Raw genomic sequence first — 56,619 nt, 5'->3', positions numbered from 1 at the left:
AGTTCATATGCGTCTAAAGGCAGATGAGCGAATACTTTTGGCAATATAGTGTACTTGCATTATGAGCAATTATCTGTGCTCTTGATTGATTGGAGACTGATCCTTGTGATTAAAAAGCAAAGTATGTAAGCAAACTGCAGCACCTATAAAAATTGTGAACAACCAGTTGATTAGTCAACCATAACGATATTTTAAAATGAACCTTTAAGTGCGTGTGTCAGAAATCATATGCCTAGAGCTCCCATGAATGTTTCTCTTATACAATGGATTTAATAATTATGGCTGTTTAATAGTAATCCTCCCTGATTAGTAAACTATAAATAATGCCTTTGTTCCCTTTCTGATCATCTTGTGACGCAGAACTGTTACTAAAGATAGAATTGGGTGCAGCAATTATTGGAAAATGCTTGGAAACCAAACACAAACTCCTGGTTGACAAGATCTGTCATCATACAATTCACTGTACAAGAAGCAACCAACATTGTAGTGATGCTAAACCGATATCAGGGTCTTTGTCCAACTTTAAGAGTGTGCTGAGAATACTGCCATGTTTTGTTATGCTCTGACATGATACATACAGATTTTTCTATAAAAATAATTTTACATATTTCAAGATTTGCAATGTACAAATGTATATTTTTATGATTAACATTTTTATTAAAACACAGAAAAACAAAACATAAATACACAAAATCAACTTTTAACACCCACTACCACCCCTCCTCCTCCTCCTCCTCCTCCCCATCCCCAACCCCAACCCCAACCCCCACCCCGAACCTCAACAAACACCCCTGTGGTCTTACATGAACACATAAAAAGAAAACAAAAACAAAAACCAAACAACTAATAAAGAAAAATAAAAGAAAAATAAATAAATACAGTCATGTGAAAAAGAAAGTACACCCTCCTTGAATTCTATGGTTTTGCGCATCAGGACATAATAAAAATCATCTGGTCCTTAGCAGGTCTTAAAATTAGGTAAATACAACCTCAGATGAACAACAACACATGACATATTACACCATGTCATGATTTATTTAACAAAAACAAAGCCAAAATGGAAAAGCCATGTGTGAAAAACTAAGTACACCTTATGATTCAATAGCTTGTATAACGACCTTTAGCATCAATAACTTCAAGTAATTGTTTTCGGTATGACTTTATCAGTCTCTTACGTCGTTTTGGAGGAATTTTGACCCACTCTTCTTTACAACGTTGCTTCTGTTCATTGAGGTTTGCAGGCATTTGTTTATGCACAGCTCTCTTAAGGTCCCGCCACAGCATTTCAATCGGGTTGAGGTCTGGACTTTGACTGGGCCATTGCAACACCTTGATTCTTTTCTTTTTCAGCCATTCTGTTGTAGATTTGCTGGTGTGCTTGGGATCATTGTCCTGTTGCATGACCCAATTTCGGCCAAGCTTTAGCTGTCGGACAGATGACCTCACATTTGACTCTAGAATACTTTGGTATACAGAGGAGTTCATGGTTGACTCAATGACTGCAAGGTGCCCAGGTCCTGTGGCTGCAAAACAAGCCCAAATCATCACCCCTTTGCCACCGTGCTTGACAGTTGGTATGAGGTGTTTGTGCTGATATGCTGGGTTTAGTTTTCGCCAAACGTGGCACTGTGCATTATGGCCAAACATCTCCACTTTGGTCTCGTCTGTCCAAAGGACATTGTTCCAGAAGTCTTGTGGTTTGTTCAGATGCAACTTTGCAAACATAAGCCATGCTGCCATGTTCTTTTTAGAGAGAAGGGGCTTTCTCCTGGCAACCCTTCCAAAAAAACCATACTTGTTCAGTCTTTTTCTAATTGTACTGTCATGAACTTTAACATTTAATATGCTAACTGAGGCCTGTAGAGTCTGAGATGTAACTCTTGGTTTTTTCTGCAGTTTCTCTGAGCATTGCACAGTCTGACCTTGGGGTGAATTTGCTGGGATGTCCACTCCTGGTAAGACTGGCAACTGTCTTGAATGTTTTCCACTTGAATGGTTTCCAGAATAATCTTTCTCACTGTAGAATGATGGACTTGAAATTGTTTGGAAATGGCCTTATAAACCTTCCCAGACTGATCGGCAGCAACAATTGCTTCTCTAAGATCATTGCTGATGTCTTTCCTCCTTGGCATTGTGTTAACACACACCTGAATGCTCCAGACCAGCAAACTGCTAAAACTTCAGCTTTTATAGAGGTGGTCACATTTGCTGATGATCAATTAATCAAGGGCATTTGATTAGCAGCACCTGGCTACTACTTAGCCTCTTAATTCCTATGGAAGCAGTAAGGGTGTACTTAGTTTTTCACACATGGCTTCTCCATTTTGGCTTTATTTTTGTTAAATAAATCATGACACGGTGTAATATGTCATGTGTTGTTGTTCATCTGAGGTGGTATTTACCTAATTTTAAGACCTGCAAAGGACCAGATGATTTTTATTATGTTCTGATACGTAAAACCAAAAAATTAAAGAAGGGTGTACTTTCTTTTTCCAATGACTGTACATATCTATAAAAATCACACACATTGACAATTACCCCTCTATCTCCACTATTCCACCCGAGAACCCTCCAAGAATGCTAAGTATCCACCCCATTTCCCAGCAAACAAATCCAGATTCCCTAATCTTCTATAAGACCCCTCCTCTAAGGCCGCCACTCTCCCCATCTCTGAGCACCACTCCTGAAACAGGGGCACTCCAACTGACTTTCAACCCTTCAAAATCACCTATCTGGCGACCATAACACTGGTTAGGACCCAATCCTCCACTTATTTTTTCCCCATATTGATGACCGCCCCATCTCCCAGAATGCAGAGTCTGGGGCAAAACGAATCCCGAGTGTCCAAGACGTCACATACAAAATTCTGAACCCTCAACCAAAACCCTTGGATCTTAACGCACCCCCAAAAAACATGGGTTGTGTCTCCATCCTCCGATTGGCATTGCCAGCAGGTTGGTGTGTCTTTAAGACCAAGCCTATACAATCTAAAGGGGGTCCAATAGAATCTGTGTAAAATCTTGAACTGCATATGGCGCACCTTTGCATCTCTAGATGCAGACTTGACATTTTTTAGAATCCTAGCCCACTCTACCTCCTCCAATACCAAGTTTAAATCTTTCTCCCATAATCTCTTTATAAATGTTAGAACTCCATCCCCCAGACTCTGAATTAACAGGGAGTAATACACTGATGCCTCATTACCTTTTCCAAAAGCAGTAATCACCACTTTCAGAGTATCTGCCGCTTTAGGGGGGTGTATGCTACTCCCAAAAACAATACAGAACAGGTGGCACAGCTGTAAATACCTATAGAATTGAGATCTGGGAATTTCTGGGACCAAATTTTCAAATGATCTCAACACTCCACTCACATATAGGTCATTGAGTGTAGTAACCCCCCTCACAATCCACTCTGACCAGCAGAAAGGGGACTTATCAATATATAATTTAGGGTTCAGCCATATGCTTGAGGCAACATTAAAATAAATGTCTGAATTAAACACTCTGGACATCAAATCATCCTCCTTTCTTATCGCTGCTGCTAATGGTTCCAGGGCAAGACAGAACAATAAAGGGGAAAGAGGGCAACCCTGCTGGGTGCCCCTATCCAGAGTAAAATAATCTGAAATTAATCCATTTGTTTGTACCGCCGCTACCGGGTGTCTATAAAGTAACTTAATCCATCCAATAAAAGTATTCCCAAACCCGTATATTTCCAAAATCTTAAAAAGATAATCCCATTCTACTATATCAAATGCTTTTTCGGCGTCAAGTGAGATGGCAGCGACCGGAGTCTGATCATTCGCCACTGACCACATGATATTGATGAAACGCCTAATGTTATCAGTTATCTTTTTCTCTATATGTTGCAACACCTCTAAACACACCAGGGCATGATCTGAGACTAAGATGTTTCCAACTGAGCAATCAACGACAGATGAAATGAGGGTCTTATATACCAAAAAAAATAAAAATAAAAAAAATAAAAAAATCTATTCTAGAATAAATCTTATGGACTGATGAAAAAAATGTATAGTCCCTACCAGATGGGTTCAAAAGTCTCCAAATATCTGCAAGACCAAGATTTTTACACATCCTGTGAAGCGTCAGTGTTGCTCTAGGGGGCTTACACACTTTTGCTTCCTTATGATCTAGGACTGAGTCCATCAAAAGATTAAAGTCTCCTCACAATATTATATCATGAGGGGTGCCAGCGGCTTGCAACATCCCTTTAAGATCTATAAAAAGCCCTGATCATCAGTGTTAGGTGCATAAATATTAGCCAAAACCAACCTTTTCCCCTGAATTTCTGCTAAAACAATAATGACTCTTCCTAATTTATCTTTAATCTGTTTGAGACATTTGAATTGTAGATGTTTACTTATGAATGTAATGACCCCCCTGCACTTACTTGAGCCAGCACTAAAGAAAACTTGCCCACCCCATATCTTCCCAAATTTTTCAGCTTCCTGCGGGGAAAGATGTGTTTCTTGAAAAACACTATATTATATTTCTTATGTTTAAGAAAAGAAATAACCTTCCTTCTTTTTATGGGGTACCCCAACCCATTCACATTCCACGTTGAGAGAAACAATCCACTCATATTAACATTTGACATTTTGACATGTTAGAAAAAATAGATTGTGTGTCAAAAATAAAATGATAAAGACCACATTCCCCATTAGTGCAACAATCAAACCCTGAACTTCCCCCCGAACCAAACAAACAGAAAAACGGTACAAATGTATATTAATGTCAGAAAACATGTTACATCGAGTCATTAAGCAATTAATGGTACTGAAATTATGAACAGTGTTGAATATGTAATTTTGTTAAATTAAATTCAACAAAAGCATTGTTAATTAATAAATTTGAACACTTCATTTTCACCAGCCCTTTATAAGAGGTCATGAAATCTTTTCCACCTGTGGGAGCACCTTCTCTCAAATACTTGGAATATTTGGTTACACCTATTATTGTTTGACCTTTACGTCTTCATTGTCTATGATTTTTTCCTCTGTAGTGTTCTCAATAGATTTCAATGACTGTTAATGCAAACTGACCTTATTTAACCGTAAGGGATAAGCAATGCTAGTGGAAGTGCTTGTGATGTCTAATAATGTCTCTAGAGGTTTTACCTGTTCATTGGATACAAATAGTGAATGATGTAATATTTGTAACAATAGATTTGGAAATCATTTTTATATATAGGCCTATTTTCAGAGGTGGAATGGCCATCAGAAGAGCCGGGCCGCAATGCGCCAAAGCGGGCCGAGACAAGCTGAAGAGGGACATAATATGCAAAAGGGGACAGTGAAACACATTTGGTATGTTTGTCACCCCTCTACCATTCTTAATCAGCAAGTGTGTCATACCTCTGACTGAAGAGAGCGAGATCTCAGCAAAACAGTCCGCAAGTGTGACACCTTAGTATTGTGAAAGAACTCATCAGTGACCAGAGATTTTGGACATGAATTTGTAGATTAACTTTTGTGTATGCAGCCCAGTTTCTTGACTACAAGGATAACACCACACAACACAACTAAGATAACAAAACACTATGCCTATATATGCTGTATTATTTACAGTCCAAAAGTCTGGACAACTAAAATGCCCCTGTTTGAGATGATAAAATATGGTAGAGAATGCATGCACTATAATACCGAACGCAATTCTGTTCCCTTAAATACCGTGAAACACGGATGGTCGGCAACTGTTATTTGACACATGATGAAAGTTTATTAATAAACATGTGGACCTGCCGGACCAATTTTTGACCAGCACACTGGGAATTCTCCCGATCCCCCTGGTTTCCCACTCCGGCCCTGAGTTGGCTTGTGCAAAGCCTAATGATGATCCAAAGCCTAATGATGATCCATGTTATCCCAGCATGATCCAACAACTTGTGTACATGAAGTACATTCATATGTACAAAGGAATTAACATGGTCAGTGTGATCAATTTGCTTTAATGTGATCTAGAAATAGTGCAGAATCTTGAATGTTTCTTATTCATTTAACGTCATAGCATTTGATTGTTTTGTGTTTTTCAAAATTCTAAAACTTTATTTCCAGTTTCTAATTAAATTTTAAATCGTATATTTTAAATGTGGTCTCAGACTGTTAGACTCCACACTAGATGTTTTCTATGTATTTTGTGCAATGCAAGGCTCAAAGTTACACATGTCATGACAGTGTTGGAGAGTAGGCTCAGTCAGCCAGAAAACTGCACTAATAAACAAAATCACAGCAATAAGTTTATAATTTCACAGCTGTGTAATCATATTGACAGAAACCTAAACAAACAAATCAAGTAATAAATAAAAAAGTGAATTTCATCATGTTTCTGTATACAGTTTATTAAGTGTTGCTATGATGAATACATTTTTAATTGGTAATATGGTATTTCAGAATTTTGTAAGTTGCTTGATAACATATCTCAACAGATTTTCCCACAGAAAGTATACATGAGTGTTTATGACAATATGAATGCAATACAAATGGCATGACATTTAATGCCTTGAAATCAGGAGATACAAAAAAGTAGACCACTGCTTATAGTATCAAAAATATAGCCTTTAAATTCCTCAGTCAGATGAGCCTTGTGAATTAAAGAGCTCTACTCTTTAACCACAGCCTGTACATGAGGCTTACTTAGGCAAGAGTTACTGTATATAAGAGTTAATATATTGGGGAGACTGGGGCTAGTTGTCATATTTGGGAAATTTTCACAAGGGCTAAATATCAGTAAGTGTTTTAAAGTCAAAACTTCATTACATTAATGCTTATTTTCTCTAGCAGTGATGTTTGTAGGCTGATTTCAAACACTTATAGTTCAGAATTTGAATTCTACTCTTCATATTTTTGTTGCAGATCATGGGTAAACAAGTGAACACACTAAAACCATACTTTGATTCATTAAGGAAATGGTCAGTTCTATTATGAAGGTAAATTCTAACAGAAAGGTAGAACTATGGTCTCAGGTCAGGTCAGGATAAGTTACCACATAAATATTTATTTGCCAATTTATTAATTGCAGTTTCTGTTGGCTAAAACAATGGTTTTCTATTTCTGTTTGTTAACTTTTAAATCATATATCATTTTAGTTTTACAAAATTAATTGTGCTTCATAATTGCTTTACTATTTAAATAATGCTGGAAAGCTTTGAAATTGCCTAATATATTTTAATTTCAAATATGCTGTGTAGCACGACTTCTTTATAAAAATACTAAACAAAACTAACAAAACAAAACTAAAAAATAAACCTTGCCTGTGAAAAAATCACTGGAGTAAATAGTGTGACAGGTAGCCCCTGTATCCCCTACACATTAAGAAGCAAAAGATCACAGACCCATAATTCCCATATTTGTGCTTTATAAATAATACAGCAATAAATATTTCAAAAGCAGTACATTCATTGTAATAGCTGAGTATAATACTTTATTTTCTACATGGTAATGATGACACTTTACAAGGTCCACATTGCAGAACCATTGCAGAAGAGTCCAGCATCTTCTGTACCATTCTGAACCTTCATATGCATCTGTTTCTCCATGGCTCTGGAACAAAGACCACAGTAATTATGTTTATAAAGACAGTATATGTATAACAGATATTGACAATGTTGTGACAAAATTCCTGAAAAATTTCTTAGAAAGGTTATCAGTATACTGATGACTTGAACCAATTTCAACATGCTGTATTCTCACTGAAAAATACATGACCAGTATGACAAGTCTTGTGAAAGCACTCTAAGCATGTCAGGTTTAGTCAGTTATTTCATCACATCATTTGTTGCATAGAGTAATGTCCACACATAGTATGGTCAACTGTAGTCAAATCTAGTGCTGTAAATGACGTGTGAATTGTGAGTTTTAATGGCTAAAGCCCATCTCTGTTCTTTTATTGTATTTCAGTACTATACTGGACATTATAACTCTTTCGCTAATTGATATTGTTTAAATTATTGATTCATACTCAGTTACTCATATTTAATATTTGAGTTAATTGTAAGGTAATAATTCATAATGTTCAAAGTCATTATAAATATTTATCTGCCTAAAATAATAATAACTCCCAGTTTAACTTTCAAATAAAATATAATTATTATGACAATTAAACCTTTCCATTTTTATTTATTTTTTATGAAGCACTGTAAGATAAAATTTTGAATTTGAAGATGGTCCATAAATTATATGTATTACACTGCTTGGCCAAAAAAACAAAACAAAAAAAAAAGTCTCCGTTTGGATTTAAGGCAGTGTTATGATCTGGGGCTGCTTCAGTTGGTCAGGTCTAGGCTCAGCAATGTTATGCAGCATTAAATGAAGTCAGCTTACAACCTGGATGTACTGAATGACCAGATTATCCCATCAATGGATTTTTTCTTCCCTGACGGTACAGGCATATTCCAGGACGACAATACCAAGATTCATCGGGCTCAAATTGTGAAAAAGGGGTTCAGAGAGCATGAAGAATCATTTTCACACATGAATTGGCCACCACAGAGTCCTGACCTTAACCCCACTGAAAGTCTTTGGGATGTGCTGGAGAAGACTTTACAGAGTGGTACGACTCTCCCGTCGTCAATATAAGATCTCGGCCAAAAATGTATGCAACTTTGGATGGAAATAAATGTTGTGACCTTGCATAAGGTTGTCAAAATAATGCCACGATGAATGCGCAACATAATCAAAGGCAAAAGAGGTCCAATGAAATATTAGAGTATGCAAAAATAAAATTTGGCCAGGCATCGTATTATTATTGTCGTGTAGAGCCTTGTTTATAATTGTAGAAGTAACAATATACTTTAAATCATGTATATATTGGACAATCTATAAAATACTGCCAATGACATTGACACAAGCTACACATGATTACTATTAACTATTTGTCTCAGGGCTGGTTGACTGTAAAAGTTTTTAATAAAAAACAAAAAAAGTCTTCTAAGGGGTTAGTTCATACCTCTATTACAGTGGTGTCCTGGTTAACATCTGCCTGGGTTCAGCATATACATCCCTGGGCGGTTGCCCCCCCGGTTCGCCCTGCTGAACAGAAGACACATTTTAGGTCAATGACCATGTATATCCACTATTGTAATGGCTAAACAACATGTAAAATGTCTCAAAACACAGTGTGGAGTTTAAAAATCATGATCATTGACTATGACTCGACTTATCAGAACTACAATTAATTGTTTCTTCAAGGTGTAATGAACCTCAAGAATGACATGATGAATGACATTTACCTCACAATTGTTGGCCATCTCAATCTAAGCATAAAGTTGCTTACTAAAGTGCATTGTATGTAGAAATATCTAATAAAAACAACTGTCATACGGATCCTAAATTTACTAATGATAATTTTTAGCATGCAAATGAAATTGGCGACCTGATTCAAAAGTATGTAAACTAAATGGTTTTTAATGGTAGTGGCGTGATGATATGTCTCCGATCATCTTGAATTTGAAAGACATAAACATTTATCAGGCAGACAAAATGAAGGGTTGTAGAGATGTTCTTACAAAGACTGGGAGGTTTTGGTCCTTCTGGAGAGCGTGTGGATTGTATGGGGGATTGGCGAGATGTTCTTTAAAAGACGTTCTCTCATAAGGTGCAGGTTCTGTCAGCTTTGTAGTTTCTTCCTTTTTGTGTTTCCTCCTGCAGCACCAACAACATATCTGAAGAAAGAATTGAGATGTCACATTTTGTCATAAACCTGGGCATTTATCAACACTGGCAAAATCCTCTCCAAAGTGTATAAATAGTATACATGATTCAACAAATAATCCAGTCCAGTATGACCTTCCCATTACAGCATCATACATATTGAATTTTTTTTTTGGTTTTAGCGGAGGTTTACAGTAATAAATGGTATTCAGGCAGATGTTGAGTTCTACAACAGCTTTGAAATAGGAATGGACAAAATTCAGAATTTAAGAATTAGTTCCCTTTCACTTCATGAGTTGGAATTTGAAACTAGTTAGCCACACCCCCCATGATGTTGATTGGATTTTGAATTGGAATGATAGGAAGAGGACTTTACTGAATAGCAATGCAAAGACATTCAACAAAGTTTGTTGATTCAACAAATTAAGTAAAAAGAGATTATTAGGAGACTTATTAGGAGTTCGATTTAAGGTTTCCATTTCACAAATCATTCAAAATTTAGGGGTAACACTTTACATTAATGTTCCCTTTGTTATTGGTTTATAAAGGGGTTTATTAATGACTAATAAGCCATTTACAAATGCATAATAAATCATTGAAGTGCGTATAACAGCATGAAAAAAACCGAGCTTTTCATGCAATACTTGCCAAACCACATTTTACTTCACATGTTATAAATGCTTAATAACACATATTCAACATTAGTAGTGTATGAAAATGTACCTTAATGTAAAGTGGACACATATGTTGCATTTATTAAGGAGTTGCCAACATTAGAAAGCTATACATAAAGTTCAGTATAATTTAATGGTTGTTAGGCTGTGTTATGTAATATATGCTGTGAATGAGCATGAAGACCTAAAAAGTGTTTTTGTAGACTTTAGGTAGGTAAAACCATTTTCTTTTATATCGACATAACAAGGAAAGTGACAGCACAAGTGAGTCAAGACATTACATTAATTAATATTAACATGAAGCGGACTGTAGCAACATGACATTCCCTCCTTTTAATTTCACTATAATAGCATTGTGACAGAAATCATGAATTTTAAGTTTTAAATAGAAGTATGAATAAGTGTGTTTTTCAAGCATATATAGCATGTAAGTTAAAATGGCTCACTAATTGGCAGGTATTGCATGAAAGTCTGCCTTTTCATTCGTGTTGTTACAACTGCATTTTAATTATTTATAATACATTTGTAAATGACTTATTAGTCATAAATGAATTCCTTCATAAACCCTTAAGAAGGGGAAAATTAATGTAAAGCGGTAATAATTTAGGTGGAAACACTGATTATTAATATAATCTAATATTTCAGGAAATACCTCATATGTTTCGGGGTAAATTAAAATGAAATTTACAGCAGTTAAATTAATTTCTTTGAATTTCATTCCATTTGAATTTTACATTAAATTCAAATTTAGAATTTTGCATCCTTGCTACTTCAATTCAAATTAAATTCAAATTCAGCAATTCAACTCTGAATGCTGCACAATCCTGCTTTGAAAGCAAAGTATATAAATATAAAGTTTGTTATTTTTACCAGTAATATAATGAGGATGAGGAGAAGCAGTAGAATGATGCAAGCCAGCACCAGCAAAGCAATGGCCCAACCGGGAACCCCATAATAATTGTGGTGCATCAGTGGGTCAGTGGCAATGGGCAGGACGACGGGCTGAGTGCCACTTCCCCGTTTGGTGGTGGTATGTTGCCCAGAAGATTCTGTGGTGGTAGAGCGAAGCTTTTGAGACAGAATTGATGGAGACAGTGTAGTCTTTTTTCAAAGTAGAATTGGATTGTGTTTGTGATATGTTGGTCAGTCACCTTTTGATGTGGAAGATGTAGTTCCTGCTGGCATTTTGCTGGCCCCACCTATGTCCTTGATTGCAGAATGAGTTGTTGCAGAGTGAGTTGTTCTAGACATAGAAGTTGTTGAAGCTTCTGTCTTTGGATAATACCAAATAGGTGTGACTGTTTCTGCATAGGAAGTTACATTTCAGAATTAATGTTTGTTTTAAAAATTGTCTCAGATTTTTTTTTTTTTATCATATTTTGCATATATTTGTTTGAAGCCATGTCCACACAAATACATTTGTATTTTAAAAAAAAGCATTGATTTTGTTACGTTTACGTCTCTTGTCCAGACTAGAACAGCATTTTCCTCCACTAAAAATGGAGCATTTTCAAAAACACTCCGTTACTCATTCTTTAGAAAAAGATGATGTCAGGAAACCGAAAATGTAGTTTTCAAAGAAAAATAGATTCGTGTGGACGTGGCCTCAGTTTGATTTTTCTTTCGACAGTTCATATGTTTTGTTTTTTTTTTTATATGTTTTTGGAGTAATCATTTGAAGAAAATCTCAAGTTGCCTTAAAATCTGTCATCATTGTAGGCTATTACTTATTTAGATTAAGTAACCGAAAAGATTTGCATAATTGTTCCCTTTATTTACATGGTTTTAAATTGTTCAATATTTTGTGCTTCATTTTAAAAACTATTGAAAACCACGAAAACTCATCACATGAACACTCATGAGACAAAACACACTCTTTGAATACTTTAAAATGTCACACACAGACCTCAACACTTGGTACATGAAACACAACAAAGGTAACAATCAAGTAACTGATAATTTTTGGTAGAGTTGTACATATTTTCAGCATTATTAACTTAATCTAAGAAATGATTTTGGAAAAGATGTGTGGATACTCACCACCGGTGAACTGTTTGTTCAATTCAAGCCCGTTTGGTTGAGGATTTTTTTCAATGGCCGAAAGAAACAAATTTTTGACCACAATGTTGTTGATAAAAATGGTCTTAAATGATATGGTGCAATTTGCGATCACAGACCCCTTACTGTAATCAAACCAGAATCACGAAATTAGCAAATGTTTGACATATGAGTGATTATTAAAATGCATTAACATCATACATTTGCATCCTCATTTAATTTAGGGCCAATTGATTAGCATTAGATTTACCTGAACCGCATGCCTGTCACTCCTCTGTAGGTGTTTCTTGTCTCGCAGGAAGAGCAATTAAAGATAATGTCCAGCTGTGAAGGTTTAACAAGATCATGTTTAGAAATAATGTTTTATGGTAAAGGATAGCCCCAAAAATTGTGAATAGTGTAGGATAATTGATACTTCCGGTTACTCTCTATGCAGTTTTATCTTGTGTTTTCTAAGATTTTACACACTGAAATATTCCAAAACTGCCATGGTAAATTGTGAAAGATCGTTGAGGATTTCTATATATTAGAAATCCTATTTCCTCCTCTATTTCTATATTTCCAGCTAGGCTGCAAATTCTGGAATTGTAGGGATCATTATGATCCTGCTCTATATGCTTTGTGGTTTTAAAGTTCACAGAAAAAAAAACAATTTAAGTGAAATTTCAGTCTGTCCTCCGAATTTGAATGATCACGGAGATAAACTATTCATCGGCGAATGGGATAGTATGGCGGCTCCTTAACCCAGGTACCGTGTGGTCGGCGACCATACCCGAAAGAAGCCGGGGGATTACGTTAGGTAATTAGGTTGGAGAGACATTGACGTGATCATTCAAATCTGTCCAGACTTTTTTGTAGAACACGTTCAAGTCTTTTCCCATGAAAAACAAGCAAGGGTCTTCGTCCCACACATACCCCACATCCGTGTCATACAGTTTCACTTTCGTTCAAAATCGTACAGACACAGACGATTACCTGATTCATTAAATTGATACTTGATACTGTCAGAAGGATTGTGGAGAAACTTGGTCAAACTTGGACCCCACCCTCTCTTTGAAAGTAAAAGATGATCTACAGTTGCCTAACTATGAAAGTAGGCTATTAATAATATTAATATGAATGTAATATTAATCAACACATATAATCAGAACAACATGTAATATGTAATTATTTTGTGGAGCACTTTGTAATCACATCTTGCTATTGTTGTTGCTATTATATTTACTTTTAGTAACATGTGTAAAATGGACACTGTAACTGATGTTACATTCTTACTGACATTCATTAATCACAGATTCATTGGAAAGACTTACAGCTCCAACCACCTCTGCATACATCTGCTTGTACTCTTTAGTGGCCGGGTTGAGGAGTGAGTCACTGAAGATGCGGTTGGTGATCTCCACACAGAGGGAGAATAAATATGTAGGCATGGGGTAGATCTTTGGGGCTGACTGGATTGCTTGAAGAATATCTGAAATGGTGATGGGCTGAGCACCTAGAAGGTTCAGGAACAGACTCCATCATTACATTGCATGACAATTAATTACTGGCTTAGTTCATTTGTTTGCTATTCAAATTCATATTTCATTATTTTATACTTTGCCACTCATTACTTTTTAATTTTATTACTTGTTGACAGAAATTAAATGAGAGAAATATCTGTCCTAGAAGTAGTCAGGATGTAAATTTTTGCCCTTTGTGTGACCAAATATAGTCAGTTAATAGTAAGTGTAAATGATAAGTCAGTTAACTAGTGTTCGACTGTTTTTTAAAAGGATGATACAGATATTGATATTTAGAGAGCAGGATGGCCAATGGCCGATATAATGCTGCATATAGCCTGCAATGACAGCAAAAAAAGATGAATGATCGCTAATTTTACACAATGTTTACTAAAAAAAAATTCTTGTTTATTATCGAATTACAAGGCTATTGGTGGGTCTTGCAACTGAAACTACAGTAGGCAGAATCTCTTTAATCTCAAAATAGCCAAATACTGGCTGATAAAATATTACAATTACCATTATGTTGTACTATTAACAACATTCGTCAATAACTTCAGAATTGTTATCTGGTACTGATTACAAATTTAAATTGTAATTGGAAACATAACCTATTTTGGATTACACTTTTAGGTAATCTAATCTGATTTCTTTTGGATTACGTCTGATCTAACACTTCTAGTACTGTCTTGTATCATTTTTACATAAAAATACAGAGGAAAATATATATATTTCATTCTTTATTACCAACTAAAAGAGGACTGAAACTTATCAAACATACTATATATCAGAATTCATCTGACTTAGAATGATTTTCTTTCTTTCTTTCTTTCTTTCTTTTCTTTTTTACTTAAAAAACAAACAAACATTGAAAATATTTTTTGAAAGATTAAAAAAAGAAGAATTAGATGGGGATCAATAAATTAAGAACTAATCTGATTATTACTATTTTAATGTAAATGTAAAATGTAATGTAATCTCATTACAAGTAATTGATTTGGTAAGACTTTATAATAAGGGTACATGAATAATCATAAATTGATTGATTGAATTAATACTTACTTCAGCATGAATTAATGATGGGTTAAAGCATGGACTAATCAAGAACTAATGAAGAGCTAACCTTAACTACAACTCAGTCAAATGGATTCGTGCAATTACATGTTAGTGCATGTTTGATAGTTAATGCAATAAGTACCATGGGAGTAAACTCCAAAAGTTATCAAAAATCAGGTTTTTGCTTTGTCATAACGGGGTATGGAGTGTAGATTGACTGATATATATATATAAACAATCAGCCATGATTAATTTAATCCAAGAGTGAAAGTGTGTAATAACAAGAAGATTACTGAGATTAAGCAAGAAATATTCAGCTGGTCATGTGATTCTAAAATGGCACCCCTGCCCCATGCAGAATAAAACAACTTTTATAAGGTTTCTGATATGACTAGAGTCCTCATCTTATGTGAGTGGTCATGATTTTATACACGTTTCAAAATTACAATTAATTTCTTTAGGAGTAAAAAGTTTTAATGGAGAAAAATCTACTGAGTGCACCTTTAATTCATGCTGAAGTATTAATTAAGGTATCAATTCGTAATTATTCATGTACCCTTATTAGAAAATGTTACCATTGATTTTTGTAATCTGATTATATAATCCATATTACATGTAATCTGTTACAACGCAGCACTACAAGTCTGTTTTTTTTTGTTTTTGTTTGTTTATTGTTTTTTTTTTTTTTTACAAATTTTTCATTTTAAAATGAGCAAAATAAGCAAAGCAAAATTTTAGTTATTCTACTTACACTTTTAACTGTACATAAAGCTGATCTCTATTCAGCTGAATACATAAAGTATAGTTTAATATGACACTCAACTTAAAAAACGTACTAATGAATGGTCTAGCACTGCAACTGTACTGGTGTTGCTTTTGTAATTGTATCAGAACTTTTCTTCTGGCACTTCATTCTTTCGTGATTTGTACCCACATAGAAACAAAGCAAGGTAACTGTCACAAAAACTATTTAAACAGAAAATGGTTTTGAAAAAAATAATAACCACAATAATTTGTTACTGTGTTCATATTCTCATTTTCAAAGAAATCATGAAACCATATCATTTAATGGAAACGTCATTACTTACTTGATGCAACAAAAAGCATGATGCAAAATGCTGCCCCAGTGTAAAGTAACCCAGTCCGCCCCATCCTGAAGAAACTCAATTTCTGAATGATGTCGAACACCAAAGTCTCAAAAATCAGCTCAAATTCACTGAATAATTAAGTATTCCTCTGGGTGAATCTGAAGTCACTGTGAGCCTCTTGTGTAGAGTGGTACTGATGGTGAATGAAGTGTAAAGTTTCATTTGAAGAGCTTTTATCCAGAGGCATTCCATCATGGATGAAGGTGTGGCTTTTTACGGGCCATGGGCAACAGCAAAAAGTTGCAATGAATGATGAATCATATTCTAATTCTTTTGTTTTACTCTCCTCTTTTTCATTGTTCATCACTGTGATTCATGAACTGGCATCAAAGTTTGTTTGACCTGTGCTCACTAAACCACCTTGAAATGACTGCGTCAAATCGGTGTAACTTGGCAATATTTGGCCAGGGGTTAATGGAACAATGGTCTGCTGCACCTTACTGAGAGGGATACACGTCTAAGATCACTGCACAGGATGTGTTGTCACGGGAACATAATGCAAACAAGTGAATCCACATTTTAACCACCTTTTGACCCCCCTGCTGACCCAAGAAAACTCTACCATTGATGATCCTGAGGGTCATGACCCAAATGAATTGAAATCCATTAAATAAACATGAATTCACAAGTTGGGTGCAACGAGCAATAGATTATGGAAAATCTTCTTTTTTTTATTTTTATTTCTAATCCCAAAAGTGTACAATAGAATCCATATATTTTTCAGACCATAAAAAAAACTTCTTATGAGTACAAATCAACTTGCAAACTTACAAAATGACACATCAGGAACAATGGAGCATTTACAATTTTAGAGGAAATTATTCATTACAACTAAGCACAAAGAGCAGATGGTCATGTACAGTTGAAATCAGAAGTTTACATACACTAAAGCTGAAGTCATAAAAACTAATTTTTTTAACCATTCCACAGATTTAATATTAGCAAACTATAGTTTTGGCAAGTTGTTTAGGACATCTACTTTGTGCATGACATGAGTAATTTTTCCAACAATTGATTACAGACAGATTGTTTAACTTTTAATTGACTATATCACAATTCCAGTGTGTCAGAAGTTTACATACACTAAGTTAACTGTGCCTTTAAGCAGCTTCTGGAAAATTCCAGAAGATTATGTCAGGCCTTTAGACAATTAGCCAATTAGCTTCTTATAGGCTAATTGGCTAATTTGAGTCAGTTGGAGTGTACCTGTGGATGTATTTTAAGGCCTACCTTCAAACTCAGTGCCTCTGCTTGACATCATTGGAAAATCAAAAGAAATCAGCCAAGACCTCAGAAAAAAATTGTGGACCTCCACAAATCTGGTTCATCCTTGTGAGAAATTTCCAAATGCCTGAAGGTACCACGTTTATCTGTACAAACACCATGGGACCATGCAGCCATCTTATCGTTCAGGAAGGAGACGCATTCTGTCTCTTAGAGATGAATGTAGTTTGGTGTGAAAAGTGTAAATCAATCCCAGAACAACAGTAAAGGACCTTGTGAAGATGCTGGAGGAAACAGGTAAACAAGTATCTATATCAACAGTAAAACGAGTCCTATATCGACATAACCTGAAAGGCTGCTCAGCAAAGATGAAGCCACTGCTCCAAAACCGCCATAAAAAAATCAGACTACAGTTTGCATGTGCACATGGGAACAAAGATCTTACTTTTTGGAGAAATGTCCTCTGGTCTAAAGAAACAAAAATTGAACTGTTTGGCCATAATGACCATCGTTATGTTTGGAGGAAAAAGGATGAGGCTTGCAAACCGAAGAACACCATCCCAACCGTGAAGCATGGGGGTGGCTAATGATTGTTAGGGTTAGTTTAAATATGTTGTTATTAGCTTAACCCTCCTATTGCATTTGGGTCATTTTGACCCGGTTGAGTTAAATCATGATTTTTATATAGCTTACCACATAGTTTTTCGTACGAGAACCAAACTTTGTCAAGACTAACAAAATGAACATAATTATTATTTATTTATTTTTTCAGATTTTTAAAAGAAATTATTTAAGAGATGTAACCATTTTTATAAAACTGTTAAATTTTTTGCGTTCCCAGGTCAATTTTGATTTTGTTTACAAACATGCACACACACACACATACAGTTTCACGCACACTCGCACACAGAACTGACAAAATAGATTAACCAACATAACAAATAATCTATATCAAAGGAAAAACTTCCTAAAGGGAGGTGTGGCAAGAGCAAAAGTTCAAGCATACATAGTCTGAATTAGGGATGAAGGGAGAAAAGTCTACATTTTACTCTACCATTCTGTACAGACTGATCTGATAATGAACCAGCTTGCAGCATAATCACACTTTAAGTTCATGCCTTAAACAGAGTAAATTTAGTTTAAAAACATTGTATACAAGTACATATGTTGTGTAATCATGTTGTATACTTGTTTCGATGTTGTTTGGTTGGAAAAAAAATTATTTGGTTGCGTAGATTTTGACTACTGAGTAGTCAAATGAGTTGTTTTTCAGCAGTACTGAGCAATTAATTAATATGGAAGTTAACAGGAGAATTACTAGAAACTCTCAATTTAAATATTTATATAAATTTAATGCAATGTTATATTCAAATGAAATTTTATATAAACCTTGATAAAAAAGATATCTTCACATGTATCACACTGGTTTGGCTGTAGTTAATGTATATTTTGAAATGTTAAAGAATATCACATTTTTTTTTAATAAAAAAACTGACATCATACATAATAACAACTTCAGTTAACATGCCAAAAATATAGATCTTTTTACATTTATGAACAGCTAAGAAGTTAACAATGAGCTACAATATGGTTTTTGATGAAAACAATTGGATTACAAATGTTTTATAAGCTTAAAACTCCACCGGGTCAAAATTGACCCGCAAATGCAAAAAGTGTATGCAGATTTTGAACGCAATAGGAGGGTTAACATAATAACTATAGAAGTAACATCCTCATTTAGAATAGCTAAAGTCTAAAGTTCATTAGCTGCATCTAGACCCATCGCTCATACCTTTCTACAATTTCAATTATGCATTTGGCAGCTTTTATACAAAGCGACTTACAATGTATTCAAAATTTAGGAAGAAAAATGTATTAGCACTATGTAGGCCTACACTTTGTTTCTACAGTGACCTCATGTGTTCCATTATTGACTGGTTATAACATTATGCCTACATACTTATGCTGACACTGAGAGGTCTTAATAACTACTATCATCATCTGAAGTGTAATTCCCTGCTGAAAACCCCCCAAAACAATAGAAATTCTAATAGACCTTATTCACTCTAGCGTCATCACGAAGCTGTGAGGGATAGACTTACAGGCTCTTCAATGTCATGATCAGTATAAAGCTGCTAGATCACATCTGATTTTCCACAACTCATGTTGTCTGGAGTTCTTTGTATACTGAATGTTCTTGGCCAGATATTTTATCAATGTTTTTTTCTGGAAACAATCCAAAAACACTTTAAACTGCTGTACAGCCCATTGAAGAGACTGTAAGTCTATTCACAGCCTCGCTGTTATTCCCATTCAAAATCAAAGATGACGCTAGCATGAATAAGGTCTATGATTTCCATTACAAATGCAAACACAAGTGAGGTGTGTTTTGTTCCATATTCCATCAGGATTTAATACTTTGTATTGGTTTCCATTACAGATGGGACATTCCAGTATTGGAAGACATTTTCTGTCCCGGCCACAAATTTTCAAAGAGCAGATGCTCAGAATGCTCAGAATACTGAACAAATGTACTTGCTGTCTACAATGAAGCCGTCTTAAAATAAATTGCTAATATACATTTTAAAAAATAATATTAAAAAAATATATTAAAATTCAAGCAAACACCTTAAAACAGCTATTTTTCCTTGTCCCATCTTGTTAATGACCAAATTGTATGTCAAATATAGTTAAAATGAGTGTTATTTATTTACTTTTATTTTTTTGGAATGATGTGGTTGATATGTGTCTTTTAATGGTGTAAAAAAAACACTATAATTTATTAATTTATTTAAAATATTAGAAATATTGCATTTAAGTTGTGTCCCATTGTGCTCAACCCGGTTACCGAAACCAATCTAGCCTGACAAAGGAAATAGAAAAACAATAGGTCACATGGCAAACAGGGAATTACATCATCAAGAAATTTGCTAACAGCATGGCCAGAAGAAAAGTAATTTAATTCTTCCATTTTCAATATTTGTATAATCTGTTCAACATTGGTTGCCTTCGTCAATCTAAACAATTCAACCCTGTTACTAATATTCAGTATAAAAGAGTACTTACTTCAAAGTTTTCTTTGTTTATTTAACAAATATGACTGTCATGATCTTGACATTGACGTTACGTTCCCAAATTAGCATCGATCCTTGAGAAACTGCTAATATTATCATTAGTGTGCAATCCTGTTACCATTTTCTGAGTCACAGGGTTACACCCTCATCAGTTTTCTTAAAAGGTTTCAAATTTATATTTGACACCTAAGCTGAACGAATACAGTTTTCTAAAGGTTTATTACCCCTTTTCTTAAAATACATGACAAAAAATTTGAAAAGTCAAATTTGGAAGAGTATTGATGCCCAAATTGCCCTCCAATTCTGGAATGTCCCTGATACTGTATGTTGCCTAATGGTTCCACCAATAGAAGCCAACACATTACCATAGAGACTGTGGTTGCCACTTTTGAAGTTTTAAAATAAGTGAAACTTAAATTGGGGGGTGGGGGGTCATGGCCCCTCACCACATCCTCCACAGTTTTAGTTAATATGCGTTATTAATAAAAATGTTATATCATTTCTTATATGCTAAAATTAGAACTTTCCTGACCCCTGACTTATAAAAAAAATAAAAATACACTTTTTATATGTTAAAAATATATGTATTTTTATCTTTTCGATTATTTGTCTCCTTTATCTTATTTATGTATACATTTTGGTTGGTTTATACGTATTTTTCTTCTTCTTCCTTCACCTGTACTTATCCTTATGACTCAGTGATTTTATTCATATATTGTTTGATCTTACTGAACATATATATATATATATATAAACACACACACAGTTTTAGCACCATTTGTGGACTTTTTGGACTGTCCTTTACCCACCATAGGCACATTTTCCAACTTATAGCAATGTTAAATTAGCGATCTGGAACGATTTCACCGTGACGCCATCTGACCGCAAATCGCGTCCCGTATCAAATACGGGACGATCCCGTATTTTACGGAACGGGTAGCAACCCTACAATCACCATTTATAACCATAAAAGCCGTCTGAATTTCTGTAGCGGATGCTGCTGTTCTTTTCAGAATGGAAGTTAGTACACACTATTGTGTTAGGGAGTGTATAAACAGAATTAGTTCCAATAATGCGCATAATCATGAAAGTTTTAGATGGCACCACCATGCCACCTGCTGGAATGTAAATCCGCCTCAATTATCTTTATAAAACAATTTAACAATTTCCTGTCCAGCGCTGAGAAAAGTAACAACTACCACGTGATGTCTGAACCATTTGTCTGAACAACAATTTATACTTGGATAATAACACGTTAATAGCTGTATTGAAAATACAGAATGAAAAATTTAAATAATCTAAATATATATATATATATATATTTATAACAACTTCCGTACAGCAAAGCCCCACCCATTTTAGACCCACAGTTGCATATTTACCTTTTACTCGACATATTCAGTCTGCTACATCAAAACCGTTATAATACACTCTTAATTACAAGTGTTCTGAGGAAAGCTTCAGGCCCAGATGGCGTCTCACCAGCGTGTCTTCAATCCTGTGCTAACCAGCTGGACCCCATCTTCACACAGATCTTCAATAGATCACTGGAGCAGTGTGAAGTCCCATGCTGCTTCAAACGCTCAATCATTATTCCTGTCCCAAAGAAACCAAAAATCACAGGACTTAATGACTACAGACCTGTCACCCTTACGTCTGTGGTCATGAAATCATTTGAGAGACTGGTGTTGGCCCACCTGAAGAACATCAATGGACCCTTTCTAGATCCCCTTCAATTTGCTTATCAAGCAAACAGGTCTGTGGATGATGCAGTCAACATGGGATTGTATCATATCCTGCAACATCTGGACAGACCAGGGACATATGCAAGGATCCTTTTTGTGGACTTCAGTTTGGCTTTCAACACCATCATCCCAGCTATTCTCCAGAATAAATTACACCAACTCTCTGTTCCCATGTCTATCTGTCAGTGGACTACCAGCTTCCTGACGGACAGATAGCTTGTGAGACAGGGGAAACTCACCTCCAGCACATGTACAATCAGCACTGGTGCCCCCCAGTGATGTGTGCTCTCCCCGTTACTCTTCTCCCTCTACACCAATGACTGCCTCACCAAGGACCCCTCTGTCAAGCTGCTGAAGTTTACAGATGACACCACTGTCATCGGCCTCATCTGAGATGATGATGAGTCTGCATACAGAAGGGAGGTTAAACAGCTGGCTGTCTGGTGCAGTCAAAACAACCTTGAGCTGAACACGCTCAAAACAGTGGAGATGATAGTGGACTTTAGGAGGAACACCCCAACACTGACCCCCCTCACCATTCTAAACAGTACTGTGGCAGCAGTGGAGTCATTCAGGTTCCTGGGCTCTACCATCTCACATGATCTGAAGTGGGAGACACACATTGACTCCATTGTGAAAAAGGCCCAGCAGAGGTTGTACTTCCTTCTCCAGCTGAGGAAGTTCAACCTGCCACAGTCGCTGCTGATACAGTTCTACTCAGCGGTCATTGAGTCTGTCCTCTGCACTTCAATAACTGTCTGGTTTGGTTCAGCTACGAAATCAGACATCATAAGTTTAAACCAGTCTGAAGTGTTGTGCTGGTCAAGCTGGTATTCAGCTGGTCGGTCATTTGGTTGCCCAACATAACCTGCTGACAAGTGTCCAAATCCTAGGCTCTAAAACCATCAAACCAGACTAGTCTGACCTGTATAAACCAGCCTGGTGCCTGGTCAGACCAGCAAACCCCCTTTAAGAAAAGTTGTTATTGTTACTGTTTATGTTTGTGTGTGGTTACGTGGAGTGAAGTGGAAACAGGGTTCGTACAAGGTGCATGAAGTGCTTGAAGTACTTGAATTTGGCTTTTTCAAATTTAAGTCCTGGAAAACCCTTGAAAATAGCAATTTTTACCAAGAGGTGCTTAAAAAGTTCTTGAATTATAGAAAATCTTAAAATACATTGCTTAAATCATTTAATAAATGAAATGTATTTATTTATTTTCTGAAAAACATGACAACAGACCACTGCTGAAGCAAGCAGCACATAGACAACGTTTTCACATGGCACCTGTTATTATTGCATTTACATTTATGCATTTGGCAAACACTTTTATCCAAAGCAAATTACAGTGCCCTTATTATAGGGACAATCCCCCTGGAGCAACCTGGAGTTAAGTACCTTGCTCAAAGACACAATGGTGGTGGCTGTGGGGATTGAACCAACAACCATCTTCTTACCTGTTTAGTGCTTTAGTCCACTACGCCACCACCACTATTGGCAGCACTGTTTAGAATGGGCCATTCACAATCAATTGTTACTGGAGGATTTATAATATATATATACTGCTGTTGTGGATTTAACAAGTATGAATCCTTGCAACTATCAGTTTTAATTACAATTTACTCTCCAGGGTGAAAAAATTATATGAGACGTAAAACGTATTGAATGATTTGAATGCAGATCAATGGAGGATTCAGTTTTGTGAGCTGTCTAGTGCCCCCTTCAGTAAAGAAAGCTTTGTGTCTCACAAAATAGGTTATTTCTGACAACATTTGAGTCAATATCATAATATGTTGACAAACATGTCCCTTGACTTTTTTAGTCATGAAAAATCTTTCAAATAGCGGGGAAAAAACAACAACATTTTTTTTTTTAAATTATTTTATAACCTAACCTTTAATGTTATGAAATGGCTTGACTCTGTTTTGCAATTTTTTTGAAAATATATTTGAAATTTTTAAATTTAAATTTTAAATTTATCATTTATTTGTGTATTTATTTTGTACTTATTTTTAATAAAAGCATTAGTGCAAGGCCGAACAACTTTGCAAAAAAGCAAAATAAAATTATTATTAATAATTGTAATAATTTAAAAAGAATGTTTGTCCCTTGATTTCATGTTATTGGTTTTATCAATGTTAAAACCTTTTTTTTTTTTTCCTTTTTTTTTTTTTTTTAAATTAAATACAAAAAGTTGTGGAAAATAAGTTTTAAGGTTTAAGTTCAGAGGCTGCTTAAATATGCATATAGAGATTTTTCCAAGCATGTTAAAAAGTTATTCACAATTTATCTAATATTTTCACACAAAAATATTTGGTGTTGTAACCCATTTAACACTTGTTAGTGTAAACTTGCTTTGTTCGTGAAACAAAATTAAATAATAAAAGAAAGAACAACAGCCAAGTTGTCCTTTATGAAAAAAAATGAATGTCAACATGTTATAAAATATTTACCCTCAGCGTTTATAGGCAAAAACTGAACTAAATGGAAAATGTAAATATTTTGTAAGTTGGAAAGTCAAAATTTTTTGAGAATGACCCATTTGCAATTTGGGTCAGTTCCTCACATAAATCTGTTGTGTGACTTTAGAAAACATGGGACACAGCACATGAGTCATATGGACTACTGTTTACGGACCCAGTTATTCACTTTTGTTGGAAAGCGAAGTGCGTTTTAAGGGAGCACACTACAATTGCACATCAATTTCATCATGAATGAACCAAGAATTGTTACTGTGAGAATATGTAGTTAAAGATGCTCATTGTTGTACTTGTAATAAGTGGTGCTTTATAAAAATAAATTAACTGAATGGTTAAAATATTTGTATTTAAAATTAATAAAAATTATTTGTTTTAATGACATCTCTAGCATAGTCCTTGAAAACAAATAAAAATGTGCTTGAAAAGTCCTTGGAAGTCCTTGAATTGAACTTTGAAGCATCTGTACGAACCCTGTGGAAATGATATCACGCAAAGCTTTGCGCTATGACATTTGTGTATTCTCAGTTTAAAGTCACTATACAGTAACTGAATTCTGTGTCTTTGCTTCTAGCCTATGCAGTTTCAGCCAGTGCCTCTGCATACAGGAGAAGAGGTGGAGTACATACTGGCACTGAAGCAGGAGCTGAGAGACTCCAGTAAGAATCTGCCATTCCACATTAGAGCAGCTAGAACAAAGACAGGTGAGACAAGCCAGGCAAAGGAAGGGTGACACACTCGGTGCATGAAGATTGGGCAATTCTGAGCACAACCGATTGCGGCCCGGCAGTGATAGTTGAAATGATTTAAAGAGTAAGGGCATAGTCTCTAGATTTACATTTGAAAGACTGTATGGGGAGTCGACTGACATACTCAAGGCAGCTGATGGCCCATCAGGCATGGATAGTTGAAGATCAGGTTTGAACTGCTCCGTTTCTTGTTTTCTTTTTTTAGATGTGACTCATTACTCTGATAAATACCAATATGGAGAGCCAAAAAACAACACCATTGAATGGATTCCAGGTGAGCAGTGGAAATTGCCCATAGGTGTAACACTGGGGAGGGTGTTTTTGTTTTCTGATTGCAGCCCAATAATGAATTTTCATGCGATTTATAGCCAATTCTCCCTTTTCTCTGTACTCTTTCAAAATGATTCCAGACTGGAGTCGACTGCCAAAAGAACTTTGCATTAAAGTACGAAAACCCTGGAAAGCAAGTGAGAGAAACTCTTTTATTATCATTACTAATGCTTGAACTTTCAAAGTCTTGATACTAATTAAAATGCTAATAATAATCTAAAATATGCTAAAATGCAATCTTTTTCGTAAAACATGTTTTTCACTATTTTTCTCTATTTCACTAAGTCGTAGGTGCCAAACCACAACTCAAGCAAAGAACAAAAATATCTGCAGGCAAAGAAGAGGTTCTTAAAACACTAGAGGTAGAAAATCTACTTGTTCAATGTCACTTGTTTGAACTGTTTCTTTGAGATAATTCTGCTATGACACTCTATATATGAAAAATATACTGACTGAAAGACTTTTTATTAAAACGCAATATAATCTGAAGCTACTCTAAATAGCCTTGAAAATTGAAAGCCTGTATATACAGTTTTGTTTTGTTGAGTATCTCATCTCTCATGATGCTGTGTCCTAATGTCTTGTTTTTAATGGTGTTGTTTGATTGTGTGTATATAGAGTACATATTACTAATCGTAATATTGTAAAATGACATTCAGACACTAGAGGAGAAAGAGCAGCAGCAGCATTCTGAGGAAGAGGAGGACGAGGAGAAGAAGAAAAAGGACAATGAGGAGGAGGAGCCAGGTTGGGATGAAGACTATGATGAAGAAGAGCTTGAAGATGTAAGAAGGTTTTGTCAGATCATCATAGTTTGATAGAATTTTCTCATTTTCATTTCAGTAGCTTTGCTTATATTCAAAATATGTCAAAATCTAAAGTGGTCTTAAATGGGTTTCAATCTGCTGTTTTTCAGGAGACTGATTACATCATGTCTTACTTTGACAACAGAGAAGATTTTGGAGCAGATAGTGATGACAATATGGATGAAGCCGTCTACTAATATATTTACATAAGAGGCATTTTATGTAAAATTTTTGTCACTGGGGATGGGGATGGCTATTTGAAATGCATGAGTTCTGGAGTGCCAAGCTATCAAGTTAAACTTGCAAAAACAAGGAGAAGACGCATTTTAACAGAACGTGTCTTAATTCAAGAACATTCTCTGTCCTAACTTAGTGAATGAGGCTATGACATGTGATTGACTTTAATTTCATCGCTAATACTATTTAGATACAGATGCTGCTACTGAGATGCTGATGTCATATTTCTGTCCTGTTTCATTCCTCCTGACCTCCAGAGGTGGTGCATAGCACTAGTGGATAATAACAGTGGCAGCCAGATACGTCGAGAAAATGTATCAACAAAGTCACGTCATGACGCAGACCGAGCTGCAAGGATAAAATCCACAGCAGCTCGGTGCCTCTTTCGCTTTCTTGCTATATGATAGGTTGGTTTCTTCTCCTGCGCTGTTCAGTGAAGCTTACCTGAGTTGCGAGGATTCACCCTCTCAAACTGCGACAGCATGTTCTACACCATCATCAGGACAGATATCTCATACTTAATACGTGAGTGAGTTTTATTTTATACTGATCGTTAATGTCGGCGACAACCTGTGCTTCACGGTACTATCTGGTGGCTGGTGTGTGACCGCGCTTAGGTTACAGTTCCCCACAACCAAAAAGAAAACTGTTCTGCATACTAACGGTTCTGAACAGTTGCTTTCGAAGACTGTTGCTAATCTCTCTTTGGAAATGGCCGGATGAAACGTCTTCTTCAAGCTCTCCAATCTCCAGTATCGGCCGCGCATACTGAGAACACACCAGTGGATGATGATTTCCAAACTCCACATAATATTGATTTGGATGCTCTTTCAATGAGTGCCTCCAATTCGCATTTTCATGATGAGGAACTGGTTGATGTTGTTGTGCGTACTGACACTCTACTGAAGAAGGCATACAAGTCAGAAGCCTACATGACTTGTGCAGAGAATACTATCTGCCAGTTGCGTCTTGCCTGCAACACTACGTTGGGGTCAGCAAATGTAGACTTGTCTGTGCCTCAGTTTCTACAGACAGCTCTATTGGCCATGGGTCATGTGACTCATGTCAGACCCCTGGGTTCTGGCAACTTTGAGCAGGGGATATACTCTGCAGTTCCGACGTCGGCCACCCAAGTTTTCAGGAATTCTTCCGACAGTTGTCGAGGATACAACGCGTTCAATGGCTCTGTCTCTAGAAATTTGTTCTCTGTTGTAGAAGGGAGCTATAGAGAAAATTTTCCCCTCAGTCAGAGGGACGGGTTTTACGCCACGTACTTCCTCGTTCCAAAGAAGGACGGCAGTTTTTGTCCAGTTCTGGACTTACGACGACTAAATGTGTTCTTAAAGTCGCTTACCTTTCGAATGTTGTGCACAGCCGATGTTCTTCGGTCTGTGATGAAAGGAGACCTTATTTTCATGTTCCCATTGCACCTCACCACAGGAAGTTTCTACGGTTCATCTTCCAAGATCAAGTTCGTAAGTTCAAAGTCCTCCCATTCGGTCTGTCTCTGGCACCTCATGTTTTTACAAGATGCATGAGCACAGCCCTGTCTCCTCTTTGGTCCAAGGGCATGAGTATTATTATTGTTGTTATATATTGAAATATTGGCTCAAATGGACAGGCTTCAAAAAAGGTAAAAATTCATCATTCCAGTTTGTGTAGGAGAGGACACTATAGAACATTTTAGTCTGCATATTTAATGCATCACTCGTTTAAACCTGATAACGCCTTGACTTGTGAATTACAACTGTAAAAGACTACTTTAAACTATTTTAAGTTTTTTGAGTGGTCCTTGTATGTAAATGTTAAAGAAGTAATTCAAGCAAATGTGAATAATATTGTTATTATTTATTGAAATTTAAGTAATTATTTACTGAAAATCTCAGCTTCTACAGAGGGGAAGATCATCAGTGAATAAAGACATATATTTCAGTCCTGCAGTGCAATTCAGCAACAACGCTGCCCCTCTACTTAATCTACAATGAGCCAGTTCTTTTGAAACTACAGCGTAAAACACACAATACGTCCAGTTTAGTTCGATTCCCAAATGAATGATTCTTATTAGCCATTTCTTTTGAATCTACTGCGTGAAACACACAATGCGTCCAGGTCGGTTTGATTCCCAAATGAATGACTCTAATTAGCTGGTGTATTTGATCAGCCTGAAACACAGTGGCGAGTCCAGTGTAATCCGATTCCCGAACTAATGACTCTAATGAGCCAGTCCTTTTGAATCTACAGTGCGAAACATACATAGAGTACAGTGAAGTTCAATTCCCAAACGAATAGTTTGCATCAATTACTGGATTGCATTTGCCTCTAAAAAGTCGGTGTAATCATCAAATCAAATCAAATCACTTTTATTGTCACACAACCATATACACAAGTGCAATAGTGTGTGAAATTCTTGGGTGCAGTTCCGAGCAACATAGTAGTCATGACAGTGATGAGACATATACCAATTTACAATAAACATCAGATTTACACAACACAATTTAAAATCTAATATACACATAATTACACATAACACAATATACAAATAATAACATACAATGTACATTATACAATACACACAATATAGAATACACATTATACAATAAAAATAGTATATATAGTATATATAAAATGTACAGTAGGTTGTATTGTACTGTATTGACATTCAGGCTGTCGGTTGATAGTAAGCTGCCAGTGTGTTGTTAAGAGAGAATATAATTTATGACAGTCCGGTGTGAGATTTAAGAGTAATAAAGTGCAGTGCTGATGTATTTTGATCGTGGGAGATCAAGAGTTCAAAAGTCTGATTGCTTGGGGGAAGAAGCTGTCATGTAGTCGGCTGGTGCAGGTCCTGATGCTGCGATACCGCCTGCCTGATGGTAGCAGTGAGAGAAGCCCATGGCTCTGGTGGCTGGAGTCTCTGATGATCCTCTGAACTTTTTTCACACACCGCCTGGTATATATGTCCTGGAGGGAGGGAAGCTCACCTTCGATGATGTGTCTGGCAGTTCGCACCACCCTTTGCAGGGCTTTTCGGTTGTGGGCGGTGCTATTGCCATACCAGGCGGAGATGCAGCCAGTCAGGATGCTCTCTACAGTGCAGGTGTAGAACTGTGTGAGGATGTGGTGGTTCATTCCAAACTTCCTCAGCCGTCTCAGGAAGAAGAGGCGCTGATGAGCCTTCTTCATGACGGCCTCAGTGTGGACGGACCATGTGAGTTCCTCAGTGATGTGGACACCCAGAAAATGCAATGGCATCATCAGTGGAGCGGTTGTTGCGGTAAGCAAACTGCAATGGGTCCAGTGATTGGACCCATTACTAACATACTAACTTAAGATGTCTCCGACACAACATAGTATTGTTTTGTTTGTTTTGTTCACAATTCTTATGTTTTTTGTCTTGGATGTTGTCTGCCTTATTGTCTATGACAGACAAACACTTTTGGACATTGGTTCAGCGATCTCACACCAAAAACCGGACTTCACATTCCTCAATGCCGACCCGCCGTTTACAAAACGCAAGCAGAGCCCTTTGTCTGGGCAGCATGGCCGCGGAAACGCAAAAGGAAAAGGGGAAACAGAGCCGGCGTTCTCATCAGAGTAAGACGCCTGGCAAATGTTCAGTCTCTGGATAACAAGCTCTGCGAGCTGAAAGCGCGGATCTCTTTCCAACGAGATACAAGGGACTGCTGCATTATCTGCCTTATGGAAACTTGGATGTCTGCGGAGATTCCAGCCTCAGCCATTGAACCCACGGGGTTCTCCGTGCACCGAGCGGACAGAGCGAAAGACCTCTCAGGTAAAAGCAGAGGAGGTGGTGTATGTTTTATGATCAACAAATCCTGGTGTGATCAGAGGAACGTACATTCTATCAAGTCTTTCTGCTCTCCTGATCTGGAATTTCTTATGCTTCTGTGTCGACCATTCTGGCTACCGAGGGAATTCACATCGGTCATTATCACTGCTGTGTACATCCCCCCACAAGCTGACACAGACCGGGCACTCAAGCAACTGTATGGGAGTATAAGTGAGCAGGAAACCGCATTCATTGTGACCGGGGACTTTAATAAAGCCAGTTTAAAATCAGTCGCAACAAAATACCACCAGCACATTGGTTTCAACACACAAGGGTACCGGGTTTTGGACCATTGCTACTCTCCCTTCCAGGATGGCTACAAATCCCTCCCCCGCCCACCATTTGGCAAATCGGACCACTCTTCCATTCCGTTCTGAGGGTGGGTGCTTCCTGTTTCAGTTTCTGCCTGTAAGCGGGCAGAAGCAGAATGGAAGAGTGGTCTGATTTGCCAAATGGTGGGCGGGGGAGGGATTTGTAGCCATCCCGGAAGGGAGAGTAACAATGGTCCAAAACCATTTATTTCTGATTTGTTTTATCTGCTCTTTCGAAATCTGAAAATGATGATCTCGTCAGTTGTCAAAAGGCTGCTGAGAGCAGTAAACATGCCTTTCTTATTTCCAAATAACTCTTCAACGTTTATGGAACCGTTAAAAAAAACTCAATTGAATTGAAAATAGTTATTGCATATAGTTTTCGTTTGGAACATGAAAACACAGCATGGTTAAGGTGAGTTACGGATGGCAGAGTTTTATTTTTTGAATATTTTTCTTCACGTTTGCACATAGGCAGAGTGTGTGTAAGGCTGGGTGAGGCATAGCCTTCCCCTGGCCAGTAAACGGTCTCACTTCCCCCATCTCATATTGCCTACAAACTTTAATTACTAGCGGGAAGGGAAAGCTGACTCTAGATCAGTGGCTGTGGCCAAATTCATCATAAAAAGTAAATCTCTTGAGTCACTGCTTGGGTTGTCGTTATTTCTGAAAGGATTTTAACATTTAAAAAAAATATAAAATAACGTAGTGCAGTTCTTACATTAATACATATTTATTAGACATTTCTTGCATCTCTTCACATTTAAATCAATAGCCTAAGCATCCAATCAAACTCGAAATGATCCAGCATTGAGATGACTGAAATATTTTCATCATTGTTCCTTGAGCTTGTGAAGAAGACTCTCTCCACTGGATGTTATTTTAATTTCCAAAACTTTAAATCAACTGCATGACATAAGCCTATGTGCGGGACTACTTTTAACGGCGTATGCAGGTCCAAAGACTTTTTTTTTTTTTTTGCTGCTTTAGCAAAGAGTGCTTACTACATAGTATTTATTTTGCTGTTATGATGATAAAATAAATCATGCATATTTGCTTGCTGTAGCCTAATACTGAGTCGCATAAATAATTATTAATATGAGTAGCTTTCTATTGTCTGTGTAAACAACAATAATAACCATTTATTCATCTAGAAGTATTTGTTTGGAGTGTGAACATTTGCAGTTGGTAGTAGATGCCATTTAATAAAATATTTTGTCTTGAATGAGGGGTTAAATTGAGATTTCGGAGGTGGGGAACCTTAAAATCCTGTGATTGCTATTATATCATCCATTCAATTAAACAAATATGGATATTCATAGGCCTAAATGGTATTTCATAGAATATAAATATATATATATATATATACATACACTACCGGTCAAAAGTTTTGAAACAAACATTCTTTATGATAATTTTTTTTTTTTTTTTCACATTTTAGAATAATAGTAAAGTCATCAAAACTATGGAATAACATAAATGGAACTATGGAAATTATGTTGTGACTAAACAAAATCCAAAATAAATCAAAACTGTGTTATATTTTAGCATCTTCAAAGTACTCATCCTTTGCCTAGAATTTGCAGACATGTACTCTTGACATTTTCTCAACCAACTTCTTGAGGTATCACCCTGGGATGCTTTTTAAACAGTATTGAAGTAGTATTGCACTTATTGGCTGCTTTTCTTTATTATTTGGTCTAAGTCATTAATTTCGAAAACTTTTTTTTTTTAAATACAATTTTAGTTTTATAATGAAATAAATTAATATGGTGGCACAATTATATTTTTGTCTACAAAACTAATTTCAAACATTTAAGCATTCACCTTCAGATCAAAAGATTTTTAAGGTCTGTACAGGATTTTTGAACATAGTTATTTGTAGTATTTTACAATATATATATATATATATATATATTTTAAATGAATATATATATATTATATATATATATACATATATATACACTACTGTTCAAAAGTTTGGGGTAACTTGACTGAAATGTTTCACATGATCTTAAAAATCTTTTGATCTGAAGGTGTATGCTTAAATGTTTGAAATTAGTTTTGTAGAAAAAAATATAATTGTGCCACCATATTAATTTATTTAATTATAAAACAAAAATTTTATAAAAAAATAAATAAAATTGGACCAAATAATAAAGAAAAGCAGCCAATAAGTGCAATACTACTTCAATACTGTTTAAAAAGTATCCCAGGGTGATACCTCAAGAAGTTGGTTGAGAAAATGTCAAGAGTACATGTCTGCAAATTCTAGGCAAAGGGTGACTACTTTGAAGATGCTAAAATATAACACAGTTTTGATTTATTTTGGATTTTGTTTAGTCACAACATAAAACATATATACATACATTTTTTTTTCTTCACATTTTAGAATAATAGTAAAGTCATCACAGCTATGGAATAATAGAAATGGAAATATATTTCTATTATTCCATAGTTGTGATGACTTTACTATTATTCTAAAATGTGAAAAAAATAAATAAAAAAATAAAATAAAGAAAGAATGAGTAAGTGACCCTAAACTTTTGAACAGTAGTGTGTGTGTGTGTGTATGTGTGTGTGTATATATATATATATATATTTATAATGATGTCAGATGTATTTTATGCATTTTATAAAAATCAGATGACAGCTGGAACAAGTAACTTGCCCAAGTTAAGGCATCATATTGCATTTGAACATGCTATATTATCCACTTATTTTACAATTTAAAAGTAGGCTAAATGCACATTCTTAAGGGGTATACAGCTTTAAAATAAACTAAGCAAAATTGCTACTACATATTGATCTCAGAAATGGGTAAGCAGATGATTTCATACAGTATTTCGCGATTTCTGTTAATTAGAGATGGGACCACAGCACAATAGAACTGCAAAGCGAGTCTGTTTGCGAGCCCTTACCCTGCAGTTCGTTCACCCTCAACCTATGCGTTTGCACCAGACAGGCAGCAGGTGGCGAACTTTCTCTTCAGTGAAAAAATAAATAAATAAATGCATGTAAACTATAAGCTCTCACAATAAGTCGCCTTATTGTAGAAGATTGTACATCCCTTTGTTCTGAACAGGGCCGTTACCACAATATACTTTGAGGGGGATGAGTCCCCCCAATAACTGATATTCTTGTTGCTGTTCTGCTGCAGTCCATTATGCACTGCTGTTTAATAGTCATTAAGTTGTTGCAGGAATAACATAATGGTTTAAAAAAAAGGTTTTTTTAGCATGCTCAGTAGTCTAACAACGCTCGTCAATGTCATATGAGCCAATCAAATCAATGAAGGCAGGAATCAAGTTTAAGAAGCTGAGCTGGAACCTCGTGGGTTATACCAGCGCTACGCATCAGCAAGCAGTTCAGGTTAAGAGTGTTAGTGTCATGTAAGATGTACTATAAGCAGTGTTGGGGAGTAACAGAATACATGTAACAGGATTACATATTTAAAATATAAGTAACTGTATTCCACTACAGTTACAATTTAAATCATTGGTATTTAGAATACAGTTACAGTCAAAAAGTATTTTGATTATTGAAGAGATTACTTTGCATTTTATTGTCATTTGTTTCATTTAATATTTAGTCCTTTCAGATGGAAAACATTTATCCATATAAATGATGCGATCCAAAGTGCATTTGAACAGCGGTGAAACACTTTCTTATGATGTGTTACATTCATACGAGCAGACAGAGAAGTAAGTTTGAAGTAAGTTTGAAGTAAGAAATAGAAATAAACCTTGTGTAAATTGTCAGCTTTATGCTAAGCTAAAATGCTATTTCTAGCCATTTTACATGCACGGTACCAGGCGCGATCATATTTTTTTTTTATCTAGAAAATTCATGTTGGATAATAAATTCTTTTTTTCTAGTAAGACCTTTGATATTAGGGCAAAAATTGTATTCTTGATAATAATTTTTTTATTGTTTTCCTGTAAAAATATCTAAAAATCCTTAAAACAAGATCGATTTGATTTATCTTGTTTTAGAAACAACACTGCATAAGATATTTAGGTTTTTCAGAGAATGTATTTTTAACATGTGTATTTTGTCTTACTGTACTGGCAGAGTTTTTATAGTCAAAACAAGTGAAAAAATCTACCAGTGCTGAAGAAGTAATCCAAAGTATTTAGAATACGTTACTGACCTTGAGTAATCTAACGGAATATGTTACAAATTATATTTTACAGCATGTATTCTGTAATCTGTAGTGGAATACATTTCAAAAGTAACCCTCCCAACCCTGACTGTAAGTATCTAAACATGCAATATTTGACCACTGTTTTATGACTGAAATGTTGCACTGACCGACATTAATTTCCAAGGGTGCAAACTATTCACCATTTTGCGAAATTCACCGTTTTGAATTGAAAGTATATCATGTACAGTACGTGATTTTTATGTCATTCATAACTGTGAATGTGAAAACATTAACAGAGTAGTTTTCAGCATCTCAGGCTCAAGACAAAGAGTGAATGTGTGTATATTGTAAAGGAACTGAATAAATGTGGTGATCTGGCAGGTTTTGAAGTAGCTTTTATAGAAAATTCCCTCGACATCGTCTAAGATAATGATCTATAAAACACAAAGTAGAGTGTTATAACCCACAGATTAGAACTAGAACATGGTAAAACCTGTGACTTGTGACTTCTATTTTGCTTTTAGGTTTGGCAAGGACATTGTCATATATTCTTAATGCAAGTATTATTAGGTAATAATTTAAAATCAATTTAAGATTTTCTAAATAAATTCTTTATGTCTTTAATTAATTCAGGATTTTGTACAGCATCTCCTAAGAGTCTTCTTTTAAAAGAGACCATTTTATTTTGAGTATGTCTTGTCAGGCTTGTGCTCAAAAAAATGAGCCACCCGTTGTAGTTCACCTAAAAATGGAAAATGTACTTTTACTCACTCATTTACTCACTCTTATGTTGTTCAAAACCCATATGCTGGGTTTTTTCTTGGAACATAAAAATAGATATTTTAAGCAGCTCTATTCCATAGAATAACAGTTTATAGTGAGCAGGAGCTGTCGAGCACCAAAAAGGACAAATACTATAAAGCACTATTATAGGTTCAGTATATAGACATCATAACAGTAGTCCATATGACTCGTGCATTATATTCCAAGCTTTCTGGGGCCATACAACAGCTATGTGTTGTATGGACTACTTTTATGGTATTTTTATAATTATTGTTTTTTCTTCTTCTCTTTGGACCTTGACAGCAGTGTGGTCAATATGAACTGTTTTTGTATGGAAGACTGCAGCATTCAGATTCTTGAAGAAAATAATGTGTTAAGATTCAACTGGGGGAAAAACTCAATGAGGGACAATTTGAGGGCAGTAAATAATTTTGTGTATTTTCTTTTTGCTAGCCAGCTGACACAGTCATGTCATTTTACAGATACATCAATGATTAAAAGAAATTCAAATTATATTCATCTTTTCTTTGAGACAGTACAAAAAAGAAAGAAAAGATGACTGAAACAGGCAAATTGCTAGCAATGCAGACACAGTGTTTGTCTTGTATTGTTTGAACTTTCATGAATGTGTGAAAAATTCATTTATCGTTTAAAACCAAAAACTATACAATTTTGGGCCTTTATCACATTTCAAGCCGTTATGCAGAAAATTATTGCATTCAGCGCCTTTGCTATATTAAAGGACGAAAGAAGACCATTATATTTGTGACCCCAAGGGTGTGTTGAGATGTTTACCAAGAGGACATGCATACATCACATAAACATGTCTAGTTATTCATCTGGTTTTACTGTGTCATTCCTCAGTGACTTGGAGGTATGCTGTTTGTGCTAAGCAGATCAGAGTTAAAGGTTGAGTTTAACACAACAACTTCCTGAAAAATATCAGCTCCTCTAACATTAAACACAACCCACATAGTGTCAAACTAGATTTCAAGGTACTTTATGCAGAATGGGCAAAATGTAATATTCAGATTCTGAAAATTATACCCTACAAACCTCTATGCATGCATTTATCAAGCATGTGATTATACAGTGTCTTCAAAAAGTATTTGGAACAATTAGATCACGCTTAAAACTGTATGAATTTCATTGCTTAAGATGATATTAGTTGCACTGAACAATATGTTGTTTTATTAAGTGTCCAAATAATTATTGGGGCCACTGTATATGGCTAAATTCAAACAGTTCTGCAAAGATGCTTATAACACCCAATCAATTCATAAGGGAAAATTAGCCCAAGCTTCAAGCAGTGTAAAAAAGCACCTGCTTAGGTCATACATGCATTGTAGCACATAAAATTCTTCCTGCAAGCACCGTCTGCACACACCAACAGTGCTACAAATCTTGCATGTGGCATTTTCCATTAGGGCCTGAGAAAAAAACATGTTATACAACACTCGTCATGTGCTGTGAAGGACAAGGTTTTGGAATGCAAGTAATCAGACAGGAGAAAATTCAAAAATGTCACAACAGGGCAGCTGTCCCCTTACCTGCGACGTGACCTACAACACAACCAAGATATAAACATTTGCCACAGCCTAGAAGAGTTGAGCAAAAACCTTGTATACTTATTGGAACATCTTTGTACCAGCATGTGACTTTGTTGAATAAACAGATATGAAACATTACTTATAGCGTAAGGCTGGAGAAAATATGTACAAAGGTGAAGTAAAATGCATGCAGCCCTGAACTCAAAGTAAAGGTGATTAATTTATTATGTTATTGTTTTTAATCACGAATCAAAATTGTTTTATAATTTTGCTCTGCTCTAAAATATATCATTGGCTTAATATTGCTATCTGTCAGTTCTGTTTTAACCCAGTAAAGCCTGACATATGACAAAATTTTTATATATATATATATATATATTTACATGAAACTGTTTTAGTACCATTAAACAAAATATAAAAATAAATCATAAAAAAAGTTTGCACTTTTTTATGTATCATATTTGATACATTATGCTTTAAATGTCATTATCCTCCTGAGGCCCAGCAATTAATTTTTGTGTAGGATATTTGTTATTTAAGTTTTTCTTAGCCCATACATGCTACAGTGGTAAATCTTGTGGTATTATCAGAGGACTCCTTGGGCTTTTCAGTGATACTAAATGTTTGAGAGTATGGCCATGACAACTTCCTCTCCTTGGTCTATAAATATAGATTGAAATGTATCACAGTTCAATTCAGCACATCAAATACAATATGAATTAAAAAAAAAAAAAAAAATTATATATATATATATATATATATATATATATATATATATATATCATATGTATTTTATGCATCAAATACTATATTGACATTTAAAAAAAAGTCAATTGTAAAACTTTCTTGCTGGGTCTCAGGATCTTATGGTAAGATGACATAATAGCTTATAATGTAAAATATCTTTATAATGAGAGAGCAGGCTGCATATATAAAAATTCACAGAAATATTAGTTCACATTCTTTAAATATATTTTTTAAAAAAGTATGTCAGAATTTTCTCTGTGATTTTTTATTTTTATAATTTTTTTATAGTGGGCATGAATGGAATGGAATGGTGATTGAGAGATATACCGCAAAAACATGTTGTAACATATTTGATACATGTAATTTCAAATGGCTTTTTCAATAAAATAATATACAAAATTTTAATCAAGCATAAGGTGACATATCAGTAACAATATAATAATATTGTCACTTTTACTTTATTAAAATAAGCTGTCATTTACCCCAATATAAGAGTAATTGTTTTGCGGAATTCTGCCACCATTTTAAATAGATCGATATAAACATTTAAACCACTTTTTTTCAACTTTCAAAAAACGTTTCCAATAATTCATAAATAATAGTGCATGTTATGTTTACAATTTTATGATGAACATACATTTTATTTAAATAACAAAATTTTTTGTTTTCCTATCTTTAAAAGCATGTGATTCAGGCTCTGTTTGCTCTCTCCCTGCAGAAAAGTGTTAGTAAATTGACCCTTTGCTAAGCTCCACTCCCCTTGTTTACTGTTGCTCGCTCTGACAAGCTCTGCAGAGCTCCCCACTGGAATGAATGGGAGATTGCCATGAACGATGCGGTTTTTGGCAAAATATTCTCATAAACGGAATGGATCATATTTTTAAATGGGATCGAGGTCCCCTTCGAAAGAATTGCCATGGACCTCGTTGGGCCATTAGAGTGGACAGCACGCAGGCATCGCTTTGTTTTGGTCCTGGTGGTCTACACAACACGATATCCTCTGCGCAACATTTCAGCATGTAGTGTTGTGGAGGCACTCTTCAGAATCATCTCCAGAGTGGGGATTCCGAAAGAAATCCTCACTGATCAAGGCACTACTTTCATGTCACGTACACTACGTGAGTTGTACGAATTATTGGGAATTGAATCGATTTGGACAAGCGTGCACCACCCACAAACGGACGGCTTGGTCAAACAGTTTAATTAAACCCTGAAAAACATGATTCGTAAGTTCGTGCACGAAGATGCTCGAAACTGGGATAAGTGGCTATTTGAATTATTGTATGTGCGTAAGCCTCGCAGGGTCTTAGATGTTGTGAAGGAAAATTGGGAGGACAGACCTTCAAACAGCAAAATGAAATTCAGTAAGTTCTTGACCTGAGAGCAAAGCTCCACACATTGGGCCAGCTATCACAGGAGAATTTTCTACAGGCTCAAGAATGTGAGTCCCGGTTGTATAACAGGGGAGCTCGGTTACGGGAATTTACACAGGGAGATAAAGTTCTTGTATTGCTACCCACATCGAGCTCTAAATTACTCACAAAGTGGGAAGGCCCCTTTGCGGTCACACGGCGAGTCAGGGAACTCGATTATGAGGTTAGATGAATGGATAGGGATGGGGCGTGGCAAAAACACCCCAAGAAGTGCGCAATTGGATGGGTGGAGGTACGGTATATGGGGTTCCACTTGGGTCACGGTCAAGTGCGTCCCCAAATTGTTAAGACCACAGTGATTGCGGCCTGCCCGGGAAAGACCAAAAAGGAGGTGAGACAGTTTCTGGGGCTGGCTGGCTAATATAGAAGGTTTGTGCCTAATTATTCGGATGTCCCCAGCCCACTGACTGATCTCACTAGAAAGGGAGCCCTAGACCCAGTCCAGAGGTCGGAGCCGTGCCAATAGGCTTTTATGCAGGTGAAAGCTGCACTTTGTGGCGCGCAATTGTTACAGTCTCCTGATTTTGCTCTCCCTTTTGTTTTACAGACTGATGCGTTGGACAGGGGGTTGGGAGCCGTGTTGTCCCAGGTGGTCGAGGGGGAGGAGCGCCCAGTGCTGTACATCAGCCGGAAGTTTTCGGCAAGAGAGGCGATGTACAGCACCATTGAGAAAGAGTGTCTTGCCATCAAGTGGGCAGTCCTCACCCTTAGATACTACCTCCTGGAATGGGCTTTCACCCTCAGTTTGGACCACACCCCACTTCAGTGTCTCCATCGCATGTAGGATACCAACATGTGGATCACCCGTTGGTATTCTTTTATACTAAAAGTTCAAGGTGGTCCACAGGCCGGGGGCACAGATGGCTGTTGTGGACTTCCTCTCCAGAAATGGGGGTGGGGGGGGGAGGTCTGGGCAGGCCGGATGGCTCCCTGGCCTGAGTCAGGCGATGGGGGTATGTGGTGGAGAGGGCGTGGTCGAGCACCGGCTTGTGAATGGAGAGCGAGATGAGAATGGTGAGGGTCATCACCTGTCATTGATTGTCTCTAAAATCTGTTTGTCATTGCAGTGAGAGTGGAGATGGATTTAAGAGCGGACCAGATACCAGTGTGGGAGAGAGAGCTGCACACACGCACACCCAGAGACTGTGTTGTTTTGAGTTTGCTAAAAATCGAGTTTTGATTTCTAAAAATAAAAACACTTTGAGTTGGATTTCACCATCTCCCACTTCCTCCTTTGTTAAAGAGCTACGAGTCTTGTTAAAAACAAGTTTTACATTTTTTGGATTATTTTGATAAAATCCAGTTTAAAAGTACTCAAACACACTTTGTTCCCATAGGCTGCCATGTAAAATAGCTATTGTGTGTTAGAGTAATGGCGACAGGGCAACAGTTGCTAAGACAGGATCGGTCAGAAGTGCTTTTAAGGCAGGGCTTAGCAAAGGGTCAATTCTACTAGATGACAGCAAGTACTAGAAATTTTTATTTTTTTTCACCTTCCACAATATACAGATCGAAAAGCAGGTGGCGCTGTAATGCAGCTGAGCACTCAATTGAGTGCTCGTCCATAGGCATTAAGTCTATTTTGTAATCCCACGCACCTTCTCTAATGTTTCATTGAATATCTTGGTCTCTGAGTGGAATAGAAGCTTAATCTATGGCTGTGTTTGGAATGGCATACTACCATATGACTCTTTCTATTTCTGCCATAGACAGACATGGCAAAGTAGTAGAAGTATTATGAGTAGTGTGTTATTCTCGGTCAGTCATCATGAGCTGAGAACATATTTTGCCGATGGTTTGTTTATCATGCTTTTTCTGCAAGACTGCATATTTTTTTCTGGACATCCGAGATATAACAGTGGATTATTTACCCAAGCAAGTTTATAGACAAGTAAAACATGGCTCATTTAAAAGAAAACAGCCTAAAGTAAGAGTTAATATAGCATTTGTGGCTATTTGGGGCTTAAGGCAGCAGTGATCGAAGCAGACATGAGACATTTGTCTTTGTTGCCTTACTGAGATCATATTTCACTTCACAATTCTTTGACAATCATGCAAACTGTGGTGTTGTGGTGTCTAAATATAAGCGCATAGCCACATAGTTACAGAATGAGAGCTTTCATTCGATATACCTTATTTCATTTAATAAACTAAGGTGGCGCTCATTTTTAACACTGAGTTTTTCAGGCCTTCTAATTTTATGGAACATACATGCAAAAGTGATGGAGTTCTGTGAAAAATTCAAATGATACCATATATGAGTGAACTATATACCCAGCCACCTTTTAAATTTTACGCATAAATATATTATTTACTCCTGGCCCCACCCGTGGTCCTGCCAGCGAGTTTAAAGGGGTTAATAAAGGATTGGTACCTGACATTCAAATGGAAATCTGCCCAGCCATCAATGGGAAATGATATTTAAAAATCCTTGTCAGTAATCATGAACACCTGGAAAGACAATGGAAAAGGCATGGAAATTCATTGGTCAAAAAGTGGGTTAGCATTGAATAGTAATATAATCATAGCATTATAGTAATACAATAGCACTGAAAATAAGGTATTCATTCTTCATTTTGTGTTTTAAATCAACATAAAACTTAACATTATACGTAAATTAATATTTGTAATCATGCACGTCTCTTTACAAGTCTCATTTTTAGGCCCAAACCTTAATTCATTATTTCTGCACATCTGAACATTTGCCCTCATGTGTGTGCATTTTGGAAGTCGTGCTGTACTATGCAGAGAAACCGCCTGTTGCTTGGACTGCATTGTTCATATGTCAGTGCCAGGCAGGAGACTGTAAATTTACAGCTTCCAACAGTTCCCATGTATTTAACAGGCATTAACCGTTACAGCAAGCTTTATATGGAGCATTCCAAAAACATGTCTCAGTATGCCATGCATGGCACTTGAATATTTAATCATATTTCATTAGCACAAGCTATCGACTTTGACAAGTAAGATTTGACAATTTTCATTTTAAGTAGATTGGTAAGAGACTTTTTTTTAGAATGTATTTGTGAATAATTTATTTACATAATTGGGTGACGTAGCATGTTGACAACATGTGAGATGAGAGCATGTGTGCACACAGATGTGTTACTTCCTCTTCCACAGAGGACATTGCTATGAACACATCGTGCCTTTGTGGTGAGACTGAGAGAATGCGGTGTACATCCACAAGTTTCCAGCTCACGTAGGATCTGACTGGCTTTATATTGACCTTGTTCGTAAATTTCCTTTTCTTTTTTCCAAAGTGAGGCACACTGTAAATATGACTTAGTTGAAATTAGGATGGAAACAGTCAAATAAATTCTTGATTCATGTTTTCTCTTTGTATTATTTTGCAAGTCAGAGTTAGGTGGAATGATGAAACATGCTTAAAATAATGAATTCTTAATAAATTATTTTTGTTATCTACACTTAAAACCCTAATAAGTTGACTTTACTCAATTAAGTAAACTCGCTCCCTCAATTGAACTGAGAAATCACATCTCCAAAACTTGTGGAGTTAAGATCACTTTAAGGGATAGTTCACATTTATTCACCCTCATGCCTTATCAGATGTGTATGACTTTCTTTCTTCTGCTGAACACAAAGATTTTTAGAAAAATATCTCAGCTCTGTTGTTCCTCACAATGCAAGTGAATGGTGATCAGACCTTTGTAGCTCCAAAAATCACATGAAGAAAACAAAAGTAATCCATACGACTCTAGTGTTTAAATCTGTGTCTTCAGAAGCAACATAATACGTGTGGGTGAGAAACAGAACAATATTTAAGTCCTTTTTAACTCTAAATCTCACTTCAGATGTGAAAGTGAAACTAAACAGGCACCACATGTGACCTTGAGATGTTTTTGGTGATTCACATTCGCAGTGCATATCTCCACCTACTGGGCAGGGAGGAGAATTTATAGTTAAAAAGGACAAGAAAAAGTAAATGTTGATCTGTTTCTCACCTACACCTATCACATCGCTTCTGAAGACATAGATTTAACCACTGGAGTCTTATGGATTACTTTTGTATTTCCTTTATGTGATTTTTGGAGCTACAAATGTCTGATCACCATTAACTTGCATTATATGGACCTACAGAGCTGAATTATTCTTCTACAAATCTCTGTTTGTGTTCAGCAGAAGAAAGAAAGTCATACACATCTGGGATGGCATGAGGGTGAGTAAATGATGAGAGAATTTTCCTTTTTGGGTGAACTATCCCTTTAACTTGGTTAAGTTAAGGTAACTACAGTAGATGCAAGTAGACTTAACTCAGATTTGCTATTTAAATGTTGTTGTTTCTACTTAATGTTTAATTGCATGGACTCAAATTTAGGTGATACAATAACACAACTTAAAAAAATTAAGATTATAACTGATGCTAGGTCAATCATTAAATAAACTTAATTCTCAACAGACACCTGTGCTACAGTTGCACATACACAAGGAGAGCTGAGTTAGTGTTAACAGGGTTTAACTTGACCAAAGGAGAAAGAGATCACCCTGGTGATATCACACAAAACAACTATGTGCAACAAAACAACATAAATAATACTACAAAAGAGCTTAAACCTCTATGAACTCTTAATAACAACTTTTTAAATGCACCCATAAGTTTCCTTTGACCAAGGAAACATACTTAAATAATTCAATTATTTAAGTATGTGCAATGCATTATGGGTATTCCCAATAGCCTCAATTTTGTACTTAATCATTTGAGTTATTAACACTTAAAAACTTAAAGCTAGAGTATGCAATTTATACCAGAAGCATTTTTTGTTATATAAGTTGAAAGTCTCTTTACATCCTGAGAGCATTCAATAAATCGAGTGCTCTGATTTAAAAAAAAAAAAAAAAACAACAACAACAATAAAACAATCCATTATCTGTGGCAGTCACATGCCTGTAAAAGGCCTGTCTAAACATTTCATTCGGCCAGAATGCAATGATTGGATGGCCTACCTGCCTATCTAACTATGTACCTGCCTACCTCCGCGCACTCTGCCCATGCACTCAATGGCGTGAGTTGGGGGCGGGACTATCTGAACAACTGCAGGCAAAGAAAGCTGTTTTAAAAACAACGTTTATTTTTGCAGTTCTGTTCGGTAGTGCTAGTGTCGCAGAAATTACATACTCCAGCTTTACGTCTATGGATTTTTAAGAAAAATAAGTTCAAGGAACATAGATATTTGAGTTATGAGCCCAAAACTTGACATTTCAAGTAATGTTTAATTAAGACAACTTGATTTCTTCCAGTTATGACAACATTAGCGCTTATATTTTAGCCTGCTAACCTTCCTAGTTCACTGAATGGCCACTTGATATCAGCATTTCTCATTTCAACATGACAATACATTGCCGTCAACCTTGGAACAATTCTCTTCCTCACTGATCATAACTTATTGTAGACTACATTGCCCAGGGCAGTACTGTCAGGCTATTATGTAATATCTGTTGTTGTTATTGATAGATTAGAGTAGGCTATAGGTGATTAGATTATTTGTCAATATTCTAAGGATGAGTAATGATTTCATATGTTCTTATTAATCTTGTTAATTTGTTATTATTTTCATTTATAAATGCTAAATTGTGAACACTTACAAACAGCCATATAAAATAGGATAGTTCCAACTCTAAATTCTATTTTGGTGTGCAGCGTTCAAAGCCAAGGAGTTCTTAAATAACTGCAGAGTAAAATCTATTAGCATTCCCATTCATCTCAATGGGAGTTGCTTGGCTGATGCTTTATATTTTTCTGTATTATCACAGATGTGATACACCAGAGTACAACAGTACAAACTGCTTGCCGATTCTCAGTGTCTTCCTCTCTTTCTGCTAAAAGTTAAGCCGACTGAAAAGGGAAGTGAGGAGAAATAAGTAGCTGGTCTTTGTCACCGCCTGACATTTCTGCCCCAAGGCCACCTCTGAGAAATTTATATCACATGCATCGTCTTCAGGGCAGCATGCCAAAAATTAGGTCAGGAAGAGGAAATTGAAAGCACCATGCTGCTCTGTGTTAATCCTGTTAGAAAAATCGTGAAGCCTACACCGTCAGCAATTCACAGCAACAAAGGGACATTTTTGCTTTCCTTTGCATTGAGAGTTGACGACACACTGCAGCGAGTATTGGCGACACAATGTGGGTGTGTCCAGCGACTAGACTAAGTTGAGAAAAGCTTAATTATATGCAAATAAGGACCACCTTTCTGCAGCAACAACAAATGGAAGTGAAGATAGTGGTGCTCAAGTCATCAGTCTCCTGTGCAACATGACCATGTGGGAAGTCGACATATTTCTACCAAATGTTCCAGTAACTTGACATTGACCCCATTTTGCCAAGTTACTGATATGGGGCATCTCCAATCAGACATTTGCATCAATTCAAGTTTGTTTACCTTCTCCTGTGGCACAAATTATATTGCGTTGCCTCAGCAGCTTCAGAGACCCAGGTTCTTGTCCTGTGTTGAAACAAGGAAGTTTTCCTCAAAGATAGAATTTCCACTACACTGAAGGTTATGTTTATGGTTGGGGGTTTGAATATATAGAGTTAATAAAATATGCATTCCTCTGAACTGTAATGCATCATTTACAACTAAAAACAACGTACTTTTCAACTTGCTTTTGGTGCTACTCTGTGGACATTTCACCCGGAAACTGGAGCTCACATTTTGCCATACGTTCAACAACATGTCCAGCTTCAGCCACTGGGGGCAGTGGTTCGAATTTTGGTAAACACAGACTGAGATAGCTGAAGCACTTTTGACCTACTGTTGCCGAATTCATAGTGAGATCAGTCTGTCCTGCCAGATACTGGAGATGAGTGCAAGCAGGACAGAGAAGTTAATTACTGTGAGCGATTTCACTGTTCTTTATGATTTGTCTTCAACCACATACATGAATATAATGAAAAAAAAATTATGCATTCTGAGTGAGTTTGATTCGTACGTTGATAGATTATTCATCTTGCTATATATGGTGATATTATATGATGATAGCAGCATCAAGCGACAAAGTCTCTACATTAGTAAATTATAAAAGAGGATTCGGCTATGGTAGGAAAGACAAAATCGTGTGAAATTGGCCCTCTCACGAGTGGTAAGGCCTTCACCACACAGTGGTCTGAATGCCTGGACAGGTTTGTGCTGACCTTAACAATGAAGCTAGAGTAGAGACATTATTCTTTAATTTTATTTTCTAAGCAAAATGAGTGACGCCATCGGGACAGCTCTGCTGTCTGTTCTCCTGATCTGTTGTGCTATATTGTAAAGACTACAAATGTACAGGATCTACAGTACTTTTCATTTGAGCGGTGTTTGCTAAAGCAAGTATCACTACTACTGTACCTCATACTTTTATTTAGTGTTTTTCAAATCCCCTAACCTTAAGTATTAAGTTTCATCCTTTAGCTATGGGTATTGTACTTGAATTAAACAAGTTAAGATGTGATCACATTTACATTCGAACAGCAAAATTCCATTGACAAAGAAGGCATGGGCGAATGGGAAGCATGTGTTAAACCAGCAAAAGGTAAATTGCAAAGCAGCCTCTTTTTAATGCTGCACTTTATTCTCTAGAAGAGTGAAGTTATAAAGAAATTTACTGCTAAAATTATTTGCTCGTCCATTGTGAATATTCAGTGTAGCTATGTACAAAGCACTGAACACAATCATTAAATGCTGCGTATTCGCCAGACAAAGTTCACCAAACTTGCAAGCCATGCAAAATTTGTGTAGAAAAAATCTTCATCACCTGAAGTCCAACAGGCGAAATTCCATATCACATAGATTCCCATTGAGATGAGCACATTCGCAGTGCAAAGAGAAATGTGATAGCACCATTAGGATGTTACCACATGAAGCACATTTTTTAGGTTACCTGAAATTTTTTTTTGTTTGTTTTTTTTTTTTTTCAGTGTAGCAACACCCTATCAACCACCAGGAACCTTCAACAAACTGAATAGCAATGCATGAACAACCACTAGAAACCCGAACATCATGACAGCAAGTTTTGCACAGGCAAGCACCACTAAAATTTTCTTTAGAACATGTAAACATCTAGTTTGATTTCATTTTAAATTGTGTAAAGCACTGATTTAGGAAGCGCTAACAGTTATCCTCCCCAGTTCTGCTAACTAAGACTTTGATCACATGTTAGTCATTTGCTGCATCATGACATTTTGCTCAGCAACTGCTTGAATTTACTTTCCCTTCTTAATTTGACAGAAATAACAAGTAAACCTACATCTTCTGCACTTATAAATTCAGGTCCTTATGCACCACAGATAAGTAGTCAATCAATGTGGTACTTTCAATGACTGATTCTTAAAACTTTACCTTTGGTTTCTCAGACACCCACTCCAACTCCTGAACAGTCCGTCTTAGTTTCCTGTTCAGGGTTAAGTTCCAAACCAGCCTCTATATTGTTCCAAAATGGATGGTGAAGTACTGCAGTGTGCTTCCTCTGTTTGGTTGGTTAACAACTCTTGTTTCCTCCCCAGCCTTGATTTAATACTGATTCTAATCTTTGACACATTGTTCTCCTTATTCCAGTAAACAGTCCAGTTAAACCATGCAAATCATCAACTAAACTAATAAACACCACAACATTTGCAAAGCTTTGCGAGAAATGCCTTTTGCAGATATGCAGTATGTCAGATAATTTTCTGCTGTACTAAAATCATGACCCATGTTTAACAAAGTGAATTAGTAAGAGACTTATTAGTGGTGTGTGTTAAGGCAAGAATCACCATTAATACTGCCCAGTGTAATGATGTAGGCAGGTTGACAAGAGCAGACGAAGATGTGTGAGAACCCAAGTGCAGTTTATTTACAAAGACGTGCAATCCAAGACATTAAATATCCATAAGGTGAAAATATAAATCTAAACATGAACTTAACTAGACTATGACCACAACACAACAGATCAATGCATTTTGCAAAAGTACTCAAAAACACAATGACTGAGGACAAGCCTGGAGGAACTAAATGTTTAGCCAGTTTCACCTTCAATTAGCTTTTTCAGGCACAAGCTAATAACATGCAATAGTGTGATACATTGTGCCCAATAGTATTGAAGACCAAACAAAGATTAGAGGTGGCAAAACTACATTGCATATGAAAAATATTTCTAACCCAAGCTTAGTACACATACAGTGCATGCCAGTATTTTAATTCTTCCTACCTGTTAATCATTTCTGTACAGTATAGAGTTATTATTAAAAGAAAATCTTGCAAATGGGGAGGATGTTTGTGTAGGTTGCTGTTCTGCTTGGGTACGCTGTTACAGACACCATTCCTTGTTAGTATTGTTGACGGTATCTCCTCCTTTCACATTGAAAACTGGGGTACAGTTCCAAAACGGGACCGTTCCATTCTTTAGGGCAGCTAAACTTTCCCTGCCTAAAGAAGCTAGAGGTGCAGCTTAATCCAAAGACAATGCATGGCAGGGAATATAACCAAGGTCAACTTCTTGGAAGGACATTATGCTTACCACTATACCACCAAAGCAGGTAGATATAGAGCCGGACTGTTTTGCAAAAGTACTCAAGGGCCCAATGTCCGAGGAAAAGCCTGGAAGAACTAAATGCTTGTTTAGGGGTAGCGATATGAAACTCATGTCCATGCTTCCTTTAACAATATTAAACCTTGCAATCATGCTGCAGTTGTAGTCTATATCCCCACTTATACTTCTTGTATGAGAAAAGTACTTCCTTTTATGCTAGGTGCTTTCCTAAGTTTTGAAGTTGTGAAACAGGTAATCCTCACAGATTGGGGGAACCCATAACCCCAGATGACTGTTTCATTTCACACCATATCTGCAGAACTCTCCCCTTTTTTGGCCAAAATTAAATAAATTCCCAAACATGAAATGAAATTTAAGATACAATTCCTCATTAATAATGTGGACAATAATTTTACCTGTACATAGAATCAGTTCCCAGAGATGTATTACTTATGGCCAGTTCTCTCCCTCTACTACATCATAATGCTCAACATGGGTAATTTCTAGTGCAGTCTCTGCCCAGCCTGATTTTAATGGACCATTTCAATTTGATGTATCCAAAGTCATAAAGTTCCCTTCCAGGACCAAATAATCCATTTCAGGGGATGCTACAAGTAGCAGTTGTAGGAATTTACACTTTGGAATATGTATTCATTAACTTCCTGTAATTTTCCATCTATGCTGGGATCCATCACATGGTTTTTGTTTCATGAGCACCTTTCAGCCAGGAATTGAACCTGGCTCAACTGTTTGGAAGGCAGCTATGCTTACTACTATACTACCAACACAAGCAGACCCTGACCCATGTGCTTTGCTAAATTGCTTGAAAACAAATTGGCCAAGGACAAGCCTGTACGAACAAAATGTTCATTTGGGGTCCGCCTGTGAAATGCATGCCAAGGTTCTGGATCCCATCTTAGCCCTCTTGTATAAGAAAAGTGCTCCCATTAATGCTAAGTGAACCTTTGCAATCATGCTGCTGTCATTATAATATTCTTCATTCAGGGCCAGGGCTAGGTCAAAGTGTTTTGCAAAAATACTTTAATACATAACAGCAAAAACAAGCTTGGAGAAACGTAATACTTGTTTATGGATTTCCAAATTGTACTTGATTGATTAACTCTTAAATATTTTATTATTTCAGATCCCTCACACCCTACAACTTTGGCTGTGTGGGTAAGTAATGATTGTCTGGACCCTTGCTGCAAAGGAAATATAGTGACCGAACCTTTTGAAACTTTAATAACCCTGCTGACTTACATTAAAGGAGGAATTTCAATGGATCACAATATAATAGAAACATGGGGGTACTTAGACTAGCATGCTACCACCCAGAACACCCTAGGAACCACTTAGAAACCTGCAAAAAGCCCTCAGGTCAGCTTAACAACCACCCACACCCTAGCATCAAGTTTTGCATTTGCAAGCACCACTTTACATTCTTTTTAGAAAATGTAAAAATGTAGTTATTATTAATAGTATTATATACATTTTGATAAGACACATTTTGATATGCATATAAAAGTTCTTAATACGAGTACTGACCTCTCATGGAGACCCTGCCATGTCTCTACACTAAAAGGGTTTTTAATATGTATTACTTAGACCTTCTTTTCAATACAGGTTACGAGCAGCAAAGTGGTAAAAATAAGCATGTTTATATCTTAGAGGCTGTAGGGTTGGTGTAGCACAGTGGATGGAGATTCAAGCTGGTAACTGTTAGGTTAAAGGTTCAAACCACTGTCACGGTGTCCTTGAGCAAGACAATAAAGTAGTGTTGTCTAGTTCGTGAACCAATCATTCTTTTGAAATAGTTCTTTTCAGTGAACTGGTTGAATCAGTTCACCAAATTAGACTTAATCGTTTAGAACAGTTTGTATCTCGAGTCAACATTGATCCACAAGTCTCTTGGACGTGCCCAAAACTCTGACTCGCAATGAGCTGATAACCAGGAGTAAAATGATCCTAGAACTATGTCTGCTTTTCCTAACTCTTCTTTGCAATGAACCGTGCTGACCAGTTCACAAATCGGGCTACAATCCAGTCTCTACGTTCTCGACTCAACAGTATACTGAACTGAGAAACCCCCCTTTCGGACATGCCCGAAATGCTGAGAATGATGAGTGAGCTGCTGGTTCTATGAGCATCCGTGTACACAGATTTGAAAGAGGGGGGAAATGTATGTTTCTAATGTATTTTGCCGAATAACAGAAAGTGTATAACAATTAAAATGTACTGGAACATATTGATGACTCGATTGTATTAGAGTTTTATCAACATATGATGATCCAGTCGCTACACTTTTCGAGTCAACAGTACACTAAACTGAGAAACGTCTCTCTTGGATATTTTCGAAATTCTGAAAAGAGTTGTTGATACTATCTGCATGCATGTACCAAGGATTTGAGGGGGCAAAGTAATTTTCATTCATAACAAATAAAACATACTGTAAATATGTTTACGACTAGTTTTATTAAATAACATTTTCATAAAAACATGCAAAAACTTTTCAGTCGAGAGATGTTAATGCAGTTCTGGATCCCATGCAGATTATATTTTTTTGTATGTTATTACAAGCTGGTTAATGGTTCTGTAAAAAGGTGAGTTTATATAAACTAGTTTCTATCTGTATTGGGTGCTTTACAGTAGGTGCGAAACTTTAATATAGGAAACTTATTCAAAGTGTTATCAATATTTGTCGGTCATTTTCAACATGCAGGATCACTGAATGAAACACTGACGCATGGATGTTAGAATTATGTACTAGTGGCGTCATTACAGGATAATATAAATGAATTGTTTAATCTTTTTTTTTTTTTAAACAATTCTTTAAAAATATCCATCTGAAAGAATCAGTTCACGGAAATGAATCAGACTTTCATTCACTACAGTAAAGCCCTGGGTGCTCCAAGGGGGCTCCACTTGTAATAAGTGCGCTGTAAATTGCTTTGGTTGAAACTGTCTGCAAAGTGATTCTTGGTTACAAAATAAATAATGCACAGCCAGCTGGATATAACATGAGATGATTATTTTGAAGAATGTTCCTCTTATCTCTCAGGTTCAAAAAGCACTACAATAACAACTAAAGCTGTGAGCAGCAATTACAGGGCCAAGCCCATAAACAGCCTACAAGCCTTATTTGATTTAGATGACCCTATGATGTACATTGGAAATGCATACTGATTTATGAATCACCCCAAGCAGGGTTCAAACCTATACTTTTCTGTATTACAGCTCTTTGCACAATCCACTGCACCATGTTGCCACATGGGTGACAGTCACTAAAGGGATATACCAAGCTGAGAGTAAGCACATCAGTTACCATGATCAACTTCATATTGATGTAACTTTTCAACAAAGATGAAAAACTGAATTCAGTTAGCCCTGCAACATTTCACTAAGCACCAAATCAGTCCAAGATAAATTAACCCAGATGACTTGCCTAGGTGGAGAGTCAAACCCATGACCTTTGGAGCTTTAGCCCAGAACCTAACACAGTGTGCCACTCAGTTGACATGGCCCCCTGATGCCAATGAGACATGCAAAGGTTAGAGTCAGCACAGAGAAACGTTGGCTATCTTTTGAACTATAGGTGGCACTGTCTCCAAACTGCTCAGGTATGTTCAGAACATGATGTTGATGCATACCAATTTTCTTAAAAATCTGAAAATGCATTCAAAAGATTTACAGAATATCAGAAGAACTATAATAAGACAAAGAAGTACAATAAGAATTCCTGCAAGCAGAAATGATATGGGATAAGCCCTGCATTTATTCAGTAAGCACAATACAAAGACCTCCAGAACAATATAAAATGCACCGTACTGATCTAAGTGTAATGTTACACTGTAATCCATTTGGAGAGTAGCAGGAGAGTAATCAGGTGCAAAAATAATTTTGTTTCTAGGACAAACGGTTCAAAAGATACACACAAAAGATAAGTTAATTTTGGTGGTGGTGCTATAGAGTGTGTCCTACAGACCCCAAATTTGGTATGGGGGCTGTTCATCCCCACTTCTATAATTGTGCCAAATTTAATAATTTTCTATGTACAGTTCTTTGGGCTGCTATAAACTCCCATTGGGGAAGAATAATAAACAACAAAAACAATAGAGGCTACAGCCCCTTCTGTGCTTGGCCCCTAATGATGTGAAAGCAAGGAAAAGGGGTTGTTGTTTGCTCAGACCTCTCTGATTAGGACACTGCAGAGAATTCAGCTGACCTTAGACTAAACAGAGGGCAGAATACAGACATAAACAAGGGCATTATGCACATTATCTCTGCTTTTCAGAATCTTAATTAAAGCCGCAATGCTAAAATGTTGTCAGAATATGGAGGAAGACTTCAGGAGAAAATTATTCACTACCCATAATAACAGTTCCACAAATAGTATCAAATCATTGCGTTTGGTTAGACAAAAAACAGATGTGCAATCTTGAACTTCCCTCTTTCTTTGGTTTATTTCCCTATTGTGTGAGCTTAGTTACCAGTCTGTAACCGCTGATCATGATACTGTCCTCATGCCAGGGCTTGTCAACAACTCATTAATGCTGCCTTCATGTGCTATCGGAATTATCGTAAATACGAGTTTCCCACTTGGAAGTTGCACATGAACGACCCCTCAAGTTGTAATTACGTCTAGGAATCTCGCAGATAATTTTGATACCCGAGTTTCCGAGATGGGAGGAGTCCTAAACTTTCAACATGGCAGAGGAGACTACGGTTTCTGTAGTGAATGACAGGTTTTATTCATTTTTATAAATACAACTAATTGTTAACGCTTGTAGTTTCGGTCATATTAATTTATGTATATCAGCAACTATTTGATGCATTTTGTACATTTTTACACCATAAAAATAGCTTGTATTTGACCAAAATTTCATTATCATCAGCAGGCTAACTGAGTAATGTATTATGCTGTCAAAATAAAAGTTCCTCAAAAATATGTATGAATGAACCTGGCATCGTCCATGTTTCCTGTTCTTTCTGACAACAAAGCTCTTGAACGTGATGTACTTGTAATTACCACTTCAGAAGTGGGAAGTAGGATAATTCAGTAAACTGTTTGCAAACTGGTATAGTGGTTGTTTCCTCACTGACATGAGGTTGTGTGCGGTGGTGAATTCTGCTTCAGAGAACACCATTTTGTATTGCTTCAAAATTTGGAAGAGCATGGTCATGTGCAGTTGATCTGATTCTGTAAAATTAATGAATGGACAGGTAAACAGATACATGATCTGACTAATCTGTTATTACACTGCAGACCACAATCAAAGCAAAATCCTGTAACCCAGCCTCTCTGGTTCAGTTTATGTGCTAATAATAGAAAAGTTTGCAGTCCAGTCTTCAGCAGGATGAGTAGGGTGAAACTGAAGAGTAACTGAGAACAGACTCCTGCTTCTCAACATGGTTTCCCATGAGCAAGTAATTTAATCTTTGCCAGGGATTCCCAACCTTTTTTATAACCATTATTTTTTTAAAGGTGCAATTTGTAAAAATCTTCATGTAATATTCACCTCTTTTTTTTTTTTTTTTTTTGCCAATGAGTGAATGGCTTGTAATGCAACTTAAAAAATGAGCCCTTCCCGGACTTCCTAGGTTGCCTATTATAGCCTGTAGACTGATTTTCATGTGAAGGGAGCGGGTCGCTTTTGCCAAGAGAATCCAAAGAATGTGACGTTTATGCACGCTCCTGAGAACCTTGCCTCAGTGCTTCTCTTCCGCTATTCAACAGCGACAACTGTCTTCAACACTAGGTAACATTATCTTAGAGATGGAATCCAGTAAACATCCAGCTCCCAGCACAACACGACTCCTACACAAACTCAGAGTAAGTCCAAAAAAAAAAAAAAAAAAAAAAACGATTTATCTACTGAATCCCATCTGGCTAAGCGGGAACGTGATCGTGGTCGAGCGAAAACTAGAGTGAACGTCGGTAGGGCATTTGATTCCTGGAGGGACCTTCGTTCGGTTTTGGGGATCCAAAAAAAAAAAAATCTTCTTATTGGACAGGTAAGCTTACATAACTGCAAAGCATGTGAAATATAGTGCCATAAGGATTGATCTGTGTAATTTTAGCTAACTTGATCTTGCCTGCTAACGCTGACGAATTGCAAGCTACCTTGCTTCGTAACTTTCAAATAATTTCAACAATCTTTTCTTTATACTAAAAGTCAGGTATGCTGATTCACAGTAACTGACATAATGTTAATCTGTAATTATTCAGCAAGGTAAACTACAATAGCACATGAAATGAATGCTAGACAATGTTCAAGGTAATGCAAAAGCTCCATTCATTAGTGTAATGTAACTTGGTTATACAGAAAATATATACAATCTATTATTATAAAACAATAGCGCATTGATATATCAAAATGACAGTTGTGATGGAATCAGATCAATACTGAATTGTGTCAACATATTTATAATGTAAAGTCTATTTTATAAACAGCTACTGTCATCATCCACCAAATTTAGCTAACAGCTATTGATAAAGCTGGCTAGCTAGCTAACGCCGACATAGGCTATCGTATAAATCAGGCTATCAGTCAATGTATCATGCAAGGAAAAGTGATTACTACAAACTACAGTCTCACATAGTCAGACCTATATCCACACTTTGTTTTAGCCCTGTTCCAGCACTGGAGAGTCAAATATAATATACATTCTTAAAGTTTATAGTAAAAAAATCATAACTGTTCATTTTAATTATGCTACCTCATCTGTCAGCATGATGTCATTGAATCACTTTCAGTCTCTTTGTATGTTACGTCATTGTTTTGGTCAATGCTCGCTCGCGTCACTATGGAGTGTTAACGGCCACAGGTGTCATTAATAACAATGGTTTCTGAATCTTACATACTGCACCTTTAAGTACCCCTGAGATTTTAAAGCTGAAGTGTTATTTATGTGCCACTGAACGGAATTGCAAAAATAAACATTGCTTTCAAACAGCTTTTTGAATACGACCCCTCTCTGTCTTTGATCAAATAAACAGATAGTCTTGCCCCAAACTCAAGCAATTTTTCGAATGAAAGTTGTTGTGTTGGCATGGACGGGTCACTCAAAACAAACAGAGGAATTTTATAGCACCACAGAGACACAGTGTTTACAGTTTTCAAGAAAATTAATACCATTTTGTTTGACCGATGTCGAACAATGACCCTGTTTACACCTAGTATTAAGATGCGTCACAGATGATCTGATCACATGTGGTCAGACGAGACACATCGCTGTTTACTCCTGGTCACTTTAATGCATCTCCTGTGACCACTTGTGTTCGAATTTCGAGGTGAGGGTCTCTGATTTCATGACAACATATATCAATCACTCTGTCAGTGTGTTACTGCATGATAATAAACCGCAAAAAGTCATAAAAGACAAAGAAAGTGCAAATAAAACCAGAGCGGTGTTTCTCCCAGATGCATCTGATGCATCTTTAAGCATAAAAGCATCATTTTGAGCAGAAATTTCCATTATTTTAGTGGAGTATCTGTATTAAAGGAGCTTTAGATGTTCAAGCTTCTCATCTGTGTCCCTGCATGTTG

General features: G+C 36.4%; 2 protein-coding genes across 13 annotated transcripts; one reads left to right on the top strand and one right to left on the bottom strand.

Moving 5' to 3' along the window:
* Nucleotides 1–6,359: 6,359 nt before the first annotated feature.
* LOC127420921 (uncharacterized) lies at nt 6,360–48,033 on the bottom strand. 12 transcript variants are annotated; one of them, XM_051663543.1, is made up of 15 exons: nt 47,905–47,988; nt 45,967–46,029; nt 41,943–42,019; nt 22,391–22,557; nt 21,889–22,002; nt 17,339–17,616; nt 16,049–16,548; nt 13,716–13,897; nt 12,653–12,726; nt 12,385–12,527; nt 11,496–11,648; nt 11,215–11,393; nt 9,526–9,681; nt 8,967–9,049; nt 6,360–7,561 (listed from the first exon to the last, which is right to left on the bottom strand). In XM_051663543.1, the coding sequence occupies exons 7-14, from the start codon at nt 16,110–16,112 to the stop codon at nt 8,972–8,974; spliced, it is 1,029 nt and encodes a 342-aa protein (XP_051519503.1). In that variant the 5' UTR covers nt 16,113–16,548; nt 17,339–17,616; nt 21,889–22,002; nt 22,391–22,557; nt 41,943–42,019; nt 45,967–46,029; nt 47,905–47,988; the 3' UTR covers nt 6,360–7,561; nt 8,967–8,971. The 12 variants fall into 12 exon arrangements, with proteins under 12 accessions (XP_051519503.1, XP_051519499.1, XP_051519502.1 ...); XM_051663539.1 differs by having other exon boundaries at nt 16,049–20,195; XM_051663542.1 differs by having other exon boundaries at nt 16,049–17,641.
* Nucleotides 25,203–26,758, top strand: LOC127420927 (DNA-directed RNA polymerase III subunit RPC7-like). The gene is made up of 6 exons (XM_051663563.1): nt 25,203–25,329; nt 25,580–25,648; nt 25,785–25,841; nt 25,990–26,066; nt 26,364–26,489; nt 26,621–26,758. The coding sequence occupies exons 1-6, from the start codon at nt 25,203–25,205 to the stop codon at nt 26,705–26,707; spliced, it is 543 nt and encodes a 180-aa protein (XP_051519523.1). The 3' UTR covers nt 26,708–26,758.
* Nucleotides 48,034–56,619: the final 8,586 nt, after the last annotated feature.

Source organism: Myxocyprinus asiaticus, chromosome 30, assembly GCF_019703515.2.
Source record: "Myxocyprinus asiaticus isolate MX2 ecotype Aquarium Trade chromosome 30, UBuf_Myxa_2, whole genome shotgun sequence".
Taxonomy (NCBI): domain Eukaryota; kingdom Metazoa; phylum Chordata; class Actinopteri; order Cypriniformes; family Catostomidae; genus Myxocyprinus; species Myxocyprinus asiaticus.
Note: the sequence above shows the minus strand (reverse complement) of the source record. Positions and strands in the feature narration are given on the sequence as shown.

Bases quoted from the DNA above. Each gene is read 5' to 3' on its own strand.
- LOC127420921 (XM_051663544.1), bottom strand. From the start codon at position 16,112: ATGGGGCGGACTGGGTTACTTTACACTGGGGCAGCATTTTGCATCATG. The intron at 11,649-12,384 runs GTGAGTATCCAC...CTTCCTATGCAG, and splicing joins GAACAAACAGTTCACCGGTG to AAACAGTCACACCTATTTGG. The intron at 11,394-11,495 runs GTGACTGACCAA...CTACCACCACAG, and splicing joins TACATCTTCCACATCAAAAG to AATCTTCTGGGCAACATACC.
- LOC127420927 (XM_051663563.1), top strand. From the start codon at position 25,203: ATGCAGTTTCAGCCAGTGCCTCTGCATACAGGAGAAGAGGTGGAGTAC. The intron at 25,649-25,784 runs GTGAGCAGTGGA...AAATGATTCCAG, and splicing joins CACCATTGAATGGATTCCAG to ACTGGAGTCGACTGCCAAAA. The intron at 25,842-25,989 runs GTGAGAGAAACT...TATTTCACTAAG, and splicing joins ACGAAAACCCTGGAAAGCAA to TCGTAGGTGCCAAACCACAA.